Here is a 72,089-nt window from a genome sequence, read left to right as displayed (position 1 = left end):
GGAATTCAAATAATTTCCTAATGAATATTTTAACATCAGATAATGTACCATTCAGATGGTGCTCCTGTTACTCTCACATAGATACAGGCCCCCAAGCTGGCAAGGACTCCTTCCATAAGCCCTGTCCCTGATACCTGTTACCCTCTTGTGCCATCCCAAACTGCAGGAACAGTGCCAGTATTTACATTTTCATGACTGTGCCTTACAGCATCAGTAAAGATTATCATGCACGCCTCTTTCTGCAGCCTGCTTCACGAAGGAGGCCTGTGGTAGGCACCCTGCTTTTGTGTCTGGGAAAACTGAAGCACGAGAGATGAAACAACTTGCTCAAGGTTATCTGAGAAGGCAGTGCCAGAAGAGAGCCCAGAGGTTGAGAGTCCCCTTGTCTGTCTATGGGGTCAAAAAAGAGTCAAAGTGGCTTTGCGTAACTTCTTTAGTATCCCCAGAGTGCTTACAAACGTAGTTTGAGATGCTCATTATCTGCAGTGCCAGGATCTTTATTTAAAACATCTGTTTCAACATTTCCACTTCAAGCCAAAGGAAACATTCCTCTGCTTTGTCAGTGCATTGCTGGCCAGACTTCTGAGTAGATACCTTACCAATATCCAGCAAATCATATTTTAAGTTGACCTGTTCTGAATAACATTCTCTAGTGACAGCCACTGCTTCTTCCCAAACTAGCATCCTCCCTTGAGGCAAAAAACCCCCACACACTTTAATCATCATTATCATTATTATTATTACTATTATTACTATCATTATTATTTATTATTATTATTTAGTTTCAGTATGTCAGGAGGACTTCCCCTTCAGCAACCCCAAGAAGCCTGCTGGCACCTGGTGGGGGATCTGAAGACTGTTTACATTCCAAAGGAATCTGCTGGGAAAGTCCAGGACTCTCAGGGCTTTGAACATTGAACATCTGAGGAGAGATGCCTGATTGCTGTAATCGGAGATGGGGCTGTTTGCTGAAGTGTCTGAAGGCCTTGTCCAGTTGTAAACCAGCCCTCTGCAAGTTTGACTGACTCAGTCTATGCCAACAACAGCAACAAAGCAAGCATGCAGGTGCTGGCCAAGCATGTCTGGCTGAGTTTGCAAGGCTGCATAGCCTGTGGCAAGAAACCTCAATTTTGCCATTTGTTTGCAACATACTCAACATTACTCTTATTAATTTACTGCCTATAGCTGAGATGCTTCATAGTCACAAATATCAAAGGGAAAGAAAATGCTTTATGTTTTCTGTTAACAGAATGTTACCAAAGCAAAACTATTTTCTTACAGATATGGCCCCCATAATGAAGCAGGATAGACTCAAAGGTGACCATCTTTGACCACAGGTCATTTCAGACCTTGGGGATGCAAGGGTAGCTTCATCAACTCTCTTGCTTGTGCTAGCACCACAGCCGACCTTTTGGCTGTGTTTGACCTAGAGAAAATAACTTTCTTTGTAAAAGGAGGAAGGACAGGAAAGGCCTATCATCCAGGTGAAATGGCTACCAGTCAGTTGCCTTCAAAGCTGGCTTTTTTTTTTAACCAATTTTTTACCAGTTGTGTTTTGGTGCCACATGTGTGCCAGCAGCAGCCAGCTGGGACACCAACAGCCCTGACATGGAGCCAGGGTCATTGTCACAGCATATTGCCACAGTGGCCACTCTAGGCAGGTTTGTGTCACCCTCAGACACCCCAGGCTGGGCTAGGAAAAAGAGCTGTAAGGATTTTTAAAACAGTTTCACTCAACAGGTCTCCAAATGAGCCTGAAAGTGTCCCTGCTGAATGTAACCAGGTGGACAACAGCTGAAGAATGACAGGGGGTGAACTAAGTGCATTTTCAAGAGGTTCAGGGAGAGAGGGAGAAATTACTTAATTCCCACTGTTTTGCCAGGCTGTTGAAATGAAGGTGTGAGACTTTTGCTGCTACGATGCTGCCCAATGAGCAGCAGCTACCTCAGCCCCCATCTAGGACCAAAGCCATGCGGGGGTATGGGGCCAGTTTTGAAGAGCTCTCACACTGCCCCGTACCCTGTTGTTACTGACAGCTGTCAACTCCTGCTTATCTACATGGTGGGAAGCTTCAGCTCCTGCCTCTATGTGTATGGCCTTGCACACATCATCTGGCACAGAGATGGGCTTGAATGTGGCACTCAGACCTTAGCCATGGGGTCCTGCAGACATCCAGGGAAGTAGCACCAAAGTGGTCCTGGCTGCCTGAGTGGTTCTTACATGGCTTTCCCAAGCACCTGGCCAGCACTTGCTGCTCTCGTCCCTCTGTCTGAATGGTCACTTACAGCTCTGATTGCCTCAGCCCACTTCTGCCAGCTGCCAGCACTGCCTGGGAAAGTTTGGGGAACCTCTTACTGAACACAGCGTCAACTTGTCAACCAGATTTCAGCTGTGAGAAACACCCTGTGACTGCCTATTAGAAACTGCACTTTGCTCTTTTTTTTCGCTGTCTGGATGGCCTATAGAAGGAAACCGAAATAAGGAAAATGCTAAGTTGGCAAACACAAGCCTCCAAACAAACATTTTAATACGAGTGCCTAAGCAACAGCCCAAAACAGCATCAAACTACACCTGCTTGCTAGGGAAGATGGGTTGTGACACGGAAATATAACCTTGCATTGGTTACAGAAATAGGAAAGGCACTTTTTTTTCTAGTTTGCCAATAGTTTGTTTGCGGATAGTAGTTCCTTGCTAGGAAACATCATCATTTTGGCCTGGACAACAGTTTGGTCAGGATGAGCTAAGGATTGTTCCCAACCACCCTGAGTTACTGTAATTCCTCCAAACAAGGTCAACATGAGCAGTGGGGAGACACCAGATAATATGATGAGCGATTGCCCGCAAGGGCTCCCAGGATCGACGCTCAGGGCTTCCAGGCTCCTTACTGGTTCACATTCAAATCCTTAAGTCACATACTGAATTCAGACTCAGGAATGGTTAAGACGGCTGCACTCTTACTAAGCATCAAGGGGTCCAGTTAGATGGCAAGCTCCCAGACAAAAGCAGGAAAAGCCCAGAGCCCCTTCCCCTTCAGGAGCTTTCTGCAGCCTTTTGTGCCAGCTGAGCCTTCCCAGCATTGTGAGAGCTTTGGTAAACTGGAAGTCTTTCAGCTTGTTTCCCACCATCAAAAAAGTACAGCTCAGAAACTCCTCAGAAGCCTGCAAGTAACCCCTCCCAAACTTGTTGCAGGAGTTACCCAACGCAGCCCTTCTCCGTGCTGAACTCTTACCTCACTGTATGGGAGAAGAGCCAGAGTGCCTCCCAGCATGCTGGGGCTTTTACTATTGCCAGTTGCTTTTTCCTAGAAAGCCCAGAACTACTACATACAGCACAGGTACAGCATTAAACACAGAAGAGCACTGTGTTATCAAATGTCTAAGCAAGGTCTTTTCTGCACAAGCATCAGAGCAACCACTGACTACAGCATAAGGGCGTATGTGTGCCCCCCTGGAGAAGAGGTGGCTTTCTGTGGTAGCACACCAGGGCAGAATGTAACCCCAAAGGCTGTGGGGAAAAAGGGATGAGGGAACTTGGGGATTTCTTATCCCCAGCCTACTACCAGTGGATTATTTTGAAGCAGTCAACTTCTCTGTTTGCAGATCCACAAGAAGACTAATGCCTGCATGTGACTGCCTTCTATCCCCAGCGCTGCCCTTTAGGCTGCATTTTGGCTATGCAGATTAGAAGAGGAGGCATTAAACGCAGAGTCCATTTTCCATGATGCAAAGGTGGATGGCTGTCAAGGGCCATAGGTCTCTGACTCACACTCCCAGCTGTGGTGGTTTATGGCATTACCACCATCCTCCCTCTTTCTCTCCCCATGCCCAGATGTCTGTACTTCTACTCTGCTAGCTTAAGCCAGCATGCCAGGCAATAAAAGCTAATAAACCAGCTGTGAACTGGGGCAAGAGGGCAGTAAATACACACTTAACCCTGCATGCCTAGCAGGGACCGGTTCCCCAGCATTTGCTTGTCAGAGTCCAAAGGGTTTTCTGTGCCTGGACTTTGGCTACCCAGATGCATTCTGCTTTTCCCCAAATGTATAATAGTTTTCTTCCTTTTCCTTTTTAACCATCAGGGTGAATGGCTACTTAGGAATGGTTCCCATCTCACACTGTCGTAGTTGCCCTGTGGGCACAGATAATATAATATCACTGCAGGGAGGTTGGAGTTTCACGCTGCCTTGCTGCAATCCCCAAAAGTTTTGTCACCCATTTCAGCCTGGCACAGGTGTGGTGCCATGAGTAACACTGCTCCCATGCATCTCTGTGTGTGCCAAGAAAAGTGAAGATCACTGGTCTCAATGTGGGATGGCAGGACTGAACCTGCTTAGAGCTCTACAGATTTCAGGATACAGCAGTAGCTATTTGTTTATATTATGTAGCTCCAAGTCAGTTACATTAAAAGGCCTAGGCATAATGTTTGCATTTTAAACACTCCATTGTACAGGGAAGCAAAGATTATGAATATTTTTCTTGGTAGCATCAAATCTGGAAAAGGTGTAGGAAGGACCACGTGTTTCTTAAAGGGTGAGCCTCTAGAAAGCAGAAGCCTGGAGAGTTCAAAGGCAATTCTCCTGGCAGTGCAGGGCACCCCTACAAAATCCACATCAGTTTTGTGAGTTTGCTGTGACCCCACTGGGGAGAGATGTGCTTTCAGTGTTGAGTAAACCACTGGTTGTCTCTCTAAAGGCCATTTGTTTGTTTGGGCTATGAAGTGATGACTTTGAAGGGAGGGAAAAAAAGCATCTTGGACTTCCCCTTTGATATTTCTATTCAGTTTGCCAATAAGCAGTGGAAGTTTGATACTTCCTTTTATGTCTACAATAGAGCACAAAAGTACATGGTAAACTCCTCTTTCCATTGCAAACAATTCACACAAAAATAGCAGCAAAAATTTGAGGGTGATTTCTCCTGGAGGTACTCCAGGACAAAAAAAGAGCTGAACTCCCACCCATGGAACCTCCACTAGACTCACAGTGAGCCACCAGGGACATTCTCTGTGTGGGTCTCTCACACTGACGGAAAGGATCGGGGGATGAAATAACCTCTTGTGAACTGGTAGGGGCCTTCTGCTTTAACACACAGCCCTCTGAACATCCCTCAAACTAAGGAGTAGTTATATGGTATGCTGCTTTAAAGTCTTACATCTGGAAAGGTTCCCAGACTTCTCCATAACTGCTAAAAGAGGTAAAATTTGAAAGGAGAATGAATGTATTTTGTTGGTGAAAAACTGCATACATTGCAATTTTGTTGCAATTCGGTATAGTAGTCCTGTAAGAAGAATCAAGCATTTTCTGTTAAGACCCAGTATAGCAGATCCATGCAATCACAAATTCCATGACCTTCAGGTTTGGCCATTAACATAGCTTGCATATTCTCTTTTCTTATAAGAAACAGACTAAGAGACTGAATATTTTCCATTGTTCTCTCTATAGGAAAAAACCAACACGTTTTAAATCAACTTAGAAGAGAGAACATCCTTCTTTTCTTCACACCATAACCCTTTCAAAAAGGAAGGAAAGAGCATTTGTCCTGTATCTTTGTGCCACTCATTTTAGCTTGAGCTGCAGACATCTAGTAGTATTTCAATACTGAGTGCTTTTAGCCAGCTTTACAACAAGATGAAGCCATAGCCTCTGTTTCAGCCCTTCCTTTAGAAACAGTCAGGTTTTTTTCACATTTTTGAAATTTTGTAATAAATTTCACCACTTAAAGGGGAAAAGGCAATTGCTTGTCTACTGAATTTCCCCATTACCATTGTCAGAGGAACAGTATGCAAAATGTTTTAAGGACCTGTCGGGAACTGCTTTCCCCTGTGAAGAATATTTAATAAACATTCTGGTTATAAACCATCTTGTTAGTCTAAGCACAAATACGTTTTGATAGCACTAAATCGTTATATTTCCATTAAGTCAAGAACTCCCAACAGCTCCTGCTTTGCAAAAAAAGTAATTTCAAGAAGGAATATACATGTCTTTTTTTTGTGTGTGTGTATGTCTGAGATCCACATGAAAAAATATGTAAAATCCTTTTTGACTCAAAGTTGCCTCGTACACCAGCCACAGATGAGACAGCTATTGCATTAAATAAACCACAAACCATTTTTCCCACCAAAATGCAACTTCCATTTTTGATGCCACCAGAAACATGGTACTTTTCAGGCAAGGGGATGATCCTAAGAATTTCCCAGGGAATACTGAGTGGAAATGGAAGATATTATAATGAGAACCACCAGATTTCTGACCTTATCCTTGGACTGTTCAGAGCTATGATTATATCTCATTTGGTTTCTGGCTTCTTTGCTTATGATCAGAGAGGAAAAAGCTTCCCATGTTACTCATTACCAAAAGAAAATATATTTGAGTCATTTTTGGACTAGAATGATGTTTGTTCACTTGATTTTGAACCTTGTGCTTTCCATAAAGATTTTTGGAAAAGTTCAGCAGGCCTGGAACTCTTCTTAGAAGAAGCCAAGATATTACTACTACATGTTTCAGGAATCCTGGAATTACCCGACTTTGTAGATGGTGCAGCAGTGTTGTTGAGAGACTGCTGGGGATCCCAACTGGGACAACACTGACATTGAACCACGTGTTTCAAAAGCAGCCTCCTCTCTTTGAAGACCAACAGGGACAATATATGATCTCTTCTTATTAATGTTTGGGTTTTGTGCCCTAAATAATCATGCTCACAACAAATGGCAATGCTACAGTCAAGTGCTTCCACCTGTTATGGGTACAGTTTTGACCTTTTCTGTGCGCTCATGGATAGTGTTCACGTGCAGTGGCAGCAGAGAGAGATTTGCAACTCTGGATAACCCAGTATCAGCCTGATCTTGCTCCTGGGAGCAAGGTCAGGAAACACAGTGGTAGGACTCAGTTCTTGACCTGCCTGTTTGGATTTGTGAGTCTTCAGGCAGTGGTGAGGCAGCTAGACTCAGGGAATGAGTTTGTTGCTCTACCATGTTGTCAGTTAACAGGTATGAGCAAAATAGCCTTACTCCAAAGTCATGGTCTGTCTTGGGAACTGTGGTTGTATTTATTAATATCACCAGTTACATTTGATAGCAAAGTCACAGAATATGTTAATAAAAGGCTACAAAGGTCTATGACCAAAATCTTGGTAGCTTTGGGAAATAATTTTCCTAGCTCTTCAAAAGTTATGAGTTGCAATACATGTGTTCTTACAACCAGGGCGGGGTTTACTAAAACAAATACCTGGGCCTGTCTGTGGGGGTAAAATGTGAAGATCTGTCAAGGTAGGAGAATGGGTATATCAGCACGTGGTTTCTGATATTCTAAAAAAATGTATCAGTTTCTTCTCTTTGCTAAAGACATACATGAAGATCAAGCTAAGCAGAGGTTAAAGCTCCAAGCTGAGGAGCTGAAGCAGTATCTGCTCCAGGGAGGGGACATACTCAGCCCTGATATCAGCAGTGCCTTCTGACGTGACCGCAAATTGCCAGTCGTCATCACTATTTTATTCAAAGCTGTTTGTCAGGTCTAAATGTCAGGTGATGTGCCCTAATCAAGGTGAGCCAGTGTGTTTGAAGTGAAGTTCACCATAGACCTGATGTCTCATAGTGGCCTGATGCAATACTGTATGTGCTGTGGAGGTGGAGGGAAAGCCAACAAAATGGCAAACATTACTGAGCTATTTTCATCTCAGTGGCTCCCTGAGCCAGGTGGGGTTTTCATTTAGTCTCTCCCTCCTGGCCCTCACTGTTTCCCCTGTAGCCCTACTCGCTCTGATGGCACCCTACGCTGGGTACCCCCTGGCCACAGGGCCACCTCCTCCTTGTCTGGGAACCACAGGTGAGGGGGCAGAAATAAACCCAGAGCCCCCTTGACCCTATAGTCACCCTTGTGGGGTGAGGCCCAGTGGGTCAGACCCTGTCACCAACAGAGAGCAAGAAGGTGCCCACCCTCCTTGCCCTCTCCTGTCCACACGCTGCCCTGGTGCTGCAGCACGTCCTGGCATGGCAGTGAGCTTCTGGCAGCCCCGAGCCCCAGCACCGCAGCAGGATTGCCTGGCCCTTGCTGCCAAGGGCTCCACAGTCCCTTCCCTGCGCATCCCCCAGCCCAGGGCAGCCACGGGCTGAGCTCTTACAGGAACAAGCAGCGAGGGACTGAAGCAGTCGCACCCCAGATCCAGTGTGAATCTGTATACCCATGCTAACGCTCGTTACATTTTCAGGAACTGGGATTATTTTTCATCACTGCCTGGAGGTATTCACGTAATTTTAGAAAATACATAGGATCCTCCGCCTCAACTGACCTGATTTTGATTTGTGAATTGGGATTTTTTTTTCTTCTCAAAAGTCTTCCGGGGGTTGCAATGCCCAAATTAGGATGAGACGGCAAAAGGGACAGTGCGTTCCACTGCTCTTTTTTTTCTTTCTGGTTATTAATTAGCAGAAGTGAAAAATAGGACTTAAGGAAAATTAGTTATTTTTTTAATGGAATGCCCATTTTATTAGAAAAAATATTCTCCCAGAACAATTGAGGGAAATAAGCTTTGATATAAATTTTTTTATTGCCTTTTGATATTTTTCTTAGAAAAGCCCTTCTTTCTCATCTTGAGCAAATGTGCTTTGAAAAGTAAGCTCTTCTAAACACTAACAATATAAAATTCCAGGTGTCTTCCCTGCAGTGCCTCCCCACCCCCCACCCCTGCCCCATGAGCAGAAACATTTCCATTTGGACTTCTCTCCTCTGTCCTAAAGAAGAAAAAATTTAAATTTCTTGAGAATGTTAATGAGAAGAGAAAGATGTATTCTGCTTTCATAAATACCTGTACATACCCTACCCACAACACCATTTCAGTGTGCAGTACTGACACTTCACAGTACCTGTCTGATTTCTTATTTGCTCACAAGCTTAATTCCTCCTTATCTCGAGGGACAGTAAATCCACAGACCAAGTTTGACCTTGCTGTAATTCTGAATGATGTCATTCTGTCATTGCTGAATTTGGTCCATTATGATTTAAAAGTGTGCTTAGCTAGCAAGGAAATTAGCTGAGCGTATGTGCTTAATTTTAAGCATGCTTTTAATGCTATCCCTTTTCAACAAACCACTTAGACACATGCTTAACAGCCCGTGTGCTTGAAGTTAATTAAGTGCCTAATTGCTTTTCTGAATGTAGGCCTGAATAGGGAAGGACTAAAACATGTACTTCAGTGCTCAGTTAAATTGCACCCTAAAAAAGCAACGTTTCCCTAACCCTTCAATCTCCCTTCGTCCTTGCTCAATTCTGTTCCTGAGACAGACAACTCGTCCCTATGTTTGCCTAACAGAAATCCAATCGAAACGAGCTGTGGCCTCCTCATCCTAGCTCTAAATATACTTGTAAATAGCTGTAATTAAATCCAGGAGTCTAGTAATGTGGCATTAATTAGCTTAGTGGAGAACTGAGAGAGAAATGTGGTTTCTGAGGCAGTAAAGTTCTGCTGGCTCAGTGGGCCTCTAGGAAATACTGAACCTCGTCAGGACGGAGGTATTTTGGGTTGGGTTTTTTTTGGGGGGGGCGGGGGGGGGAAGGCAGAAAATTCAGCTTCACCAGACTTTTTCAGAAGCGCTGCGGGGCCGCGGGCCGGGCCGGGCCGCGTTGCGAGCACCGCGCCCGCGCAGAGCCGAGCCGACCCGAGCCGCCTGCGCGGCTGCGGCTGGTGTCACACGCGGCCCCCGCGCTGCTCCGCGCCGGCCAGCGCCCCCCCGCCCCCCCGGCTCCCGGCCCGCCGCGCTCGGCACTGCGGCTGCTGCCGCGGAGGGGCGTGACGCAGCAGCGTGACGGCAGCGCCGCGGCCGCCAGCGGGGAGGTTAGTGCCTAACGCACGCAAGCGGTGCGTGACTTGTGCTCAGACAGCAGATAGCGTGGCGCTGACCCGCCCGCTGTCTTGTTGCCGTGAGCCGGTGATGAGCTTCGGGCGAGGCCCCCTGCGGCTGCCGCTGGCGCCGGGAGGTGCCTCCTGAGGCAGCTGCCAAAACTCCTCCGCAGTCCGCGCAGGCAGAAGTAGGTGTCGCTGTCCCTGCTGTAGACCAGGCTATGGCAAGTGGGATGTATCCCATCCTGGGAAAAAACCACTTCTCTCAAAGATCATTCCATGTTCAACATGTACTCGGGTGAAGAAAGTGACCCTGTCATCACTACTGTGAAAGTAACACCCCAAATCTTAGGCGTATTTAAGCCTGTCTTACAGCAAGCAACTTTTCCCTTCTGGTTCTCCCAGCAGCCTGCGAGGCCGCCTGGCACCTCTCCAGCCTCCTCTGGGGGCACTTTGGCAGCAAGCCTGAGTCTCACCCATCTGCAATCTCTGGTAAGGACTGACGTTTGAAACACCTGCATGGACATCGCACAGCCAGGAGATGCTAACATTGTCTGCTTGGTGGGAAAAACGAAGCCCCCTCCAGTCACTGGCAAGACGTGGGACACATAACCCTGCAAAGTTTACACAGTATTGAGCCAGACTTGTACAATGCTTTGCCAGTACAATGTGTATTCCTACTTGAGTTCATGCTGTATATTGTAAAAACTCTTCTGTCACATCCTGTGAGCGATCAATAAATTGTATTTACCTGTAACACACTGAATGGGTGTGTATACAAGACAAAGCTTTCACGTTGGCAAGAGGAAGTGTGAACTGTCGCATTACCACACTGCAAACACTAAAGGGCCCCCAGTCTGTTTATCTTCAGAGAAACTGGCAAATCACTTGAGTGATTCATAGACATTAGAATATACAAGGAAAAAAAAAGATGAGGGAAGCTGCCAGAAACTGAAAGGCTAGAAAATAGGGTCTTTTGTATGAGTAACATTTGTGACCAAATAATATCCTACACCATGACTCTGGAGGCACCAAACTGTCGTTGGAGCAAAGAGCAATCAATAAACTGGATCACTGCAGAAGCTTTTGCTATGGCATATGTGTGATGTTTCCTGGTATCTCCCAGTCTGCCTGGGCAACTAGCTTGAACCTGAGCCCTTGCAAGATCATGAAATCTTCATCTCTGGAAAAAAAACTAGGCTAGTTCCTTGAACCTGTGTTTTCTGCTACAGTCATAATAATGATCACCAGAGCTGCCAGAGAAACCTATGGAAGACTGAGATGACCTGCTGCACAGCAAGCTGAGATATACCTAATTCCAGGAACAGGTGAATGTTAAGACCTTTGACAGAAATGCAGTAGGCACCTCTAGAAACCCAGGCCCATCTGCAGCAAGGATCACAGAAAAGGAGCTGTTGTACCGTGTGCTGCTGTCCCTTGCTTCCACAAATTGCCCACAGGCCCCTGAGCTCCTATCCTGGCAGAAATGCTGCCATTTTCCTGGGCTCTTTCAGAACACCTAAGAACCCAGGTGGCCCTGCAATTAACCCTATCCCATGCACAGATTACTCTGGGATCTGCTATGGCATGGAGTTCAGTGAGACAAAGTAGGGTCCCTTGACCCCACCAAGTACCCTATGCCTGCTCCAGGCTGCCTTGATGACAATGAACCCTTGAGGAGCAGGTGCTAGAGCCCAACTAACAGTAACACGGCAGCAGTCTGGGGATCTGCAGAGTGGTCACTTCTGATATCCGCACTGCTGAGGCTGTTCTGTGTCTGCAGTAAAGTGGTAAAGTGCACAGGTACCAGGCTGCCGGCAACCTGTTGTAGTCAGAGTCCAACTCAGTTAGCCCTACATGGGACACCAATCGTAATTTAAGATGGAGAATAAATATTGCAATACACTCGTATCAATTAGTTGTCAACAGCACACCTCTCACCATATCTGTTATGGGTCACAGGTTCTCCCGCTTGTCTCAGCTACGTTGGGTGCCAGTTGTAGCCTGAGTCCAACTCAGTTTGCCTCACACAGGGCACCAGTTGTTGCAGCACAAACCAGTAGGGTGCAACAATGCTTTTACCATTGGTCAGAGTCTTCTGTCAATGCTGTTTCTCCTTCCTCCAGACCACACCACTCCTCCTCCATCCAAACCTCCCTCCCACCATCCTCAGGGCTACTTCACTACTTAGCAGGAACGAGCTACAGCTGCACATCGTCCATGTCTATCAACCCACTGCCTTGGAGGCAAGGCCACAGCTGCATGTTACCAATGCTAATCAGCCCACCGCCTTCATTCCTCTATAGCAACCTGCTCTGATTTTGCGCACTCTTGGTGCTGGCTGTTCTCAGTAGCTCTCTCTGACTGTCTTATTGCAGCACCGGGAAGGTACCGCTCTGCAATGTAGACAGGCTGTGAGGATGGGGAGACGTCACTGGTGTGAGGGCTGTTGGGAGAAGAGCTGCTGTTGCGTGCAGTAGGCTGCCACACCATGGCCATCTCCTCACATAGCCCCCAGGAGCCATAACTCAGTAGCACAGACTCCAGGAAGCTCTGGGAGAGGAGTCTGGAGCACTCAAGCACAGCAAGCCAGCCAAAGCTGCTCTGTGGTCTGGTCTATAATCTCCTCAAAGCCATGTGGTAGAGCTCCACTGTGAGTAGGTGAGTATGGGGGAGTGTGGGCTTGCTGAAGGCTGCCAGATGGGAAAGAAGCTGCTGTGTCCATTCCCTCAGCTGGGTACTTCACTGAAGGCCTTTGCCCCCTCCACTCAAGCCTGTTGAGGACTTCACCTGCTCTACTCCCTGAGCTCTGCTCCAGTCTGCCATGAATTAGGTGCCTGTGCGTGCTCTTATGGGCACAGCTTCCTCACAAGTGATCTCCCCCAGCACTGTTCTCCCTTTCCAGACCTCTCCCAAAGAGGCCCTTCCTCCTTGGCACAGAGACCCAGAAAGCAGCACATCCCTGTCGGTTAGCAGCCATGGCTGTTGAAAATAACCTGGCTCACGATTCCTCCTAGCGCTCTTGCTCCCTCATGCAAAGGTGCAAAGTCCAGCAACATCCCAGCAGCTCTGAAGTCCTGCCAGGCAAGGACACCTGCATGAAGATGCTTTACCTGCAAACTTCAGTGCTAACCCACACTGTCATGCAGGTTCTCCTCCTTACAGAAGGGTCCTGGGATGAGGAGACTGGTGCCACTGGTTTGAGTTACTTGAGTCCTGCATATGTGCAACGCCAGAGGTGGACAAAGCATTTCAGACAGTGCAGGGCCACAGCTGAGGTCCAATGCTGACACCCTTCTTGCTGTTTTCAGGCCAACCACTCCTGTATGAAACAGGGACCTGGTGGAGCCCAGTGAGCCCCAGTTGCTGGGGTGGCAGATCCACCAACTTGTCCAAGGGAGCCAAGGCTACAGGGGAGGTTCTGCTCTTGGATGTCTCAGCACCAGGAGAGAGAGGCAGCGTAAAACCAGTGCAGCAGCTCCTGGGGAAGGAGGTGTTGGGAAAAGAAGGAGATGGAGCACACACACATCCACACACACACCTGCACACAGAGATTATCACTCTGGGCCTCCCCAGGAAACATGACCCTCTCAGCCCATCCTTTCTCAGGCCGTGGCCCTATGCCTCCAGAGCAACCAGGAGCTGCTCCTGCTTGTGTCTCAACTCAGTCTCCAGCACTTGTGGTGGAGAATATCTTGGGGGCTTGGAGAAAGTGGCACTGTGCATGCATGTACTGTCTGATGCATCTCTGAAGGCAGAGATGACAGGCACACTGCTTTGGGCAGCCTTGGGGACCACAGCACACAACATCTACCCATCCTCCTACAGCAAGCAGGAAGAGTTTCCAAGCAAGGGCAAGCAGCTGGTGCATGCTGAGTGCAGGAAAAACCTCTTAAGCCTGGGAAGGGTGGTCAGTCTCCAGCACCATCTCCAGTGAGCTGTGCACCTCTGTAGTAGCTAAGCTACAGAAGGTGAAGTGGCTAGCAATGACGAGGGAGAAACCAACCTGTGTACTGGATAGCATCCTTCTGGTTTCATTCTCACCTGCTCTGTGTGTTGAGCACACCGACAACATATTGCCTGTTTAGGTGCTTTCCTGAAGCCTGGAAATCCCTGAAAGGCAGGAGTAAGTTGACATTCCTGTCTTTTACCTAGTTGCTCTACAGCATGCTGCTCCCCAGCTGGATCCAACAGATCTGCTACTCACAGAGTTTCTCTAACCACAAGCAGGTGCCTGTCTGGAGTTCGCCCTCCCTGGTCCTGAACGGGTCTCACCGTTGTGGGGGGTTGTTCCTCCCTAGGTGGAAGACTTTGCGGCCTGAGTTGACCTTCATGGGGTTCCTCTCAGCTCATTTCTCCAGTCTTGATGTCCCTCTGACCAGCAGCCCTGGCTGTGAGGAAGGGAGTCTGCCATGAAGCAGCAGCGTGTGGGGATCCCACTGAGCCCCCAGGGGCCTGGGTTTGTGACAGTGAAATGGCCTCAGAGAGACTGGCCTGCAAGGGGCAGCGATGCATGAACATATGTTCAGTCAGGGGCCTGAATGAGACCCAAGGAGAAAGGTGCATGAGTGCAAGTGGGGGAGGAGAAAGATACATTTGGAATCCCACTCCACATCATGGACATACCACATAAACCTCATAAATTTAGTCCTGACATCTGTAGTTAACTGTTTCTGAGTAAATGGAAGTCTTAAAATGAGTCCTGGCCCATGTCACTCAGGGAAGGTGAGAAAAAAGAGAGCAACTGCACTTGTATCCAGGCTTCTCTAATGATTGGAGCTAGGCAGTTATTAAGGCACCATGTCTGCTGAGACCTTGCTGCCTTGGTGCTAGTGACATGGGACTTGTAGAAGAGGACAAGCAACCACTGAAAATGAGGATTTCACCATTCTCACCGGGGCAAGAACTACAAGGTTTCACTCAGAAAATTTCATGCTGTTAATCAGATTATCTTGTATTTTGCCACTGTAATCCAAGCAACTGAGAGCATGGTCTGATGGCAAAAGGACATTCATCTCATGGAAGATGGATCCAGCATCTGTGGAGCTCTATTTCTTGCCACCTTGCCTTCTTCCCTCTAGGGGAATTAATAGTTGTACTGTTCTTGCTTGTGTGTACTGAGTACCGGAATAGCTGTGCTGGCTGGATCCAACTGTAAGACACTGCAGCAGAGAGCATCCCTCAAACCAGATAGGTCTGCATGACCTTGTCCAGCATCCAGCAAGCAGAAGCAGGTCTTTCTAGGAAATCGTGACTAGTCAGATATCGCTGTTGAGGCACACTATTGTAAACAGAGCTTCCCCATATCTCTTTGCATACCTAGAAGTTGCCTCTTGGCCAGCTAGATGTCTTTCATTTACTGTACAGTTTCTAAGGACTTAATTCTTGTGTCCTTAACTTCCCGGTTCAGCGTGCAGAAAAGAGAGCGCTGGGGATCCCAGCAGCTGGTGGGATGCAGTTAGTTATTGCACTCACCGAACTCCTTTGTAACCTCAGCCATAAAGTAACACTTAGGAGTCAGTTTTACAGCGATCACATGCAGTCTAGCTGGGGAGAAGCAATAAGAGGTTGGTTCAGCTGTGGGCTCTGCTTGCAATTATGAAAGACTTCTTTTGGGAGCTAAATGGGTATGTGGTTTTAATAGCTAAAGATTCTCCCAGGAGTTAGAAGGGCCTTTTTTTTTTTTGTTTCTTTCTTTACTTCTTTTAATAAAGACAACAGCAGCTGGAAGCATTTCCTAGAAGATAGCCCTCAGCAGTTTTTCTTTTGCTGGGGTTTTGTCTGGAGAGTGGGTGGAAAGGGTTTTCCCCCACCACAGGAGAACAAAGTATTTATAGAATGGTATTTCTGAGCAGATTTAATGGGATGTTCTGGTTTTATATAACTTCTGTGTTTAGCAGAACGTAAATATTTCGGTGGAGGACGGTTATTGCAACTCCTAACAGTCTGACTCCCTCTGCCTTCAGTAAAGGAAGCAGATTGCCTTTCGTTGTAAACACAGGCTTTTCATTACATACAGGTGCGGCCCAGGGGTGAGAACCAGGGCACCCCCCCAGCTGGCTGGCCGGCTGCGGAGCGCGGCCCGGGCAGCGGCCCCGCACAACCGGGCAGATCGCGCCGCAAGCGGCTTTGACAACGTAATAAAACCCGGCTCGGGCGGCGGCCGCCAGGGGGCGCTGCAGGAGCGCCGAGCGCGGCGGCGGGGCGGGGGTGCGGGGTGAGGAGCGAGGGGTGCGGGGCGTGGGGTGCGAGGTGCAGGCTCAGGGGTGCGGGATGAAGGGCGAGGGGTGCAGGATGAAGGGCGAGGGGCGCGGGGTGCGGAGACCCCAGCCGCGGGTGGGTGTCCCGCGGTGCCCAGCAGTCCGCTCCTTGCTGTGGCCTTACATCGGGGGGGCTTTGCCTTCTCCCTCCCTCTCTGATAAATTCCCGATGGCTTTCACAGGTTGCCTGGCTAAATGCCACTCGCAGCAGCTGTTCCAGGAGCTGCCGAGCCCTCAGGAAATTTTGGATTCTGTGATGAACTTGGGCTCTACTTTCTATAGAGGAAAACATCGTGCCTCCATTTGCTCCAAACCGTGAAACAGTAAGTATGAAAAGGCCAACCCCAGTCGTCGTCCCCCCCCAAGAATGACATCAAGGACACTGAGAGTGGTGCATGGGAGCAAATCAAGCCAGTTGATTGACGTGACAGAGCTTTTAGGAATAATTAGAAGAGTCAAAGGAGTAGCAAGAAAATTAGTAAAACCCAGTCTCTCACAGGTTGTGCTGGTGCTCAGCCCTGGCTGGCAGCAGCAGCTTTCCCTCCCAACACAGCCTAGGAAGCAGCAACTGCCTTCAGTGAATGGCACCTGACATCAAGACCTCAGGGCCAGTCCTGACTCTGCAGTAGACCTCCATGCACCAGGGATTTCCAAAATCAGTCACCGGAGATAACGTACTGTCCGTGTGCCTGGTGCTTACTGTGGGTCTGGGTGAATCGCAGATGTGCTCCATTCAGAAAGCTCCTGATTGCTTACATGCATATTTTAACTTCTGCTTGAAAACCAGACTGGAAACCGCTGAATTAAATAGGCAACAAATCTCAGGTTTGTTTTCTTCTAATGCTGAACAAAGACCTTCATAAAAGGAAGGGAACCAGAACCATCCTGAAAACTGGATTTCCTTTGCTTTTCAGACCAATAATCCACTTTTCTTGGTAATGCCTGGCCTGGCGCTGAGCTCTGGGGGTAGACACCCACCTCACCTGTGACTTTTGGGTGGCTGGTTGGTGCTCAAAAGATGCTTTCATGCTGATTATATGAGTTAGGAGACTCATATAACTCTTTGCCTGAAAGCAGGCCCTGCTCCTGCCAGAATGCCTTTGATGGGTGCCTGTAGCACCATTGAGTAGGTTTGTAACAGTCTTATCCACTTTGAGGAGGAAGCTGCTTCTGTGATGGACCAGAGTATCAGAAGGGGTAACAGGAGATACGGGGTGAGTGTACAGGTCCCACAGAAGGAAGCAGTGGGAGAGAAGGATATGTTTTATACAGGGAGGACTAAGACTATTATGGAGCTGGTGGACATAGTGGGACGAGGAACTGGGGGTATGGGAGTGCTTAGTTTGTGGCTGATTGGGGAAACTGTGGTAGACAGGGTGACTGTGGCTGCTGTAGAAAGAGGATAGGGTGTTGGCCATGCTGACAAGCTGAATATGTTACTGCCTATGCCACTCATTTGACTGTGCCATCCTTGTACAGCTTCCTTTTGAGGTTTGTACAGCTTTTTATCCCAGCGGGTTTTTCCAGAACTGCAGGAGTAAATTATACCCCTTAATAGTTATCTCAGCACCAGGAACATAGCAGGGTTTTTCTTTGTGTTGGTGGGTGAGTTGTTGACACTGGACAGAAATGGGAGCTCTAACAGTGTGGGAGTGGCTGTGTGAGCAGGACATTCAGCAAAATGCTCTGGCACCCTTTGCTTTTCCAGACCACATTACAGCTTGCTGATTGTGCTGATACATCCATCGATCACGAAAACTTAGCTCTGCAAGCCAGCTGTTCCCAGTGCTCGTGTCTAAGACATGAAAGAAAATGAAAGAGCAAATGATGTAAACTGCTCCCTTCATCATACTGCAGAAGGGGACCTCTGCTGGGCTGGGCTTTCAGCAGCTATTTGGGGCAGAGCCTAGATGAGGATGAAGATGCAACTTGGTGAAGTTCAGATCCAGATAAGAGAATTGGTCCTTGTTCATCCATCACCACAGCAAAATCCACAGGGAGAGGATAACCAAGAGAGCTAACTTGTGATTTATTCCATCGGGAGGGAGGGCTCTTTCTGTTTCCTTCTCTTTCTAAACTGCTTGGCCTTCCTAGTCTTTGCTTGCCTGCACCCAGACGCAGGGCTGGTGGGACCTCTCAGTGGGGCTGCACAGAAGCTGTGCACCCAGAACATCTCTATGGTTTTATCTTTTCCCTCTTGAGTGTTCCAGCTCCCTGGTCTGCAAGGGAGATGTTTCCAGAGACCGTGAACAAATCCCAGCCATTTTCACTGCGCAGCCAGCTTGCCTGCATCACAAGATCTTACCAAGGGTGCACATGATTTGTGAGAACTGAGCAAAGCACCAAGAGGATGATTGTGTGCCTTGGTGGTCAGTGCTTGATATCAACCAGTCTGCTTGTGGCTAAACCCTGAACCAGTCCAGTTTATCTAGTCAGTAATGCTGTGGTGCCATTTTAAGGAAGAGAGAACACCATGGGGAATACTCAACTTAGGAAAACCTTCTCTGTATTTCAGGGGCAGGAGAATCTTTCACATGTGCTTAACACCAAGACCAGAGGCTGACAGGACCTCTGCTTCTCCTTCGGGAGCCAAGTTGGCTATACTTGTGATGTGACTGTATTTTTCTTGGTATTAGCACAGGTACACCATTGCATCTCAGCAAGGCAGAGGGGCTATTTTCAAACTGTTGATGCAAAACAAGCTGAAACAAAAGCATCCATCAGACTACCAAATTGTCATTCACAAGAAGTATGGAGGCAATTTTTGTTTAGATAAAATTTGCCGGTAAGACAGCGATGAACACGAGATATTCAATGTTCTAATAAAATAGTAATGCTGCAAGCTCAGCGGCTCATGAAACATTTACAATCTGCAGCTAGTAAAGTGCAAAAAAGAGATTTAAGCATCGCTGTTGCTAGATGGATGGAAACCAGTTAGAAGATTAGCAGGAAGATTATTCCACACAGGTTAGAATGAGGTTCATTAAATGCCTAGCAGTTCCCTCATTTGCTGTAGGAGACAAGGAGGGCTCTAGGATTGCACCTGTTGAAGCAGTGCTCGTCTTCAATGCCAGTGTTAAGCCAAATAAGCTCTTCCCTTCAGCTTCTAGTTTCTTTTCCTTGTCTTGTCTCCCTGCATCAGGAGTTTGCAGAAGCAATATTATCAGTGCATTTGCAGGTTCCTGTTCTTTGTATGTGAAACTAATCAGGTACCAGACTTGCAGTGAGCTCTAGAGTGTGGGATGAAGAAAAGGGCACAGTCTGGAGCCGCAGAGTTCTCTGTAAGTTCAGGGTAAGCAGTCTAATTAAGGAGACTTCACTCACTTTCAACCTGGGTAAAAATTACTCACCAGGCAGATGATTTTATCCACTGCTTGTTTGGTGTTTAACCTTTGCTCTGACCCCATTTTATCATGGGCTACTGTAAATTGCAATCATTACTGTCATACCTAAGTGCTTCTCCACAGCTCCTTTGCAAATTAAAGGTTGAAAGAAGAGTGTTGGATAAGATCAGACAGGGAAGCCCCCAGATGCCTGCCTTCGTGTTTCTCCCGTCACTCTAGTCAAGTCATTCTGATTCTTTTCTAAGCAGTTCTTGTGTAAAACAAGCAGCCCTTGCTTTTTGGTCTCTTAGCTGTGCAACAGGGCTCGTTCACCAGGCTACTCTGCTTCTTTTAAATCTGGTCCATAATTATTACAATTTGCATTTTAAGAAGAAACCCTGGCGTTTCTGGACCACTGAAAGTATAAGAAATTAAACAAGTAAACAAATAAAAAAATTAAGCAGTGAATCTGCTGAGGAAGGAAACATCTTTTTCTGTGTCCAGTGTCCATGAACAACGTAACCATGTGAAATGGCTGTGCCTTTTTAACACTCTACTAATACAGGCAATAGCAATGGTGTACTTGGGTGATATCCTAATCCTGTTTCAATTAAGAAGTGCTGTTAGCCCTTGTTGCAGGCTATCCCTGTCATAAACTGTAAGATTTCACCCTGGGTACAGAGAGCGAGAGAATATTCTCACAAATACTAACATAGGTTTTGACTGGCAAGAAGAGACATGTCTGCGCTGTGTGTAGCAGCAGAAAGATTACAGATGTATTTAAATTGGAAAGTCAGGATCCATGTATTTTAGGACTATTCTCAATCCAGAAATATATAGTAATGTAAATTATTCCTCAAGTGGGAACTGATCTTGCCTGTGGTTCCTTGAGTACGCTTCTGAAAGTAATGGTTGAAGAAAAGAGCTGTGGTTTTGGGGTGAAAGAGAAAGATGGGTAACTTAGCAAAGAAGGTAAAACCCTTATGCTTTTGAAAGCAAGTGTAGAGCCTACTTAAGATCACAGGGGATCAATGTTTGATTGGCAGATCAAATTCTTCATGACACTTCTATGAATTGTTGCAATAGGTAAAGGTGGTGGGTGTTGCCAGACGTAAGGGAGGGAAGTTTCTGAAATGATTCAGTTGCCAGCAGTATGAGTGGTACAGATTGTGTCTGTATCACGATGAGGAAGCAAACTTGCAGAGGTAAAGCAAACAAATGTACTGAAGCTGAAACAATAACGTGAGGACAATGATCTCAATGCAATGGGGTGGCAGTGAAGTTTGGGCATTGGGAGTTTGGAAGTGGTTATGAGCTTAATTCCTTTCAAAAGAGAGAAACAGCGGGGACGGGTAAAATAACCTATGTTCTTGTTGGTTGTAGACTGAAGGTTTAGCATATAGAAGGTCAATAAACTTTAAACAAAATTAGTAAATGACTGCTTAGGGTGAAGTTACAGAGATTCTGAAAGTAGCATAGCTGAAGCTGTCATTTCACCACCTCAAAAACAGACCTGTTTTAGGGAAGAAGAAAAGCCTTGGAAAAAGCCAACATAATGATGGTAAATTCAAGTACTTCTGACAGTCAGTGCAGGGATTACAGTACTCCTTTTACACTGTATTGGCTGGTCATCCTTATAAAACATTGCATTAAGGAAATGCAAAATGAGAAGGAAACAGGCAACTGAAGAAACTGTAGCACCTCTTATTCAAAAGCACTAAAGAACTAAACTGAATTTCATTCCTGTTGTTGAAAAGTAATTTTAATGAAAAATGAAATTAAAATATGAATGTTTTAAATAAAAAATATTAAATTTTACAATACTTTTTGCTGGACTTTTAAAATTTTTAGAAGACTTTATGTTTTATTTGTTGCTGCATTTTTAGTTTTCATTGAAAAATGAAAGCCGTTTTTTTCCATGTGGCTGAAAATCAGCAAAAGAGCCAGCAACCTTTTTGTAATGTTATGGAAAACAGGACTTCTGGCCAACTCTATTAACCTGATCAGGTCACAGCAAGCAGAAAGGTGAAGTCATTTATTACAGCCACATGTTCTTTAATTCTCTGTTGCAATTACAGTGTCCTCTGATCAAATCACAGCAGCATTTCTCCCAGCTGTAACTGGACTTTTCCGGAACATAGGACAACCTGGATAAAACTAAGTATGTCTCCCCTGCTTTCAGGATTCAAGCTAGGTCTCCATGAAGTATTGCACCACATTGTGTAGATCTCCGAGTATGTTGAGCTCTAGCTCCCAGGTATCTGCATAAGGCATCGATAGAAATGTCTTTACTCTCTGAACTCCCAAATCACTTTGGAAGCTGGGACTAAGAAATCAAAAATCCCCAAACGGAGCAAAGTAAACCCAAGTACCTTTAATGATGTTTCTTTGCCTGCCAGCGACTGTTTCTTGCTAGAGGAGGCTTGGGGAGTTCCTGTGTTTGATCTCAGTGAAACCAAACAAGCTCCCCCTCTGCAGGACTGTTTCTTAGTGGTTTCAATTCCAAACTTCTGGAAGAGAGCAATCAAGATCACTATTTAACTCCTCACATTTTAAATCATGCAAAACCATCCCAGAATTTAGGGGTGATGTTGCTTGGCAATGGTGTTGAAGCAAGGACACAGGCACCAGCCTCATGAAGGGCTGCTTCAGAATCACACCCACACTTCACCGGGATTTCCAAGAAAAACCCTGTGTATGGACTTTAAATGCTCACATTTCTCTGAGAGCACTTTGAAACCTGATAGCCAAACTGTCTCACGGTCTTAGGTGTTATTATCACTGCTGCTGGTATTATTGGTGTGAATAGCAGTAGAAACTTCTTACACGGGATGTGGCAAAGTAACTTCAATTTCATCCTATGAAAAGCTTATAGAGCTTCTTTTTAAATGAATGATATTTTGTTCAGTCACTCCAGTGAGCATGCATAAAGGGTACCTTTAAAAGCAGAGTGTTGTCAGCATATGGCAGAGAGAGTTTGTCTACTCTGCTTAGGGAAAGCAGGCTACCTGTGTAATTATTTCCTTAGTGAGGCTGCATAAAACTTCTATTGCATTTAATTTGACACAAAACAATTTCTATATTTCATGTCGTGAGTAGGAATGAAAATGGAGATAGTTCATCAATGCTGATATGTGATATAAAAAGAGCTGAAAAGCCAAGGGTATGAGAGTGCATAAAAATGTTTTGTGTCCTGACCAGTACATTGCTTCAAAAAAAATTTTACAATCAGCCCCAATTGTTCATTCTTCCCATGCAGAAGATACTCACATATTCATTTTTAAAAGGGCAAATCAACCATAATTCAGTTTATAAACTGTGAAGCTGGTTGCGAATGTCTGGATGAATATTCATTAGAATCTCTTAATCTGCCATCGACTGTGATTCATTAGGCATATGTAAATATCACTCACTTTAATTGCTCCTAAACTGACTTAACATAATATTGTCATTAGCAAATTATTAGTTATTTGTGTAACTAATGGTACGTTATGGTGTACACGTTAAATCGCCAAATATATGATTACAATTATGATGATGTTTTATGCTGGGTGCTTTGTAAACTATTTGATGAAATATAATGGAGCCAAATCAAATCTGGTATGTTAATAGGACAGTTGTGGAACTTTATTATTATATTTCTACACCTTGGTGACTGCTGTAATACGTGAGCCTTTACCCCATCCTGTGCTTCGATGGATTATGGCTTCACTTTCCATATCCGAGCCTGGCATGACATTCCCATGCCTGTTTACCCCTTGTTTTACCTAATGAACTCAGTTCCAGTTAATTATTGGTGAAAGTCCCGTAGGTTGCTGTGCTAAGACCTTTTCATTGAATGGCCAGGGTGAGGGAGCAGGTAAGATGGGCTTTGCAGCATAAAGTCTTAATGGGCCTTGTTGGGGAGTGCTGGTGCTGGGGTAGCAGCATGGGGCTGGTCTTCCAGTGCCCATAACCTGGTTATTTTTCTGTAATCTATTCATATATCAGGGTTTTGTATTTTCCCCACCTCTTAACTCGCTTTTACTCACTTGTGCGATGAGAAGCCTTGCCGGGGTTGTTTGGTCCACCCACTCTCCAGCACCTCCAGCAGTTGTGCATGGAGCAAGGAGTTTTAAAGATGACAAAGTTATGATGGCAAAGCCTTCGATTAGTGTTGTTAAAATATTTTTAGTTACAAGGCTAATAGTAACAGGAATATGTTTGTGCAAAAGGGATGAACAGTATCCTCAAAGGCTTTTAGTGGGTCTTGTGTCTAAATGCAAATGTATTTATGAGCATGTTAGTGTTTATAGTCCCAGGAAGTTAAGAAAAGACCAGTTCCCAATGCCACATATTTATTCAAGATACATTTAATATGACAGTTACTTTATTTCTTTCAAAAGCGCTTATTAAGGCACATTTACTAGGAACTAATGAAAATGTAATGAATACGGATCCGATCAGAAATTAATAGGAGGCCTCTGAAGGAACATCCTGTATTACTAAGTGGTTCTCCAGCCATTCCTGGCAGCCATGCTGCTCTGCCTGGGACCTCATGCCTCAGATGCTGCAAATCGGACTGTACCTGCAGTCAGTAGTGTGGATGCAAAGTCTATCAGCTGTTCTTGTAGCCTTCCAAATCAAATCAGACACTTAACTACAAGTTGAATAGATGCAGATGTCATGAAAGTTGAGGGAACTTTTTCACTGAGTTTGAAAGACTTTGGGACAGATGCAAAACATCACGTGTTCAAAAACCAGACAAAAGTCATGGGAAACACGCTGATGATGCAAAATCGAACTATCACATCAGAAACCTGTTTCAGACGGCTTTCTTTATTTACTTGTAGTGTTGACTAAACTTAACTAAAGCTGTGGCTTTCCACTGATCTGGTTAAAACAGTGCAAAAAGCACATGGCAATTATTTTGATGTGACCCACATTGTGTTGATTTAACTTAATTCAGTTAGAAATACATTTGTGCTAAACCACAAGGGGGTGGGGGGGAATGGAAAACAAAGTAAAAGATCTCACATGGGATTGTGTACTAAGTTAATGGAAATAGCCTTTATGCAGACATTCCCTAAAATTTACCAGTTTGGGGTCTGACCCCAACCCCAGTCGTACAGCAGGCCTTTGGAACCAGTCAAGAGAGTTCAGATATTGTTCAGTATCTGCAAGAAACTCATGGCAGATTAATTGCAGAATAATTCACATAAATTATTATCTCGATAATTTTGAATAATGAATCAAGCAGGAGAAAAGGACACATTATTACATAATTTGTTCAGTCCTAATAGAAACATTAATAATGCTCAATAATGGTAAAATAAATTGCACTTAGAGATTACTTAGCCCTATCTCAAGCCTCACTGAAGGTAGCGGGAATGCTTTCCCAGGTCTGGTACGGGCAAAATATGAAAGAGAGAAAGAAGCAGAAGACAGGCTGGCAGATGGGCTGTGGTAACAAATGTATATCCGAGGCAGATAGAGATGTCAGCGAGTGATGAGCTCGTCAGGGAGGGCAGCTGGCAAACCGACCTCCAGTTCTGTCCTTTGAAAGTACCTGTGGAGCTCTGCAGACTGTCCCTATGATTTTGGGACCTTGGTCTGGAGGGATGGAAGCTTTTGGAGGGTGGAGGAGGAAGAAGAAAGGAAATGGCCTTTGGGGTCATGCGTGCTGCTGTAGTGTGGCACCCCAGACCCGTTTCCAGCTCTCTCGCTGCAATGCTGGAAAACCTTGGATGGATCAGACTTTGCTTCTCCTCTTGTAAAGCAGAAATAGTGGTGGGAAAGAGGTACAGGCCTGTGGATGCAAAATAAACTGGCTTGAGAGATTCCAGGCCATGGCTGTGAATTGTACATCTGAAATAATCTGGGTTACCTTTTTTTTTGGAGGGTTTTCTTCCCGTGTGGATGGTTTTGTAGATCTGCAGCCATACCAGCTTTTGCGTTGGTGCCACAGAGGGAGAGGGTTTCATCAGCACAAGGGCAGGGGCTGAAACCTTTTTCAGGAAAGGTACATGGGGTTACTTTGTAGGAGGCTTACTTAATCAGAGCTCAGAAAAATGGGAATCGACTGTGGCTGAGTTCACGTGTAGGACAAGAAGTTCGCATCGATGTTAGTCGTTACTTGAAAAGGAAAATAAAGACACATTGGTTTTATTATGTTAGAACATTTGGGTTGCTTGTCAGAATTCCTTCAGGTTGATAGACCACCTGCCAGATTATAATGTAATAATAATAAAACTACCATAGTGTGATGATTAAATACAATGTAATGTTGATTTTAAACATGACTGCTTACAGCACCAGTAAGAGGTACACACCTGAAAAATGTACTTATCAGTAAGAAGAAAAAAGTACTTATCAGTAGGAAGAAATAGATACCGTAAAACATAAATGGCTTGCTGAAATAGGAACGTTAGAAGAAATTTTCCTGGGGTGATGCAGTGTGTTACCAGACTCCTGAAATCACCAGGCTGTGTTACAAAGACAAGCAAGATACCTTAAAGGAAAGCAATCACTTTGATCCCAGTAACAGCAGTATATTAGCTCTGCCTCTTGCTTTCTGTCAAGGAAGGCATGGGAGTTCCTGCAGTAGGTTCAGGTTATGTGACACATCCTTGCTCATCCACTTGCTCCTGGGAGAAAAATATTCATAAAACATTCATTTTGGTCAGAGGACAGGGATAGCTGCACGCATTGAGGAAAGTTTGAAAGGCTGGCATGGCTTAAGCGGATTCTTACACGGACTCTTAAGCAGATTCTTGCAGCTCCTGTGAACGGGCAGGAGCTGCAAGTCCTTGTTGGCCATCTCCTCCTCTCCCACCTCTCTCTGTCTCACTGGCAAAAAGAAACCATGTCTGAACTCGTAGAAGGGACTGGTAACCATTCAAAGCTTAAAAGTACATTCTGCCTTACCAGTGTGTTTGGAACACACACCTGCTGGAGCCCGCCTGCCATGGTCGCCCTCAGGTGTTAGACACATCAATGCTACCACCACTGTGGTGCTTCCTTCCTTCTTGGAGGAAATTTTCAGTCACTACAGAAAGTGAAAATGGCAGTCCCTTGGAGGAGGATGTATCTTACTTGCCCGTGTCCAAAAGCATATTCACAGGCTGAATCTGAACATTGTAGGATGGGCAATGACAATGCCTCAGGAGCCTAGAGGCACAGAAGTTTGTGTTGCTTGTAGAGTTTTGGATGGTTGTGGGCCGCGAGAGAGTTGGGCGAAAGAGGAACAGACTGGATAATTAAAGGGCACTTAGATTGCTTTCAGTCCTCAATATGGGGGGCACTGCCTGTAACTTGAGGTCTTTGAAGTAACTTGCATTGTCTCAGCACATGCCAGCTCAAGCCACGGTGCCATGTACACACAGCCCAGAATTTCTCCTTGTTCTTTCCTATTTTTTACACCAGGGTTTGCAAAGGGCTTAGCTGTTATTGTACCAGGGCTCTCCACAGGTCCTGCAACAGAGGCTTTGATGCCCAAATCTATATGGGACTTTTAAAATCCCTTTAGACTGCTCCAGTCACCTCCTTGATTTGCAGGTTCCTGGCAAGATGTGAAACCATGATCCCTGCTATTGCACAGGAAAAAGATCAAGCTTCTAGGCTCTGTTTTGCGAGAAAACGATCTGATTTGTGCCTCCTTCGTTGTGCAACCTTTTGTGATATTGTGCTACATGGTGGTGAAATGGTCTGGATTAAGCATAATCTTAAAATATGGACAAAACTGAAAAATTACCATATGGATTGAAACAATATCTGGGGAATGTCCACTGCAGTCACTGGAGAAGGTAATGGAGTGAAGACCTCGTCACATGTTAAAGACCTGCCAGTACTTTCAGTCCTTGGCAAGCAGGTGGGAGGGAGCAGAGGGAACTGCTATGTCTGCTGAGAGCAGTGATCGCCATCAAGGATGCCAGGGTGCCTCCAGCTGCCTTCAGCTTCAAACCAGTGCTCCAAAGCCAGGTGTAAAATCAGGATGATGATATGTTCTTGCTTTTGTAAAGCACATCTTTCAGATCTGTGGGTTGAAAGTACAATATAAAAGCTGCTCATTATTATAATGATCCTTCTTGTTAGTACACTTGCATAAACATCGAACTTCAGGTTGCTTTTAATGATGAATGCTTGAGGTGGCAATGCAGTGGCTGTAGTAGTGTCTACAGAACTTGCCATTAGTCTAAGAAATTAAGACATCACCTTAAATGCATGCCCATCATGGAAAATTTGCACCAACGTTCAGAGTTTGGTTTACAAAGAAATCTTTTAGGAGCTGAGCTTGCAGGCCTTACAGAAACAGAGTGTGCTACCACCATCACATCACTTACCTTGTCTGATCAGACAGAAGAAGGAGCCTGTGTGCCCGGGGAGTTTGAATCACACAAAATCAAAATCCATTAAGTAGCAATACATTCAAACCCGTAATTGCTGCAGATTAGAATTCAGCAGAGAACTTTGCATAATGCCAAGAGGTGACCTTTTTCTGAGGTGCTCTCATGCGATTGTTAGGACCTTGTAACAAATGCCTAGCACCATTTAACGAAGGAATGACATATCTCTGATATGCAAATTTTTACAGCACAGCAATTAAGCGGTTTAGAATTTTACGACAGTGTTTGGTCTTTATACAACAAAAAAAGGGCCAATAAAGGGCTGTGATGGATGGGCTAATCCCCACTGGAAATATACCATGTAATCTCATGGAGACAATGCATTATGGATAGCATTGTGATTATTGGTTGTTAATATCTCCCCCTCCTCCTCCTCCCACCCCTCCCCTCCCGGCAGCCTCCCCCTCCCCTGCTCCTGGCCCCGATGAAAACTGCATGGCTGCCACATTGTTGGGGGCACAGGCCTGGAATACAGATGGGAAAGTTGGGCCATTGCAATCTGCTGCACACACGGACGACAGTGAAAAGGGGGCTTGCAGCGAGGCAGCTTGTCAGCAGGGGACGGGGCTGGGGGCCATATGCCTCTCTTCTTCTCCCTTCTGTCACCGAGTCTGCTGCTGCATCCTGCTGTCGGGGGACACTTTAATGATGAACATGTTTTAAACAGTTTTGCTTACCTAGCGACAGCTTTTCGGGGAGAGGGGTCTTAATTAGACACCTTCTGTAGTTTTGGTGGATTGTATTTTTCTGCAAGTGTCCGTCCACCCATGGGTCCATCCCCTGCCCTCCCCCCTGCAGCCGGGCACTGGGTGCAGCTGTGGTCCTTGCCTGTCCCCATCCTCCACCCGCCACAAAGGGCACATCGCTTTTACTCCGTGTGCCCCTAGCTGGCCATCGTTCTCCTCATTGCTTGCAATTATCATCTGAAGTCTGCTGCGGAGCTGGCGGGGGCGTTTGTAGCTAAGCGTGTGCTTCATGTGCAGAATTTGCACGGTTTCAAGTGCGGCGAGAGAGCTGTGAGAGGGGCTGATCCCGAAGCGGAAGGACAGCTGCCTCAGAAATGTGACAGCGGGTTAAGTGCTGGGAATTTTAACTCTGTTTTTAAAAGCAGCTTACAAAATCGAAAGGAAAAACTATCTCTGACTGCTGTTTGGAGTGCCAGAGTAAAGTAATTTAAAGCTTGAAGTCACTTTCTTGCTGTTTGTTCACTGTCTTAGAGAGTCAAATAAAGCTTGGGTTTTACTTCCTTTTCGCTTGATCTTTTATACTCTTGGTTAGAGCTGCTACTGTGGTATGTTTTTTGGGAGAAAGGAACAGAAGACTGGGAAAAATGGATTCTGTTGCTTGTTTAAAGGCGTTTTTAGGTGATCAGAAATTCCATCAGTATATGTTGTGGCCAGGGTTGTTAAAGATCAATATTACAAAAGAAAAAATTCTGACCTGGTTGCCCTTCCTGTGGAAAACCCCTTGGCAGGGGGGTTCTGGGAAGCAAAACCAGCATGGGGATTCCCTGGCAGGCATCCTTAAACTGGCAGACCGGCGGGGTGGGGGGAAGAGAATTAGGTTTGCTGTGGCAGATACAATCCCTCCAACAGCACAGGTGCCTTCCACCAAGTGTGATCGACCCCTAGGAACCACAAAAAGCAGAAAGTTTGTGTGGAAGAAATTTTTTCAGCGCTGGCTCTGATTTCCCATAATTCTTCTTAGGGGCCTTTCCCTAACAGTATCCAGCCCTCACACAGGTAAGACTCCCCTCACCCCTGCCATCAGGCTAACAGGAGCCCTGAGCACTCGTGCCCCCCTTCTTTAGGCTCTCAGAGATCTGTCTTGTTGCTTAATCACTAAGATTTCCCTACCCTCTCCCTGACTATTTCAGTGAAAAAATAATTGATGACAACAGCTGAAATAAACAGCTGGATAGACAGGTGGATAGATAAGTAGGTAGCTGGATGGAGGGATCCACAGGCAGAGAAATAGAGGCAGAGATAGACAGACAGACATTGTTGGGAACTCTGTATGAACATGGATTTTAACCATCACGCAAGTCCTTTGCTAAGCTGGGAACAGTTAACAAGAGCTGTCCTGCTTCAAACCTCAGACTCCAAATGAAACTAAAACACTTCTTCTGAACCCAGCGAGGGAGGCTAATTCCACTCTTAAGAAACAAAATGTCGTGTCATGCAGTGAGTTGATTACAGGATGTGCCAAAATAAAAATCCTGCATAGCTGGTGGTTTGAGAATAACAGCTTGGCAGGTATGAATGGGAACCCTTGAAACTGTGTGCTTTTTCAGATTTTTTATAATTATTTTTTCCACAAGGTGACAAATGTACTTTCTAAAGAGCTCCATTTCTTTCTACAGCACGATGGAGCTGATGGAAGGAGAGGGAGCACTTTCTAGCAGTGAGTCTGTCTGGCTTTGAAGGAGTGACACAAAAGAAGTGAGAGAGCCCTTGTGACATTCATGTTTAAAATATGGCAGGCCATACAGAAATGCAGCCCCTCACAGGACAGGCAAGAGGTTGCGCTAAGAGAAGGGTGAGTAAGCCATCTGAGTAGTAATTTCCACCTCGTCCCTTTCATTCCTGGGAGGAAAAGCCCCTTCGCGAGGCACTGCGGTTCCTGCCAACAGGGGAAAGGGCCCCAGGCAGGTTAGTCACGTCGTCCTTGGGAGACCTTGACCATGCTGCTTCCTTCCAGACACTCACCCAGGCAACTTTTTACTTGGCAAATCCCTAACCTAGTCTTCATGAGAGTTAAGATGATGCCTCCGTACCTTTCTCGGTTGCTACAACCCAGTGTTTAGCTCCGCGTCAGAGAAATAGCTAACCATCTGACATGGGGCATCACTCACTACTAGTTACCAGCTCAGCACTCCCAGGATAGCAAGTGTAAAGTAGTGAAGCTTGGGAGCAGGAGCAATGTCACCTACCTGACTTCTGATCCTGAATAGAGATGGAAGAACCTGGTGATACTCAGTGTGGAGTACCAATACTCAGTGGCACCCAGGTCACGGCACTGATGGGAAGCCTTCCCCTCATTGCCATCCGTGTGTTGGTACAAGCAAATGCTTGTGTTGGCAGCATGGTACACCTTCATTGGTTACAGCAGTAAGGGACCTGACAGAATGGTTGGTACTTGTTTACAGAAATGGAAGTACCTAACTACTAACCAGCAAATCCCAGACAGCACTACCTTAGAGATGTCTTGAAGGATGGCAACAAAAATGAAGCTGTGACATGAATATGTCCTGTTGCAAAACAGTAATAGAAACCCTGAACCCCTTAAGAAGACAGGAATGCTGTCCAACTCCTGGGCTCCCTTGGCTGCTTAGTAACTTCTATGGAACTTTTGCATTAGGACTTAAATACCTAGAGCAAAGGAATGGTGAGCTACCATGCCTGAATCTTCAAGGAAAAAAACATCTTTTATCTGAGTCTAAACAGAAGTGGAGGACAGTGGGGTGAGCAAACGAATGGATCATTTGGAGTCAGACAGGTACCTTGATTAATTTAATTGAAGGTTTTTCACCAAGTTTCAAGACCGTGGAATAAAAAAAATGTTACATACAAGGTGCAACAGGTACCCTTAGTTTTAAAAAAAAAGACCTCAAGCCCCAAACCCAAGACCACGATGCACCAGGTTTCCTGGATACTCTGCTAAGGTTAAAAGCTCTCAAAGTGGCTTTTGTTTTCAAAGTTGCAGTGATTCAGTGATGGAAATTACCTGAAGCTGTCACATGAGATTGCCTCTTTTCTTTGGTTTAAATTACCTGGAAAGACAACTAGAAATTAAGTTTAATAATTGTCAAACAGTACTTTGGAAATCACTGCCAATTGCAAGTGACAGGTCACAGGATGATGTGCAGCACTAGAAAAAGGGGACATTGCTCATTTTTATAATCTTCATGTAATGAAACTTTTTACATACAAAACCCGTTTCCACCAAGATATGATACACTTGCATCTTTGCTTAGCATTACTTTGTTGCATTTTGAGCAACTGGTAGATGTCATAACATTGCAGTTTCGCTTGCTTTTCGCAAGTGTGTATGAAGCCACTCTTCTTCCCATGCTTGGTAAAACTTGGGACATGATGGTGGTTGATGAGAAATTGTTTCCACAGTCTGGAATAACAGAAAGGTATATAGGTGAAATGGGTTAGATAGATCAGACCTGAGACAATGCCAGTGCCTCAGGCCAAATGAAGTCTTTCCTATTTGAATTATGAGCAATATAATTTTAGGCGTTATGACAAAACAATGTCAGTGCTGACTAAAAACATCTGTTATTCGAGTGCCTGAACTGCTATGCTGACACATGGTCATACCAAAAGTGTGTTGTGCTTTTATGCAGACCACAGATGTGGACTAGACTGTGATAAGCAGCAGCTCCTTCTATTTCTAAGACAGCAAGGAAGGCGCCTCATTCAAAAAGAGGGTGAACATAAACCAGTGTGTTTTCTCAGGCCAGTTAATTTTTATTGAGGGTTACTAGAGTATTACACCACTACCCACACTGCCACCCTGAGAATAACAAAAGCCTAAAAGAAAACGTAGGAAGGAAGATCAAAAAGTCTGGGGCTTTCCAAATCCCAGAGATTATAAATAATACATTTTGGTTTAGGAATAAGCAAATAGCAAATATAAGGAAAGCTGTAATGAGGCTAGATTGGTAACACCTCTTTCTGTAATGGAAAGAAGGGTGGCAAATTTAGCACCAACCAAACAATTAAGTTCTCCCAGAATGGTGGGGGAGACACACAATTTCACGTGGGTTTCATTATCTTGGGACCCTTCCCAAGACCCTGCCAGAATAATGATACAAATAAGAACAGTATCTTGGGTTACAGTGACAAAAATCGCAATAATCATGAGTTTCTCATTCAAAACATAAAGTAACCTCTAAGCTGCTGCAATTGCAAAATAGCGAGTAGGTAATTCCTCTAAATATTTCTCCAGACTTACTTTTTTGTTGTTGTTACATAAGAGGGGATAGTAAGTCATAGTATCAAGTAATCTTACCCAGTTTGATAATTTATGTGCATGTCTTGATCAAATTTGGTCCTGTTCATCTTTCATATTTGCATGTTGTTCAGAAAAACAAATCAATGACTTTAATATTCTGGTGATGGGGGGCAGATTATTACAAGTATCTGATTCTGGTAGTATCACTCAAAGACTCAAATACTACCCAATCTGTATGTGTTGGAGAAAAAGGAAACAGGTTGGTGGTCGTTTCTATTACTGCAAAAGTGGAACTTCTAGCTACAACATTGCATCAGGAATGCTTTCCTGTTTCCTTTTACCTGCATCAGGTTTTCCTTGGTGTTATGTTTGGGGTATAATATAATTATGTCCACAAAGTTACTGTAGAATTTTAATTACAGACAAGAAGGATAACTTCATGGAAAGCCAACAAACTTCATTACATTTTTAATCCGTCTTTTGATGTTTCTGGATTGCTTCATCTACCTGGAGTCAGTGTTGTTGACTTGCTCCTCCACAGAGAAGGGAAAACAATTTATCATTAGGATTATGGATGAGGTAGCTAGCTGGGGGAAAGTGACAAAAATCATGTGAAGACAGAATTTTAGCTCCCGCTAACATCATGTGTAAGCTGGGACAGAAAGGACAAGGGTAAGGTAGAGGGTTTCTTTAAAAGAAGACGCTAAGGCACAGTGAGGTGAGTTAACCCTGAGGTGGGATAAAGATGTGGACGCTGAAGTGGATGCCAGCATCCTGCAGGAAAACGGGGCCAGCGGAGAAAGGCTTAACTGTGGCACTCGGATTTCTTTACTTCTGAATACGAGCAGCTGGATGATGATTTAATGCCCTTAGATTTATGCGCTCTAATTTCTTGCACTTCGTTAATTTGTCTCATGTTTCTGAGCGTCCCAGGGTCTGCCGCGCTTAAACGGCTCATTTTTCTCCACCTTAGTCACAACCGGGTGACAGCCGCGGTGGCAGAGTGACAGAGAGGCAGGGCGGTGATGGATGGCAGGGAAGAAATGTGAGGGGACGAGTTCCGGGGAGGGCCGGCTGGGAAGGCGGAGGAGCGCGGCTCCTGCATCTCCCGCTCCCACCTGGGGGGACCAGGACCGCAACGGGGCCCGGGGGCCCCGCGAGCGCCGCGGGCACACGGGTGTGCGGCCTGTCAGCGAGACCGTGAGCCCGCGCAGTCAGTAGGTGGCGCTGCTTGGTTGGCGTTACGTTTTGCGGGTTCGGGGAAAGGCGGGAGGATGCTGAAGCTACCGGCTTGGGAAGATGCAGAAGTTAGCACCTTAGCCAGGCCCAGCTCTACCTGCTGCGTCTTTAAGCAGCTGCTATTAACACAAACGACACCCCAAGAAAAAGGGGCTTGTTTCCTCCCCCCAGCAGTGGAAGCGGGCCAGCCTGAAGGGAGCACGGCAGCATCGAAGCGCAGTGGGTGATGACCCCCTTCTCTTCCCTGCGTAGGTAAAACTGCGGCTCCTGATTTGAAAATGGTCCCTTGCCTTCTGTGAGCTGCTGTGCTGGGAAGAGCGGAGCATCCGGCAGGTCCTGAGCGCTGGTCCAGGGGTTCTGAGTGCCCTTGGGCTGCTGGGCACAGAGGCAGGGCAAGGCGTCTGCTGAACTGGTGGGGAGACCTGCAGGCATCTGGTGGGGTGCATGGGCTTGTGAGATGTCAACAGTCTGCCTGAGTCAATTCGACATCCTCAGCCTGCCCAAGAAGGCTCCTGGCCCAAACTGACCAAGGATACCAAAAACAGGTACAGCATCTGGAAAGTGTCTGCTTCTATTTTTATTTATTTTGTGAGGGCTTTGCAAAATACCAAGTCAAAAAGTCTGGAAGAGTGGAACAGACATTTGGAATTGCCAGAGAAACTATCTGTGAAAGGTGTTAAAAAATCAGGCTACTTCCATTATTAGCACAAACAGTCGGGAATTTTTAGCCTCCATTAGCACAGCCCAGTGTGCTACGCCCAGTTCACAGGGCTGTGAACATTTTCCCTGCCTCACCATGGCTGCATCCACCCTCAGTGTTGTTTGCTTGGCCGTATTGCCCATGGCCAAAGGTAGCCTTTTGTAGTGGATGCATTCCCTAAATCTCACTTCTGTCATCATTAGTATAGGCAGGCATAGCTTGATGAGTTAATATTTTCTGAATAAAATTTGAGCAAAATTCATTTGGAAAGAGCAGCCTGTTTAGATGGTGGCTGATTGCTGGAACCATATTCATATACCCTGTATGGCAGGGACCTGCTTCCACTCTATGTACACTCATTTGTAGATGCTATTAAATGGCAAATATATTCATTCCATTCAAGAAATCCCTTGTGCCAGGGACTAAATACATCCAATGCTATTAATATTATTTACTTTGCAGCAGGACCTGGGAGACCTTGTCAGAGATGGCACTCATTTTGCTGGTGCCATATGAATGCAAAGAAAAAAAGGTGTCACTGCTCTACAGGAATGTAAGAAAACTTGCAGGTTGGAAGTAGCTTGAAGGCAGCCTCAGTGAAGCTCAGATGTGTTTGAAATCCCAAAGGCACATATAGCAGCTAGGTTTTGCCTCTCCTTCATCAGAAAATGCTGTAGCAGCCGCAGACCCCACTCCAAATCACAGTGGTAGGCAGGGGGGAGATAGGAGGGGGTCCCAGCCCTGGCTGGGGAAAGCCACCTTTGCAGGAGAATTGTTAGTGAGTTGAGTGGGAACAGATTGCATTTGTCATGTTCTGGGATGTGTTAGATGTGTCATGTGTTAGTTTCCACACACAGTCTGGTGGGGTTTTTTAGCGTTCCCTCACAATGTAATTTGTAGGTTTATTCCGTGTACCTTGGAGTGGCAGGGAAGAAATCAGGTTACGCCTGCTTCTTGTTGCAAAATTTAAGGGTGTTTTTTGCAGTCAGGAGGATGTACTTATTAACAACTTAGATGGTTCTTATCAGGACTAGCTAGGAAAGCTGTGAGGCTTTGCAAGAGCTTTTTCTTACAATAACCCCTTGTTGCAGATCCTTTGAAAGCAGCAATGAGATATTCCTTTGCAGAGAGGGTGAGGATTTCTCTTAAAGTTTTATCATGTTGTTACTCTGACAAAGCCTGCTAGATGATGGTAACAGCTAGCGTTTCATATGCTCTAATTGTCCCAGGGTACAGCTGGCACCATGAGTGTGAGATGGTAAGGGCTTTGGCAATGAATTCACTGCAGCTCGTTGCAGATTAGAGCAATGGGAAAATTAATGAAGTTACAGCGTAAGAGACAGATAGGTAAAGCTGAACTCAAAACAGGGATTTTAGTTACAATATTTAAGAATGCATTAGAACGAGGAAAACTGCAAGGTGGTAATGCTGTGTGGTTGGAGTACCAAGCAGGATGAGAACAACTGTTATACCAGGGCCTTCCTTACAACTTGGGCTCCAGTGTTGCTGCAGCTGGTGAGTAGAGTTAGCTGGCGGGAGAAAGGATGTCTGTATAAAATACTCGACTCACCCCTTCCCTTTAACACTGGAGACAGTTCACGACGTAGGCAAACCTGAGACCTCACAAACAAAACACGGAAACCCAGCGTTTTATTTTCTTTGTAGTTAAGAGGTGAGAAAACCGCCTTAACCCCCAAATGTGTAACTGTCTTCAAGCTGTCTCACATATCTGACCCCAGCAGGAGCTGTGCAATGAGGCAGTAGCATGCATTGCCTTGCTTCTAGCAGAATGCTGGCATAATACATTTGCCATTAGGTTCGTAAATGATGATTCGTATATTATCAGTGTATGCCATGAAACCAGAAGGAGCATACGTGGATATGCTCAGAATGGCAGGTGAAATGAAGTACTTCAGTCATGTATAACCCAATGGTGGTGCGAACTGGCTGAGTTTTCCTCAAGCTGCTGGAGCTCCAGCAGTTCATTCCACAGAAAGTCTGATCCAAAGCTGTTACGTATCTGCGGAACAGTTGCTCTGTGTACAGCATGCCTCTCTTCGTGTCACTGTGTACCTAGCTGCTTATTTAACTGCCAGCACATAAAGTCCTACAAAATGCTGACTGAACTCACTCACACATTCCAGTCACTACACTTAAACTTACTAGGCAAAACTTCAAGAGTGCAGGAATTTTCAATTTGACTTCAAATAATATATGTGGATATTAGTTGTGTAGTATTTCCAGGAAATGGCAAAGCCAGAGTGCATGCACTGAGCAAAAAACTAAACTTGCCCAGAGTGGTGGAAGTCCAGGGGAACTCAGCTGAAGAATTACTTGGGAGAGGACAAGATAATCTACCATGGGTATCTAAAAGAATAATGAAACATTTCAATGAGGAATAAGTTAAATTAGAGACTATTGCATATATTTGAGATTTCCACAATCTGCTGGATCTTTAACTTAAAAGTTTACATCTTTTAGTGGAAAAATTAATTTCTCTTTCACAAGTTCCACTTAGATTTTGTTGCTAATAAACCCAAGGATGTAAATACTATTAAGTACAAAACAGCCTGCTGCATAATTGTTTCAAAGCAATTACAGATTATATCGAGCCATTCGTTGAGCAGAAACAGTTTTTTCCAAGACACCAGCTCCCTGTACCTTGAAATTTTATTAGTCTAAGAATTTCATGCACCATATGTTGTAATACGAGACTAGCTGCAATTGAACAAACAACTTTCTGATATATAAGTGAATGATAACCTGATTTTAAATGTGTTTATCTAATGAGATAGTAACTGTAATTTACAGCACATATAAAAACTCCCACTGTTACTCCTGGTGCACCTTTTGGCTAAAAAGGGTGATGCGCTGAGATATGCTAATGAATATCGTCTTGGTTTTTACCAAGTCAGTAATAAAATTTGCATTTGATATTGTGCACAGTAAACTGGGTTATTAGCCTTGAAAATGAGTCTCATAAAATTTAAATATAGGCTTAAATCATATTAACTGTCCTGTAGATTTTCTGAGAGGCTTTAAAGCATTGTGCTCTCATTCTATAGCATTGAGCATGCAGATGTCATTTTGCCTTCAGGGGCACCCCAAAATGCACACATACTGGAGCCTGCGGGATCAGCAGCAGATCAACCCCTTCTTTCACGCTTTGGGAACCAGATGCAGTTCCAAGGCTGGGAAAACTGCTGTGGGAACGGGGAAAGGAAAAGGAAAAGGTAGTGCTGCTAAGGTGTTGCCTCTGGGTTTGGGTGAGACAAGGCAGTGGGGTTTAGCCCCGCATGTCCAGCCTCGCCAGTCTGATCAGTGGTGACCATGCATGGGGGAAAAGGTTTGTGTGCTGGGGTCATGTCTGGTGGCGAGGCAGTTCTGTTGGTTCAGAGCCACGCTCTTTCAGCTGCATGGTCATGAAGCAGATGAGAATTTGACCCCTGGTGTTTTGAGTAAATAGAAGGTATTTGAAAGACAGGTGGATCTCCACCATGGACAGATAAATCTGAACCGCAGTCCCTTGAGAGGACAAATTGTTGGAGAGGAAGATGGACGAAGCTCAAGCACGATGGCCTGTCTCCAGTCAAAGGGAAGCCCTAGTCCCAGCAGTGTGCAGAGAGCAGCAGTGTGTTGAGCTTTTAAAAAACTTTCTAAACTTTAAAAACTTTTTTTAAACTTTTTAAAATATCTATCTGTGAGAGGAAGGCTGCATGCATACAGATTGCTTCCGTGATATGTCAGACCTTCTAAGTCACTTTATGAGTTCCAATCCACTTTTAGTAAAGGCTGATGTTCTCAGGGAAAGGAGGACCTTTCTTGCAACTGTTGTCCATCACCAGTGCAATGCTGTCTCACCTTACATAAGGGGCTATCTAGCCATTCAGCTATATATGAAAAGTTGGTTTGCCTCTTGTGTTACCCACCATAATGTTGTAGTGTTTGCTAGGAATCAGGCTTTTACTTCTAACTGGTTGCTATGACTGTCAGAAAAGCTTCATCTCAGAAAAAAAGTCCCTGTCTCAGTCAGTTGTGTAATTATAACATTGCATAAAGTCATTAATGGTAGCACTGGCTGTACATCCATCGGGAAGAAATTGCCAGTCTGAAACAGGACACAGTCAACATGTATTCCATACTCAAAAATGTAATGAACCCTGCTTGCTTAATTGTGCTAGGTCCTGTACAGTTATGACACAAGTGTAACAGGGATAAAAGTACAGCCTTGTGACAAATGGTATTTATTATGAAATCCCAAATCTTCTTAGCAATTAAAGTGGCTGGGCATGGTGCAAAGTACTATACAAACTGCTCCTGAGCATGGTACCTGCACTGGGCACTAGGCTGTAGTGTGGAAGTCTATAAACATCTCCAGCAATGAAGTCCAAAGGCTGATTTTTGTGCTTAAGGTGTAATGTAATATTTTGCTAGGATATTGTCTTAGACTATATGAATACCTGAAAAGTCGATGTGAACACCAAACAACAACAGTACTGCGGGCATTAGAGCACCTGTGTCAGGGCACAGTAATTACCTACTCAAGCAGACCTGAGACCCATCGCATCTGCGCTCTTTTCCATGACAGCGACTGGTCCTGGTTGCTTCAGGAAAGAAACCCTGTGGTAAGCAGGGATAAGCAGCAGAGGATGTGCTGCCTTCAGAGTAGGGCTGACACTGAGAAATCAGAGGCTGGCCTTAAGGTCTGGAGGGTGAATAGCTCAACCATGCTGCTGTTGGCATTTATTAACTGCAGAAATTCTTTATAGTATTATTACCACCAATGATTTTATTTATTTTAACATAACCAATATTATACTCATGTAAACAGGAACACACTTATCTTCCTTCTGCTACTCACTGAACAAACACAGGATTGTAACATCAGGACCCTGTGATGCTTCATTGGGCTAGGCTGACTGCCAAGAGCCCAGGACTTGAAAAGAGGAGGGAAAAAGAAAAAAAAAACCAAACCACCAAACCACAGAAAAGATAAGCAAAACCTTTTTCTAGCCATGGAAAAGGATTTCCTGATTGTGCGGGAAGGTTTCTTACCTGGGTGCTGCACTCTCAGGCAGTTTGCACAGCACTTCCCACAGTACTCTGTCTCCGTCTGTTCCAGCGTATTACAATTTGGCAGGCACCCGAGCTGCATTATGTAGTGTTAAAAGGGGCTGACACTTCCTTTGGCTGAGACATCTTTCCCAACTGAGCCTTCCCCGCTCAGCTTAAAGAAGAGGAAGTACCAGGCTGGTTCCTCTTGTTTGGCTGCTAATGACACAGCTCCACAGACCACCTAGCAGGTCCTTCCTGGTATGGCTGGCTGAGCAATTAGATGATTGCTTTATTACTGGATTTATCTCAAGCAACTGTAACATTTCTAGATAGGGATTCTTGAGGAGAAAAATGAACTACCTCAACTGCTAATCACAGACTCTGGGTTTCCTTGACTTCTGTGCCGCTAGGAAATTTTTCTTCCAGAAAAAATAACAAGAGAAAGGACATAACGAAGGCCTCAGATGCTGGCTGAATAGTTTGGGCTCCCTTTTGTCATTAAAAGCAGCTGAAAGGAGCCCTTCATCATCATTACGGACACCATAGTATCATGGCTATGAGCCCTGGTTGAGAATCTATCAAGCCTACTGGGATGTCCCATTAGTGCAACAGTGTCAGAATAAGGAGAAAATTCTAACTGCATCCCTGATCTTCCTGAAGGCTTGGACTCCTCCTGGCAAAGATGGCTTCTCTTTCCATGCAAATGTCACCCAGGGGAGGCTGGATGGGAGAGGGGTGGTTTGGTGGCAGGGGGCAGGTTTGAGGCTCCACTCACTGCTGTGATGCAGAGGGAAAATAGCAACATCATTGGACCACCTCCAATATAATCTCTGTTGCAGATATTTCATGCAAGAAAATAAAGGTTTTGTTTTCACCTGAGCCAGGATGGTGCCTTCAAGTGACTTCTGACTGAGTACGCTTGTGGAAATAGTGACATGAAGGAGTGAACACACGGGGAAAGGAAGACAGTTTGAAGAAAGTAAGTGGAGGTAGAGGCCTGTATTACAAGCGAGTTATTTCCTTGGATTGCCTGGCTGGTAACTGGTAGCAGGCATTAAAGCAGAGCAGCAGTGGAAATCGCACGTGTAGAGATTATCATGTAGGTTTTTTTGTTCTTTAGGCTATCCTCAAAATACAGAGGGTCCTGCTCATTTCAATCCTCAATGCTGGAATTCCTCTGTCTGTACCAGTATATTCTGTCCCCATTGTCTCCATGAAATGTAACAACACCGGTGCTGACAATGGTTTATTAGCTGATTTATAGGGGTAAATCAGGGGTAAATTGAGCCCTTCTTTAGAAAGCCTTGAGTTCACAATGCCAAGATATGCTGAGCATAAAAACTCATGCGGGGAAAAAAAAAGGGCCAGAACAATACTGACACTGTGTGGAGTCAGGTTATATATGCAATCATGCAGTCTCAGGAGGTCTGTGAAGAAAACACAGCATGCAGTATGGTGGACTGGTACGTAAGCGCAGTATCACCTATTGTGTTGGTTCAGAAACATGTAAATATTTATGTGGAAAAAATAACGCCAAAAGGAAAATGTTACTATTTGGTGGGAGGGGGGAGAATTTAGGAATAACTTAGTTACTAAGTCCAAACTCAGATTTTCAACTTTGGATTTACTCTCAAAGAAAACAGAAGAGCATGAAAAGGAAAGAGTTGAAAGAGAGAAGAAAATGTCTGTTGGTTTTGTTTGGACCACTCCTTTTTGCAAAAAGGTGGTAGATACCTACACCCAGATACAGGAGTTGAGAAACACTCTTTTGTCCCAAATAGCCTGTGCTGCCTTTTTGCAAATGATATTACGCCCTTTCTATGGGGAAGAAAATTACATAGGGAAAAGTTAGAGGACTTAGAAGATAAATTCCTCAGACCTACTCAGGAGGTAGAGTAGCTCTGCTGTGCTGGAGCAGGGGAAACGGGAAGCTCATCTCCTCAGCTGCATGACTCCGAGAGTCCATGTACACACCAAAGCAAGCTGGGCAGACACACATTTCTCACAATCGCAGTCTGTGCAGCATTGGCAGTTATCTTTTTTACAGCATAAATCTTTTGCTTCAGCCAAATGTGAACTATTAGTCTGTACATAGTCTGAAGAGGCAGCCTTTGTCCCATAAATGAACAGGTTATAAAGTTCTAGCATTTGTAAATGTTTGGTTGATGTTTTAACCCATCCAATCCACATAAAACAAATAAACAAACCTCAACACCAAAATACTTTGAAGTAGTTTTCCTCAAAACTAGCCATAGCAAGAATGGGACACATCAGCCTGAAAGACTGCCCATTTTATGGCCCAGCGCATCCTCTCTCAAACTAACCAGCACCTGTCTCAAAGGATGCAGGTTTGTTTAGCAAGCAGGGTGATCTGATGACATAGCGTGTAAGAGAAGCCAGGAAGAGAAATGAGCAGACATACATATTCATGGGTTTATATATATAGATATATTGATTTTATTTTTATTTTGTACAACAGTTTGATTCTTCTACAGAAGTTCTAAAAGTAGTCGTGGTTTTTATTCCACCTCTTCTAAGAGGTCCTTTTTGTGTGAAGTACTGCAGTCAGCTCTCCACTTAGCTGCTTTTTTGCATATGCTCCATCTGAAAACTTCTGGGCTTGTGAAACTCTCTGCTTCAGTAAAAGAAGGCTTCTGGCCTACATGGTCACTGCGAGAAATCAGAAAATATGAATGACTGGGCTCAAAACCCAAAAGTAAATGAAAAGAATAACTACGATTTAAACAAATTATGTGTTTGTCTGTGTTTGGCTCACGATGTGTCAATACCTGATGTGATATGCAATGGACCATCTTTCATCCCCTTATTATGTAGACAATACCGATTATGTGGGGTTACTCTGGCCTGACTGGGGATCAGCTCCGTGGTTCCCCTGCAGTGCCAGTGCCGAGTCTTTACACACCGGCTGAGTGCTTGCCCAGACCTTCCTGCAGAGCCCTCTGAGCAGAGGCTGGCTAGAGATACCCACACCCTCCTCAGTCCCAACGGTGAGCTGGGGACCTGCTTGGCTGCTTGCAGGCACCTCTGGAGAGGCTCAATACAGAGCCTACAACCATGTAGTTTTGCAGATGACACCCAGTTGCTTTGAGCCTGGGGAGAGCCTGATGGCTGGTGCTGCTGTACCTCTGCCCCTTCCCCTTCCCTGGGCTGTTACTTATCCGCACACCTAAGATGGACTAAGCAGTGGATATTCTGGCTAGTTGCTGCATGCATGGTAGGTACAGATGTTTCCTTTCCCGACCACGCACAGTGTGACTGTGCCACTGGCCTATACCATTAGGTGATACTTGATATTTGGAATATTTTCTTTATTTAAAATGAGTGCAGATAGCGGGTGCAAAGGAGTAGCAGCTCACTCATTGCTCATCTTTTATCCTATGGAACATTCCTTTGCAAGCCCAATAGTTGCATATGACATTTCTAATTTCAGCTAGAGTGATTTAAAAACCATGAAGACCAGTTTCTCCTTAAGCCATCAAGATACCAGATATTAGTTCATGAGGCATATTTTTAGTGTAAACTCCATCAGTGGTTTATGAGGGGGTTTTGCAGACTGGAGGAAAGCATGAACAACAGTCATGGACTCTGATCAAGAGCAGGCTTGGTAGTTCAACATAAATCCCTTTACTCAGATAACCTTCTATATGAAAAGAGGGGGGGAAAGCAAGAAAGAAGGAAAGCCTCTGACCATTTTGGCTGAGGAGAATAGTTTCCCATATGTTAAAATGAAATATTCATTAATCATAGCTTTTCTGGCATTGGCTGTATCACCAAAGTGAATTCTTTTTTGTATCTCTGAGACCCGCTGCAGCCCATGGTGGTTGTCTCTGCCTCAGCTGTGGGCATGTTTCCTCTTCCCGGCTCTGATCTGCATCCCCTCCCTTGTTCAAAATGTTAACAGAAGGGACAAAAGAGATGGAGTTTCAACCGGCCCTCACCACCGATGTGAACATCCCTACTGACAGTGCTGGCCAGGTTTTGCTGGGATGGGTGCCCGATCCAGCAACGCAAAGGGAGCAAATCGTTCGACTGATTGGGGAGGGCACAAGGTACCCAACCTGCCAGAGAAGCAAAGCGGCACCCACCACCCTCCCACGCTAAAGCGTGACACCCAGCCTGTCTGCCAAGGTTTAAAAAACCCCTTCGGGCTGGGGAGGTCTGCGGGGGGTTAATGCAAGGCTGGGTTGCCACAACACTGGAGGCATTCAGAGACAAGGGCTGCAGTTGCTGCATAGGCACATTTGGCCCAGGTTGCCAAAGAGGCTGTGTGTGTTACTGCAGAGGAGTACACTGCCTGCCACTGTTGGGCTATTAGTATGGAAATGAGGCATGTGTGTGACAGGTGGCCTTACAACCAACACAATTAACTTTCTCCATTAGCTGACGCATTGACAAAACAGATGCAGCATCAATAAGCACCAAAAAACCCACAAACACTGAATAGGAATGACACGTTGCACACCCCTATTATTTATAAGGAGGAACAGCATAATTTCTTTGGGATGCAGTGGCAAATAGGAGGCGGTTGGGATTTTTCTCCCCTGATTATTACGTTTGTTTGCTTTCTTATGATTATTATTTTAATCTTGAACTTTATAGAGACGTTGCTGTGGACCTTAAAGAGCCCTCAGTGATGCACAGCAGACTCGGGAAGCTTTGTCACAGCTGTGGCGTAGGAAGCACACAGATCCTTTTGATAGGAAATAATTCAACTTGCAAAAGTCATCTGACCAGATGCAGGAACGCCAGGCTCTGAACTAGAGAGGATTGCTTCCCAGCCCTCTAGTACAGCACAATTTAGTTGCCTCTGACAACACTGGTAAGGACAGTTAAGGTGGAGCAGCTGGTCATATCCCTAACGTGAGTTAAAGAGCTCATGACTCAGCTGAAAACATGGGGTTGGGGAGGAATGCTTTGCATATTAGATTGCAGCAGAGAAACACGTCGTGTTGGCTTCAAAGAAAATCAATTTAAATATTGATTGTTTATAAGAAGTAAATGGAAAGAGGGGGTAGTTTGTTTTGTTTCTAGATTTCCTGGGTTGTGGTTTTTTTTTTTTAGTCAGGCGGCTACTCCTGACAATGTGTGTGACCCATACTGGGGAATTAAATGAGAGCAACAACTTGAACTGTCTGAAATGCGGAACTGTAATGTAATAATGAAAATTTACATAACGGCCTCCTTATGTCAGCTGGTACCTCGTGAAATATTTAGAGATTCACTGAGCAGCATCCTTGGCACATCTGAACTCTCATCGGCCTTTGGCTCTGCTCATCTTCACAGAGTTTTCCCAGGTTAAAGCCACTAAAGATCCCATCCTGGACTATCTCAGTATGCAATGTCCTGAAACAGAGCGTCAGCTGCTGGGTTGCCCTGGCATGGCAGCATACTAATTTGTGTCATATAGCTCCAATTAGGAGGACGTTTGAGGAGATAAAGCACCCAGTCTGTAAACCAGCCTTGTACTGCCATCATTAAAACCAACTGGATGTCTTCCACTGGCCTGTGAAGTGGTGGGTGGGAGTCAGCATCACATCCCTGCAGGCTGCTGCAGCAGCCATGGCAGCCGTGCTACAGGCACGGGAACAGGGTATGTTCCACACACCTTTACCTGTCCCTTCAGGTCACAAATTAGGGAACAACGTGCTGAAACCTTCATGGCCATGTCTGCTTTGTGTTTTGAATGTGAGTTTCCAGGTGTCAGCACAGTCATGAATTAAATTAAAGTTAAATTCAGTTCTGGGAGAAAAAAAACCAAAACAGCACAACATCCATATTTGCCATGGTATTCACTGCTGTCTTCTTTAACTTAACAGAAATTTAGCGTTATTTCCTCTGTCTAGTTTTCTATACCACACCTGTGTGCAAAAACTTTTTTATATTGAGTTCAGGTTCCCAAGAACCCATGGCATACATACACAGCAGATATGAATTTCAGGACCTTTTATGCTCAGATGACAAAAATAGAAGAATATTTCTCAAGTGCTTAATTTTATTAAAAGGAAGTAATATTTATATTGATGTTGGTATTAATACACTATTAATATCACACGGGGGATGCAAGTTCAGTACAATTTCCTTGAAGGTTTTGTGTTGGATGTGCCACTTTTAGGATGAGACAAGAAACTACCATCCTGACTGTGGAGATCAATGCTATACTGTCTGCAAGTGCTGAGACAAGCTGCATCAAGCTGGCCAACTTCTCTGGTGATTAACTGTTTTCTGACTGTCTGGGTGGCTTGCAGTATTTTCAAGAGCATAGAGAATTCCTCCCCAAGCATCTGTACTGTTTCTGAATTCTGCAATTAAAAAATGCTGTATTTCAGGGAACATTAAAACAAGTGGGAGTGTGTATTCGCCATTATGGACAGGGTTATTTTTTTAAAAAAAATAATCCTGCTGGTAGTGTGATTTGCGGTAGCTTGCCTGGTCCTGAGCCAGAGGTTTTCAATTAAAACAACCGGAATTTTCAGGGAGGTCATTTGGAGACATCTGAAAATTGGGTTATAAAGCTGTTTTCTGGCTACATTTTACAGATGCAGATCTGGAGACAGGAGAATTGCTTGTGACAGGGCTGGGGACAGCAAGGCCAGCACCAGGCTTATGGTGGAAAGCATGAGATCTTACCTACAAAGTAGTAACTCTCTCTCCATAATAATTACATGAGCTGTTAATTTTATTATTTTGTGTGGTGCCTTGGGATACATGCCATGAAAAACCCCACTATTAAAGCGTAGTTTAATTGATTGAATTATGGGATATCCAAAGCACAAAAACCTACTAATCTAATTAGATGCCCTTAGTTATGCATCTCCTTCTCCCTTCGCTGTAAAGCCCGCTTCCAGCTCTGGTGTGCAGGCACTTGCACTGTCAAGTTTCACTCTAAGGACCTTGTTCAGTGATCCCAGCCACATAAAGCTGCCCCACAACCACTCATCTACCTGACTGCCTAATTGCTCTCAACAAGTAGGTGTTAATGAAGTGGCTTGAATGGAGGTGTCTCCAGGGAGAGGAATGGGGAATGGTGTGAAGGTGGGTTGTTTTTAATGGGAATTTCCCATTTTACTGCCTTTCTGTGACTAAGGAGTTGCAGCCGGGTGACTGACAGACGGACAGCCTGTTGGCTCAGGTCAGGGGGCCTCTTCTACTTCGCCTGTGCCATGAGCGAGTGGCTGAGATTTGGATGCAGTCACAACTGAAATTTCCCAGTTCTTCCCGTTCTCACTTGCTGGTGAGCACTGTATGAAAGGCTTGTGGGCGATAGTTTCATCTAATGGGTTTTGCCAGTTTTACAGGTATAATTTATTTCTGCACAGGCTATGAACAAGCCTTTTAAAAGGAAAGAATAATTTTTGGAAAATACCCTAGAACAAAATTATTTTGCCAAATTGTGATCATTTGCCCATGCAAGCAAATAGCCACTCGTTCACATGCACATGCAGAAACACTATTTCAGTAAATGTTCTTAGGAAAGCAAAGAAGAGAAGTCATGAGGGCAGAATCAAAGAGCTATTCCACATACACACAGGTAGAAATAATTGTTCCCATATTTATCCAGCTGGAATCATAACTTTTCCTAAACAGCTTTTTACCTGCCTTGCTTCATCCTAAAGGTGCCCTTCTGTTTGATTTTGAAAAAGTCAGAAGAATTTATTGAACAGTTATCAAGCCAAGTCAGCAGGAGATCTGTGGACATGGGTGGGTTTGTATGTGTATATACCTGTCTTCTTCTGTACTTATTTATGTATCCAGAACTGTTATTTTCCTATTTAAAAATATTAAGTCAGATTTTTTGGGCATCAAAACTAAAAAGCACTGACACATTCTGACTGTTCATACAATTACGTAGTAAGTAACAGGAGTTCTTAGTTCTTAGCATGAACTGAAGTGTTATTACTAAACCTGTCTCTCTGTTTTTTACTAGGAAATCAGCTGGTTCTCCAAAAGACTAATTTTTTCACAGGCAGTTTAAAACATCACAAGTTTTATTAAAAGCTTCTTTGTTTCTTACAGCTCTTATCTAACCTACTGAACTGCCTGCCTGCATAGTGCAGAGTTTTTACTGGATTAGCATCTAAACTACAATAAAAAACCCCACATTTTCGGGACTTCTCTTCAGATGTGGCTTGCTAGAATGACAGGATGAGGCACGGGAACGTTGATAAACTCTCTACATCTTGGTTTGTTTGTTTTTGTCACAAATTGACTCTGAGGAGAGAGTTATTAGGAGGTGGCTGGCAGATTTCTGCTGGTTCAATCCTCCTCCTTTGACATTTGCTTAGTGTTGTGTGTGGTGGTTTTCCCCTTCAGTAGTAAGAGGGAGCAGAATCCTAGACTGCAACAGGCATAGGCTTTTCAAGTCCCACTGAGAAATAGCATATCTTAGTAATCTCTTCAAAGTATCATCAGACAGGTGCTGCCCTGAAGGTGCGCTTCTGTGGACTGACAAGGCAGTGGCAGATTGACATAGGCCTAAAGGAGGCAGTGGCCCTTCTGGAGAAGTAGTTGGCAACCAGACAGGATGCCCTAAAGCCTCTTAAATCGATTAGATGCTTGTGTGTAGGCAACTGCATTGCATCCTTTAGTCACAGCAAGAGTCATGAGATTTGGGCTACAAATCCTGATCTTAACCTATCGGCATTAAATATAGACCCGATCTTTGACAAAAGACAGTAAAACAATAGGGCTGAATCACAGCCACAGTGAAGAACATCTTTAAGATAAAAGCTTTAGGCATTTTTTCCAGTGTAAGGAGAAATGGATTGGAATAAACACCAGGTAAATATCATCTCATAATACTTGCCATAGAAAAACATCCTGAAAGGAGACTTCTTTAATATATATTTAAGCTGTGGAACTCCTTCCTACAGTACGGTGCGGGTGCCAGCATTTTACTTGAGTACAGAAAGCAGCTGGGCAACTCATGGAAGAAGAAATTATCAAAGGCTATTATACTATTATACCAGGAAACACAAGAAAGTCACTTTGGTTAAATATCTCCTACAGCAGCATAGAACTGTGCACTGAGACAGTATTGCATTTCTGCTCTTTGGCCCTTCTTTGTGCATCAGCTCTTGGTGACTCCTGGAGGTGTATACTGACCTAGATGGATTTAGGGTTTCACCAGCTATGCCTGTAATTATGTTTTGGGGCCACCTTCCGCAATGCTTGGATCATACTGTGCATGCAGTGTTTGAGGTTTGTTTCTAAATTCAAGACTCCTTTGAAGAAAGAAGAAAAAAATGGTGTCTGTAATTCATTTGCTCAAGTGCAGAACCCTTATGTCTCTCAAACACCTCCTCTGTTACAGACAGCTTTGTGAATGGAGGTGTTCTTGAAGTTCTATTTATTTCAATCTCAATTAATTTAAATTACATTAAGTTGCAATAATGGATTATTTGCAACTCCACAGTCAGAAAGTTATTGGTTAATGCAGTCATTCCTTTTCAATTACGATGTCTTCTTTCAAAACAGTTACAAGGTGGAAGAAACTAGAATACCCGTTCCTCTTTTGTTATAAGTTTATATAATCTTTTACAACTATACATGTATGTATGTATATGTATATGTAGATATACACATATGACTAGGTTATATATGTGATGTTTTAAACATACATAATATTAAATTATAAGATTATAAAATTATAAGATTATAAGGTTATAAAACGAGCCCTGCTGAAGTCCTTTTACATACAACAGTATGAAGCTTGGACAGGGAGGGGATGGGCAAGATCCATGTGATGGTAGAAAGGGATGGTGATGGCTGTGCTTCTTTCTTGACAAATCATTTGCAGAAAAGTGCAATAGCTGAAAAATTGCTGAGCGTGAGCTGGCAAACTGACTGCAAGCCTGATGCAAAGCCTGTTGGAGTCAGCTGAAGCTTGAGGTAGTGCAGCTGTGTAAGGGGCACTTCCTGGCTTGGGACAGAAACTGTTCCAAGCCATTTTCTAGTGTGAACATGAAGGAAGGCTTTTGTTCACTTTGCAGCCTCCACTTCCTCCTCTTTCAGTATTTGCATCTTCTCTGAGACTGTGGGACAGTATCTTGGATTTACAGTACCTATGGCTGAGCTATAAAACATGTCTGTACTTGGAGTATCCAAGGCTTTCTTTCCTGCCATGAGAAATAAAAGGCCTGCTTAAACGCAGAAAGCCAGGGGCAGCAAATGGAACTAATGGGAAAGGTGCATCAGTGTGACCTAACTCCACTGGTTTAACAAGGCTAAAAATGCATGACTCAATTACACAAGAGTTAGCTAATGAGGAATGGAGAAGATGTTACAGTTTAAAACAAATGGCTACTAAATGAATTGGGTGCTGCCTTTCAAATCTATGCTATTCAACAAAAACCTGGCAAGACATTTTCTTCACAGGATATGAATCATCCGAAATAAAAAAAGCAAGACTAGGGCCACCTACATTCAGAGTTTGTACAGTATGACCTTAAGGCCCAACATCTACCAGAAGTTGAGTAGCAAAAGGCCAAGCTCCAAAGAATAAAAGGGCTTACATCAGTATTAAATAATTCTCTCTTAGAGATGCAAATTTCTAATTAGTTACTGTGGAAACTGTAGAGGCCTGGAAGTAAGCCCTGCACAATGGGAATGAGAGTTTACTTTTTTGATTTACTGCAGGGCTGCAGTAGCTGAGGGAGGGCTGAGAGGGAGAAATAAATTCATTGCTTTTAACATGACAACAGAATAAAGTGCAGCAGCAGAAGTGACTTTGTTTTGTGTGCTGCTGCTGCTGCGACAGATCCCTGAGGAGCTTTATGCAACATAGGCTCACTTAAAATGTCTCACAAGGCATTGTAAAATGCTTTGTTTACAAACAAGTGACTTTCTCAACACCCTCACTTGTTGCATTTCTGACAAAGCCTTGGAAGGGTGTTTTTCAAAGTCAGCAGGAGCTGGGAGTGCCTTCTGTTGGGTAGGTGACCAAACCAAGACACCCAAATTTCAAAGCATAACATTTCTGAAAATCAAGGTACCCTGAGCCAATCTACACTGAGCACCAAAAACGTCTTGTTGGAAGTGCTTTTAGTATTCTGAATGCAGAATATAAATAATGTCTTACATAGTTCTTTGCCTTGTTTTCTTTACTTCTGTTTTACTTTACTTGTAATTATTTAGTTTAAAACTGTAGTATAATCTCACTTTTATGGGCATGTTGGAATGTGTGGTCTCATCCTGTAGGGTCTAGAGTCAAGAGGGAGCAAGTGGCCCCAGTTTTGGTACAAACCAGAGGAATTAAAGTTGTTTCATTCCTCACAAATTCAGACAGCAGTGCATCTTCAGCAATTTTCAGGGTAGTACATTTTAATACAGACCAAATGGAAACTCAAAAAGAAATTTAAAACATAAATGTCTTTATGTGTTTGTTATTTTAACAAGAACCAAAGCAAACTCTATGAAATATTTAGATGTATTCCTAGTCAGAAATGAATAACATTGCTGAATATTCACTAGTTAAATTCAGGGCTAGCTTGAACAGGGAACTGAGAATACAGCTGAATATAAATTTAGGGAAGGAATGAAAAAGTATTATGCTGTAATTTCTATGTAATCTGTTTTACTCTTTTGGTCAACTCTTATCTCCTCCCTTCTGAGTTAAAAGAAATCATGTTTGGTCCCCTGCAGAGCATGGGCTGAATGAGTACACAGAGCATCACTGCAGAGTCTGGTCTGGCTCCTCAGACTCCCGCTCACCGTCTGGGACCTCCTGTCTCTGTGGGAGCTGAGCTCCTGCCGAATTCAGAGCAGCAGGGAATGTCTGATGGGCTGCACCCAACTCAGATGCTTACAGATCATGACTTGTCAACATTGTCAACAATTTTATTTGTGGGAGAAAGGAAAGGGAGGATTGCAGGCTGCCACGACTTGCTGTAAGAAACCTCTTATTTTGGTGCCAATAGCAGTTTTACAGAGATGCATTATTTCTTTTCATCTCTAGCCAAGGAAATCCACCTGTCTGAGCCAATCTGACCAAGGTGACGTCAGGATGAAGCAGACTGAAAGCCCTAGTCTGCCCGGTAGATGGACCACAGACAAAACAAAGGAAGGTGCATTGCTGCTTGTTAGTAGCTGTATAAAGCTAGTTTGGTGTGATTCAGCAAAGGCAGGAATATTAGCTCAGGCAGACTAAAGAAAGCATCCTTCCTCCTTGCATGTCACAGAATAATGGCTAATTTGGGCAATGCTTGTGTTAGCTCTGTTTCCATCTTGATACGCCCCAGAAACTTTTGAAGCAAGGAACTACTAATGCTAAAATAATAGGAAGCTGTCATTTTAATTTTATACATTTTTCTGAAGATGAAGCTAAAACCTTACAGATAGCACAGAGAAGGCAAATCAGAAAGCTAACAATTGGAACACTGATTTTACCATGGGGAACCAAGAAAAGCTAGAAATACTTTAAATATACAACTTTCATAAATATGACTCTAGGACAGCATCAGTGCAGAATTTCAGGGTACATAGCTTGAGCTGTTGCTGCTTAACACTGTGTCCTTACGAAGCCCATGTCAGAGGCTGGAGTTTATTATGCTCAGTCCACTATAGTGTACTCACTTTTGTAGGTAGTGCGAGAGTGGAAGTTGCCCAGAGAAACCTTTAGTATTTTGAATAGGAAGTGGGCTGGGCATCATCTTCTGTCTCATTATCATCTCATGGCCACGTTTGATCCTGATTCAATTTTTATCAGTGACCTTAGCTGTCCAAGTCCTTCCCTGAACTGTATAATTAGCCAAACATATTAGGACACAGAGAACACTCTTCTATGCATTTGAGTTACCTATAATTCTAAAGAAAGTCTCTGAATAGCTCTTTTTAATGCTTCCTGCAGGTCACTCCTCCCAGCAGTTCAGTTATCACCCTGCCATCCTGGCCAGCCTGCTGTAATGGCCTGTGTTCAACTGGATTCTCATTGGCGCTCAGAGCTGCACCCAGAATTGTCTGTCAGTCCCTTTGGATTGCTGCCAGGGAAGAAGCATTTTTATAGCACTTGTTTTCTTTGCTACTTCTGTACAAAATATTTTCTTTACTACTTTGCTACTTCCTTATGCAAGGGTTTGTATTTTTTCTCTAGCAAAGCACTAAGCCAGTCACACAGCCTGTTCCAGAGCTAACTAAACAATTACAGACCATCATTTGAGTGAAAATGTGGCTCTGAGAATTTTTTTAGTTGATAGAAAGGGTGAGATAAATCTGTAAAGAAACACTTCCCTGCATACCTTAGACCTCTCCAGAGCTTTGAAGAGCTGGATCCAGCTGAAGTATGCTGACAAGTCCTGCAGCAATATTCCCAGGGAATGATCCCATCAAACCTCCTCACAGATGATAAGTCATGAAACTGTTATCTTCATATGGACATTCTTGATGATTTTCTCCAGGCTTCTGCCCTTTACATGCGCAGCACAGGGCTCAGAATGTATTACCCATAGTAATCAAGCACCATAAGAATAGTGCCTTTTTTTTTCCTCTTTAACTAAAAAATAAAATAGCATTCATAGATAAACGGTAGTGAGTAAACAAATAGCCTCCAGGGCTCCTGAGAAATCTTGTTATTAAATTCTTTTTTTATTTATATAAGGATTAGTATACACAATGTTTGAAATACCTTTGCATTCCAAATAACACAGAAACTATAAAACTCTCAACAGGAGTTCTATCCTAGAAATTGTTTGTAAAGGATTGGTCTAAAATAGTGCATCAAAATATTTTCCATCCCATTCTGCTGATTCAGCTGCATTGACATTTTTTCAGAGTTTGTCAGAGTTCAGCGTTCAAATTCATAAAACTGCTGATCCTATGAAAGTCTCTGACTAAGTTGATCTCCTGCTTCTTCCAAAGCCAGAGTTCCCAAAGTGCTCAGATCCTCAGCATCTCATTTGGATGACTGGCTAGGAGCCAGAAAGTCTTGCTATCTTTAGCTTTCATCTTCTTCTGGCTTCTTTCATAGTCCAGAATGTCAAGACTCATGGTACCAGGGTGTCCATCAGATGGATTACCTAGGAGCTGGGATTTGATTCCCTTTTGTTTCCTGTTGGAACAAAACCTAGATATGAAACTCCCCATGAAATGAGGTTACTTTTCTCTGACAAGTTCTGCTCCAAAAAACCTGACAATATGGTTTTCCAAGGCTTATATGAACTTTGGGAAATAAATCTTTCAATTCTTCCTAGACTGATGTGAGAAATAGTTTATTGAATCATTTCTACTGAGAAATTAAAGGGAAAGAGAAGAAAGAAGCAAGGAAGGGATATAACTAAAACTCCAGGGTCATGGCCTGACAAATTAAAATTAAGTCTGCTTTCTAAAAATGGTCTGGAGATGTTTTACTTAAAAAAAGAGTCTTAACATGTTGCTGTCCCTGCATACTTGGGGAGGTGGGAGCAGTGTGGATATAAGAAGAGAGGATCACTTCTCTTACAATGCTAATGGCTTTACTACAACTGTGGAGAGTGATTAAGAATAAAACAACATTTCAATCCGTTTTCCTAAGAAGCCTTCACTTAAAGAACAGAAAAAATTAAACCAAGACAGTAAAACTCTGAGGAAACAAAGGAGGGGAACTGCCAGCCTGTGAAGTCCTAATGCTCATTATATCTGGTGCATGTTTAACTTGTAAGGAGGACTTGGGGAGGAAAGTAATTTAAGCAAACCAACCTGGGCTGTCTTTTCATTCTTTGTCATGCACTGCTGTTGTTACCTTTAGAAATCCAACAGCGGGGCTGGTTGTGTCCTGTTTTAGTGCCCTTCGTAAAGCATTCCCTTTTCACCAGCTCCGATGGCTCCATTGGAGTGGCCATGACAATGGATGTTCATTTTACCGCTATAAAAGGGTTTAATGATTAAAAGGCCGCACCATTGCACTCAGCCACAAAACTCATTCTTCCACTTCTGTGGAGCCCTTTGATTCAAAATGTTCTTTTGACAGGATCAAGAGTGGTTTTCATTCTGTCGGGCAGCAGAAACATCTGCATTTTTTATCCTCTGCCTCCTCCTCAGTGCACATAGTTAATGTGTAATTAATGAAACATCCCTTCTCAGAGTGGCACACAATCAGTGTAGGTCTCCCACCAACCTCGCTCCAGCTCCAGTAAAGCAGGTTTGCTTTTATATCCTTGTACTCTCATTCAGCAGTAGTAATAAACCCAGTTCCAGGCTTATCTAGCCAGCTTACATCTTAATCTTTCTTTGCCCCCCCTCCTTGGTCTCCTCAGGGAAAAGGGATGAAAAAAAAAAAAAAGGGACTTCTCTTTCTTTTGGGTTATCCGAGCACATTGGAGGGGGGAACCAAACACACCGCAACATTCAAAGCAAAACAGAAAGAACAAGGGGTCTAGGGAAAAAGTCCCCTCCTCCCTTCTTTCCCTGGAAGAAAAAAATAAAGACCTTGGTAAGTAGTCAAGCAAGCCGAAAAGGCAGTTACACAGGAAGGATTTCTAAGCCCAATAGGCTTCAAGAGGAGGGAAGTTCTTGCTCTCATTAGTGCAATGCCTGTGAAATCTAACACATAACAGCTCAGAAAAGTACTACATCCTCCTACACAGGAGTAGCCTCTTCATGTGCCCTCCCATTTGCAGAGTTTGGGAGGCTGTAAGTGTGCTTGAAAGCCCAAATACTTTCAAGGCTAAGGCTATATACTGCACAGTGACTGCTGAATGTTTCACAATCATATTTATTTACATAAGCTTTGATAAGTCTACTATGAGTGACTATATAGAATAATGAAGAAATGTACTTAGGCATTTGTTCACCTCTAATAACTCCTCAGTAGCACTGGAGTGGCTCTAAGTGATAGAAATGGACTCAGAGGGATCTTGGTCTACCAGCAACTCTCAGGTAAATTTTCAGAGGCACATTTATGCAGCAGATCTAGAGAGTATTGCACTGTGAGTGAGTTGCCATAAAGAGCTTGCTATATGGAAAAACATGACAAGGTGAAGACAAGTAACAAATCAAAAAGAAATATGTGCGACCATGCTACTCCTACCTGCAATAATGTAGAGTATCTGTGAAGTCCAGGAGATGTAAGCCACGTGGTAAAGCAAAGCCATCACTTTTAAGTCTACTTGACTGTGGAGCTGTTATCCTTAATGTCCTGTGGCCTTTTGTGGTTCTAACAGAGGAAGGGGAGAACACTGCTCTTGAGTATTTAATTTTGAGCCACAGGTTCAGATGCAGGTGTAATATGGAGAGAGAAGTATCCAAAAAAATTATCTGCTTACTAAGAAATTCAGTTCTGAATGAAGTCTGGTTCATCCCAATTTGTCAAATTGAGAAAGTAGATTTACCTGAAAGAAAAAGTTCAGAGGTAAATCACAACAACCCCTCTCCCCTTCATCCTCTCGCAAAGCAGGGCTGCCTCCCATCCAGGGATGCTGCCCACCCAGAGGAAGAAGCCACATGTGTAAGTCTATTTTTCTATTGAGAGGAATCATCCCTTTGCCTCCCAGTTTTTAGGACCATGTCCTAGTCTCCACTATGCATTTATCTGTGAGTATTAAAAAAAACCCTAGAGTAACATTCACAACTAAAAACATGTACACACTGAAGAAGTTTAGGCTCACTTCTGAATTAGTCCCGCTGGAAGTTTCCCCCTTCCTCTGTGTGAGGAAGAAAGGAGATTCCTCCCATAATGCCTGCATGTGATCTTTTTTACTTTCCTCATTTCAAAGAGTTGAAACTGAGTGCATAAATCATCCAGTTTTCTACAGTACACTTAATCTGAAAATCTACTAGTGTTCCAACAAAATCAGACTGATGTAGGAAACAGTTCCAAATATGTAATGCTGCAAACATTGTCTCTCTTCTTTGGAATTGGTTAGAAGGTAGACCTGCCTACGAATTCAAGGAACTGGTATAAAGCAGTTGGTATAAAACCATCCATCCAGGTGATACAACAGATGCAGTTCTTGTGCGAGTCCAGTTCTGAGTAACCCCCAAGAGATCAGTAGAATTCTTCTGTTCCATCCACATGCCCATCTGCAGCAAAAAAGTTTTCAGGCAGATACTTGCTTTAACACACTTCAACATTTGTCTACATACAGCAAGAATCAAGAGATGGAGCAGGGCAAGGGGAAACAGCATCTTACAACATGACTATTTGGGCCAAATTCCACGTGCACAGCTCCCACTGAGATCCAAATACGGGCAACATTTGTTTCCAGATTGAGCACAGAATGTGTCGCTATTGTTATTGAAATGGAAAAGGGCATGAGCTTTTGAACATTATTCCACTGGTCAGACTTGCCAGCTCAACTTATGTCCAGGGATCAGAAATAATTTCACTAAATCACTTATTTTCTGTTTCCACAACAGTGCATGTTGCAACGTAAGACATTGGAGATAGTGCACTGATAGAAATAAGCAAATTATCTGTGGGTAAACTTTGCTCAAGAATGTTGGCTGCAGCTGTGCCTAAATAAACGGCTTCCTATTTCTTGAAAAAGAAGTGTGTCCTGATCCCATGCTACAGGAAGACTGGTGTGCTGGGAGGGCCTGGGACAATTGCTACAGTCACTAAGCTGTACTGTGATACATTTGAATTCTGGCCAGAGTCTGGCAAGTCCCTGTTAGCTTGCCAGACCATTCAGAGAAAAGGGGCTTCAAAGAGAACTTTTCACTCTTGATTCCAAAGTGTAAGTGAGTACGGAAAGAGTATAATGTTTGCTGTTGGGATTAGCCCCCTACCGTGTCAGCCACATATGAGCGCACTGAAAATTGGCGGCATGCAGGGGGAAACCTCTCAGCTTGCTGCAGCTGAGCTAAACCCAGGGTAGATTTCCAAGCACCAGAGCAGAAGGTGTGTGAACCTCATTATCATCTCCTAGCACAGAAAAGGAACAAAGCAGAAATCACATTGAAAAGAATGGAAACCAAAGACCATGTAGGATGGGAAAACATTCTCCATTTTAAGTAGAAAAAGAAAACCTCTGGTACTATTGAGGGACTGCTTAAAAGGACTTTTTGCACAACTACGTACAAAGCTAACAAAATGATGAGTTAGAATTTGTGCAGTAAGGAAAAAGATAAATCTCATTAAAATTATGTTGAAGGATTTTTCAGTTCCATGAAGATGTAATAGGAAAAAGATTCTCACCTATTCAATGGCCAGCGCTCTCCTCATCTTAGAAAGGACTTGTGTCATTCTGCACCAGATTTTGCTCATGCACACTATTCAAGCATAACAGAAAATCAAAGAGTCACTCTACCCAGTATGATCTCAAGGTTTTTCCCTCATGTCTAGCTTGTCTTTTATGTCCTCTCCCTGATCCAGGAGCTTCTCTAGGTTCCTTTTGTATTTCCAACTCTAAGACAAATTTTAACCTCTCGGGAATTCTGCCAGAGACACAGCTATATCTACACAAGGAACAAGGAGCTCACCCTTGGCACTGCTACACTGCGGGCTCAGTGATTTCCCTCGCCATGCTACTCATAGCCCCAGGTGAGAAGTCTAAATGCTTTAGACCAGGCCTGGGGAAGAATTTTGCACCACATAACAGGAGGAACAATAGCCAGCATGCTGAACAAAAATGTGTGTAAGGTAGCTTGTGGCAATGCTGAGAGGCTGAACCAGGCACCTCGTAGCCTCTTGCACTGTCAGAGAGGACTGCAGGGATACACATTTCAGATGCCAAGTCTCCCACATGGACCAATGAAATGGAAACCAATTTGCCTGAGGAAGCAAGGATGGCCAAGAGAAACACTACCAGACCCATTAGCAGAAATGGCAGGGAGCTGAGCGCTGGGCGGCAAATGGGAGCAGCAATAAGGGAGAGAGAAGTGTGAGAACTGCCCTGCCTCCCTTTGCCAGTACTGGCAGAGGAAGAATGCAACGCACTGCACTCAGACAGGAGGCCATAGACCAGCTGTAAGAGAGGAAATTGCTCTGAGGACTGATTTAAGCCAATGTGCCTACAGTCAGGCAAAGTTTAGTGACACAGATTGTACTACTTCTTTATTCTGAGCTCCTGATTGACATGAATACCAACCTCCAAATGAAACAGCCATAAGGGTAGAAACTGCCGTGCCAGCTGACCACAAGTGGAAACATCTTAACATTGCCATCCCACCTATGAGTTTCTGAAAAACTGTTTTTGAAACACTTTTGTTTAAATACGGATCTAATTCAAGCTTAGCTTGAAGACTGAGTAACAGGTATCTCCCCAGATCTCACGCTGGGGGCTTAGGTGATACCACTTTGGAGAAAGGCAGAGGTTGGAAAATTCATTCATGTATTGAGGGTTGCTAAGAAACAGAATTTTGTCTTCAGTTTGGGGTAGGAAAGCACGTTTTGAGTAACTAAACTGAGACTGATACATATTGTGGCAGTGCTGTTTAAACTACCTCTTATTGTCCTCTCTCCACATTTTCTTTACATCTCTGCTTCCACTCCAGTCTGTCCTCTCCTGTGTCAGCACAACGGGCTGTGTAGCACTGTGGTAAATGAGGACATTAAATAATCTGGTAAAAAAATAATCAAGAAAATATATGACATTTTATTTCTCACCAGATCAGTTCCTTAACAATGATTTGCCATAGGGGTCGTGAGAACAGCTGTAGCAGCATAGCCGAGGATGTGATACAGGAGAAAGAAAAAAATCAGGACTGATGCAACAAAATGGCTCACATAACTCAAACACTACATTGTATAAAGACATACCTGATGAAAAAATAAAATTGCATTTCAGTGATGTGCACATGGCCTTCTCCACTTCTTTGAATGGACATGCATCTCCCACATACTTGTAAGACAAATCTGAAATAATATATGCATATACAGCTCTAAATCAAGAGGTAGCTGTGTTACTCAGCACTACTGCAGGCTCCATTACTTGCCTGGACCTCACAGGAATTCGTGGTCACTGCTGGTATCCCTGAGCCCTTTTCTGGTATCTCCTGCTCTACTGTTCTCAGTCCAGGACTGTCAGCTCTAAAGTAATTGCAGCATGTTGTCACATGACCTTTATTTCCATATGACATGGTTTGCTTAATGCGAGGCACATGAAATGGATTACTTAATCCAGCACAGTTGTTTATTGGATGCAGTCAGACTCTTGCCACTGTGACAAACTGCTACTGTTTGCAGGTGCAGGAATTTAGTTGTCCACAGTTTTTGGAATTACAAATCTTGCAGACCCTTTAGGTGTCTATTGTGCAAGGACAGAAGGTACAGCTACAAGTCCAAGGTTACCATCAATTTTAAAAGAGAGACTTGGGGAAGCAGAGGATAAACAGAGAATAAACTCTGATCACAAAAAGTCCTAGGAGCAATAATTTTTAGATGCAAGCTTTCCTGGATGGACTGAGATTAATAACTTGCTTTAAACACAACACTGCTTTGGTTGTCCTGTCCCAGCTGTGCCCAGTATAAGCATTCCCTTGAACTGGATACAGCTGTAAGGTTGGTTTTGCTACTGTGGGTTCAAAAGCCTGATTTAGTAGTGCTTTTTTTTTTTTTTTTTAAATAGCTACTTGTCTGTATGCTCCTTTAAAATGCTGATTGCCTTTCCTTCATGGTTTGGCTTGAGAAACATGCTGTGGAATTTGAATTCGTCCCCATCCCATGCTAATGTTGACATTATTTGTGTGTAAACACATTACATGGGACAGCAGAAATGTAAATGAGATTTCGATGTTGAGTTGATTTATAAACAGCCAGTCTCTTAATTTATTGAAGTCATCTTTATGCCATTTGCATGATTAACAGCATATACCATACATAGGGTGCCCTTCTGTAACATGTTCAGAAAGAAGAAATGCAAAGTGTATACCATTATAGCCCCAAATGAAGATCTTATTGAGCTTCAAGGTGCTTTGAAACATGTAATTACTAACGTAACTCTGCCTGTGAACTTGTCCTCATTAACTCCATAATTAGCAAGATCATGTTTGATCTTGGAGTTCATTAGACATTGCAGCTGGAAGATTGTTTCAGTTTTAACACATCAGAATAGACAATTAAAGTGATAATAAAGAATCAATATCAGTTCCCTGTTTCTTAGATTTTCCCAAGGTTGCAGTGTGCCTAATTAAACCTGATTTGAAACAGTGAGAAATCAAAAAGTAATGCGGTCATATTTATTTTGGTTTAACAGGCTACTTAAAAGGCTGTTTGAAATGTGACCTGGGAAATAATTTCTACCTGCACAATGAGTAAATAGTTGGGATGATTTCAGATTCAGCTGCAGACTTAACTGAAGACTTGAGTAGATGTTATGCTCACATCCCCTGTATTGTCTGTGCCACATGCAAATCCCCTTCCCTCTTTTTACTCTGTGACTGGATCCAACCTCGTAGTTCACATCAGCTGCTGTTCCAATACCAAAAGAAAATCTTGTTGAGTTCAAGTTATTTACATGGCTCTGGCTTTTCCACAACACAAGCCAAACTCATACACGTTCATCCTCCAAGCAGCAGCCTGATTCTCCAGTGCATCAGGACCTCCTTGTGCAAGACAGCTGTAAAACTGGCATAGTGTTGAGACTGTCTGCAGCAGAGAGAAGCCTGATCTCAACCATTACAGGGCTCCTTCCCCCTTTTCCTTCCACACAGGTGGCAAACTGGGATCCTTTCACACACAAGTGGTTCTCCAGTTGTTCTCACAGTCTAGAAAGCAATGTAAACTAGAGGAAGAAAAGAGTGGCCTGTGCTCAGAAACTCCATGTTCAGGTGGACCTGATTCTGCTTTCTGCCTGTCTTCTGAATGGCAAGCAACTGAACTGCAATACATTTCTGTGTCTCTGTTTTCCAATGAGAATGAGGCTCTGAGACTTAACACTGGAAGAACATGTCAGAAACCTCAATGAAATTTCCTATGTAATGAAATGCAATAACATTCTAAACAAGATTAGCAAGATTCAACATCCTCCTTCTATGTATGTACTTTTGCCTCAATCCTTCATCACCTTCATTTAATAAGCACAGTTAACTGAAGACACAAATCATGTCACTGAGGGAGAAATGGATAATGAAGGACCACTGAAGCACTAATCCAACTAATCTTGCCTTTGGCTCTTGAATTTGTGTAGATCCCAACAGTAAATATTAAGTTCCAAATTCACCCAATTGATTTCAGTAGTTTTTCTTCAGCCTACAGGGTGCCACACCTCTTCATTTTGTTTGCAGCCATTTGAAACGAAATTGTTTTAAAGATATTAATGCTTCATTGATTTAAACTGAAACAGACTCTAATTGTTGGCATTTGGGGCAGATTATAGAAATAGGGTCAGATCCCTAGCTGGTGTGAATCCATCAAAGAGAACAAAATGACAATGAGAATCCTAGCTTATATACCCTGGATATAATACCCTTGATTTACGGCAGTATCGGGGGGGGCGGAAATTGCCCACACTTGAACATTGATGTGCCAAGTTGACTGTAGACAAGCAGACATAGCAACATTTGGGCTTGATCTTCTTAATTGTGACACAATTCAGTGCATATGCTACAGATTCTGATCGCAAATGAGGACTACTCCACTGGCAGCAGCCCACTCCCTTTCACAGCTACACAACAGGCTGAGGCTGGCCCAGTCACATCTGCACTGTCCTATCCTTTGGGTCTCCCCCAGGCATGGCCCTTTGCCAATTACTATTTGAGGTGCATCTAGGAAGACCTTTTAAATCTTGTTCTGATGTCAAGTCAGTTGTGCCTCATGTCCTGTATTCCTACTTCCCAGTACAATGCAGGTTTGCCTTGGCTCGGTGTGACATAGTTTGCTTGCACCATTACTGACTATCACCTCCTAACAGATGGGTCTTTGGTTGGAGCTGCACCACTCCTTCAGAGCCTGTCTTAGGTATTTGGGCAGAGTGACTAAACCAAAATTTAACACTTTGGCCTTTGAAACCTGAATGCCATCAGGGACATTGCTGGGTCCCCGTGAGCCAAAATGGAGCCTGTCCTCACATGGCATTGCTGCCTGTTTCTTACAGGCCCTGCTGCTACCCCTCTGTGCAGGCCGAGACTGTGGAGAGCTCTGGGGCCTGTTCAAAATGGCCTTAGAACAAAAGGGGTCCAAGGGGGAGGCAATGGGGTCAGCAGCCACGGTGTGTGCAGCAGCAGCTGAGGGACAGCACGGCACCACACGTACTGGCAGACTGGCTGGTGCTGGGGCACAAGCAAGGCTGATCAGGCTGATGGCTTGATCGGCCATGCCATGAAATGGCCGACTGGCTTTGGCCTGTGCCACCGCATGGCTGTGGCTTCCACCCAGCAAGCAGTGTGCATGTGGAGGGGACCCCAGCAATATGGATACAGGCGACTCACTGCCTGCTGGCCTCAGGGCCCAGAGACAGTCTGTGATCCATGCTACCTCCCAGCACTGAGAGACAAAATGGCACCAGCTGCCTGGGGTGGGTTGTCAGAACATTCTGGCCAGCTGTGCCAGCCAGGTGTGAAGCAGCTGGGTGCTAGGCAGGCCTGAGTCACCAGGCAACCTTGGACCTGGTGCTGGGGGAGGCCTGTGGTGCCCACAGGGCAGGGAGTACCTTCCTGGGGCTGGGCCAAGGGAGATGACCGCCATGGGGAAAGCGGGCACTCCTTTAATCCTTTGCTCTCCGAAGGCAGCCCTCAGGAATGGCAGTGTGAGCCACTCACAGTATGGAGCAATATGGGCCATGAGGGCTCAGCAGCCCCAGCTTTCGAGTGCAGACTGACCCAGGGAGGTGCCAGGCCACCCAGGAGCTCTCCCTGCCAGCTGGAGGGCTGAGCTGGGCAGTGCTTTGCGAGTGCTGTGGCGGGGTTGGTGGTGGGACATAGGTGCTGATCCCGCTGCAGCGGGGTATGGATGAGGCCTGCTGGCAGGAGGGCAGCCTGCCATGAGGCCTTCAGAAACCAAAATCCCCTTGCTTCACCTGTAAAATGCAGTGTCCTGAGGGAGTGAGCACCATAAGTACCCGTGGGCCACAGGGCCATTTAATACAAATGAAGCCAGCTTCCCTATAGACAAATCGTTTCCCTTCTTTTCCCTGGTTTGGAAGTCTAAAGTAATGGGACCCGTGTGCCAGTGTACCCTGTTCCTGGGGATCCCCTTACCCCCAGGAATTTTCTCTGCCTCACAGGGCTGGCCTCTGCCAGGCCCCTGCCCAGGAGGATGGCACTCTGGCCAAGCTGCAGGCAGGGCGGCACTGCTGGAATTGGAGGAAATTGTCACTGCGATATCAGCAGTGTCCCTTGAAAGCTGAGACTACTAACAGTTCTTCACATGAGCAGTGTTTCTGGGGCCAGCAGTGGGGTCAAGTCCACACAGCTCTACCAGTACGAGGCTTAGCCAGCATTTTATTCTCATTCCATTTTATCCTACATGTTCTCTGAGGCACATGGCAAAACTCTTCCCTGAGCCATTTCCTTTTAATGAAGTGATTTTAGTGCAGTGTGAGGTTTGGCTTTAGCATGTTTCCAGGAGACAATCTTACTGCTTTATCCATGCAAGTTTAAGGTTGTCTCCTCATTTTCTGTCCCTGTGACATTCAGAAGGTTCATACGCCAAAAAAAAAATGGACTCCCAGTACCCAGGCTGATTTTGGGATGCTTTATACTATCTCTAAACAGCAGGTTAATTTCAGCTGACACTTATTTATGAAAGCACAAAGTCTGGTGAGGTAATAAAAAAGTCAACTCCCACAGAATATATAGCCTTAGATTTTCTTACCTAACATGGTTTTATCTAGAGATTTATTGAGTAAAATAAAGATTTGGCTGGCAAATAATGTTATCAATTGCTCCATATTTTAAAATCTTTTGAAAGCACATACAAAAACCAGATTAATTTCCTTGTACACTATCTTCTGTGGGGTATAAACACGCTTTATTCAGTGACTAGCCAAGAAAATGTAAATTAGCTATCTGACATTTGGGAAATTCGTGTGGCTGAATTATATGACTTGTATATCTGGAAAACCCATAGGGTTTGTTAGTATCCAGGTGGATGTTAATTTTAAGTAACAGCTTGGTCAAATGCTGAGGTTTCAGTGTTGAATCAAAAACATAGAAACTTCTCCCATCTCTATCCTTTTTTTACCTATGTACGTTTAGAGTATTTGATGCCTGAAATCAGTTTTCAGAGAGGCTGAATGAATAATCTAACTGATAAAACACTTGCAAGCTGACTTCTTCTCTGCTGCCCTGTTAAGTGTTCAGCAAAGACATCTGCTTACATGGCCTGATTCTTACTTCTGCACAGAGTAAGGGAGTTCCCTGTAAGACAGAGAGACAGAGCCCTTGACTGGGGCCAGAGTTTCATCTGCCCTCCCTATTTTTGTAGCCAGGAAAGGATGGCACGGTAGCCCACCATTCCCTACACAAATCTGCCATTCAGCGGGGCGAGGTTGGGAAATAATGAAGTCAGTACATTAGTGCCTGGCCTGCTGAGCTCACAGTGCTGAAAGCTGCCAGTGGGTGAATTTCCCAGCGATTGGAAACTTTGTCTCAGTTCTGCAGGTTTGCTCAAGTGTGCGATGGCTGTTTGCAAGGGAGCTTTCCCGCTGGGTGGGTTTGCTTTCCTCCTCACAGCTCAGGGAAGGTGAGAGCTCTCCTTCATGTCTTCCCTGCCCCCACTGCTGCCCCTCGCTCACCCCACAAACACAATGCTCTTCCAGTGGCTCCCCTCCGCTAGGGAGCTTTTCCATCTCCCAACTCCCACACTGGGACATTTTTCCACATTTCCAGGATTACGGCCACTTTCACTTAGATCTATGTGTGTTGCCTCCACATACAAAGAAGCACTTGGGGACAGGATTAGTAGGATTAGAAGAGATTCACATATGTCCAGTTCAAGCAATTGGTATTCAAAGCTTTACACTTCCAAATGCCACCAAGAGAGAGAAAAGGAGCTGGGAGCTTGCTTTGCATTTCAGCACCTTCCTGCAGGGGACAGGGGCCTTTGTCTGGGGGGGGGGGGGGTGGGGGGGGGTGTACACAAATCCCACCCACCCCCTTAATCCAGCACCCCTTAGCCACCAGCTCTTTCCCTTCAGTACCACCGGTGGGCCTCTGCTGTAGCCCTAGCAAGAAGACAGAAGTGTCGTGGCTTTCCTGTTTTTCTTCTTAGAGCAGCCCTTCTGAGAACTTCTGGCAATCTCTGCTGGGGTTTAGTAGGCAAATCAACATCCTCTCCCGTGCGGTTTGTTATGATATATCTTGTCTGTTATTAGAAGGCAAGAAAGAACCACTGGGTTTAGAGCATAAAGGCATAAAATTCTTAAAAGAGTGCCTTTGCTGATATTAAGTTAAATCTTTCACAAGTAAGTGAACTGTTCATGCAGGCAAGGCAAAACTTTAGGATTAAACAAGTGTGCTAGGCATTTCTGATAAAGCAACAGAAAAATCTGCTTTTTCTCCTTTCATTTTTGATAGACTGTCTTCCTCGTTGCCTTTAGGGCAATGACTGTGGTGATTTCCTAACATTAAACACATCAGTAAAGGCACAGCCTATGCATTTTGGCAGTTGCTCCAAATGTAAACAAATTATATTGTTCAAAAATGGAGAGGAAGGCTTTAATATCAGTCAGTGTAACAAATCTCCCTATAGCGTAGTGAGAGATTTTTGGAGTAGAGCAGGTGGAGCCTTTTTTTAATACATTCATCCATTACTTAATTAATTCATTCTTTTGTTCAGTCTTTCTGCTCACTTTCTGCTCACTAGGCTAAAAGCTCTTGTGGAATACTATATTGTTTGCTATGACTTATAAGGGACAGGAACATATACAACCAGATTTAAAAAAAAAAAAAAAAAAAAAAGGAATACTTTTCATACCCTGCAGAGTATCTTTTAAGCAATTTTTTTTTTTACAATGAGTGTGTATTTGTTTTACAATTTTCAGACCAGAAATGAAATTTCAAACTATATGAAACAGGCGGATGGGAACTGAAATGTTGCTAAAAGTTACTCTTTTAACTAATTTAATTTGGTTTTATCTTTAAAAGGCATGGAGTCATGGATGAATATTAGCTGAATTCAGTATGTTTAATATTACTCACACCAGAGTAAGCCAGTATAAATCCCAGTGGGTCTTTATTCTCATTAATAAAATGGGCCAAGTTTGAGCTAATATTTTGTTAACTTGCTATTTTTGCAACTCCAAGTCTTACTTCAATAAAAATACATGGGAAAAGGTGCCATGAATATCCAGATTAAAGGAACTAAGTGTATGAATTCTGGTGATTTTGAGAAGTCACAACATTTTGCAGTGTACAGGTGACTATAGAATTTCAGATAGGTGGAAACCCTCAAAGCACTGAAATGCAGGAGGCTGTCAAGTCTGTACACACTCCCCAAATCTTCAGGGAGTTCTGAACAGTTCACTAATGATGCAAGGCTAGGCCTCTGCAATTTAGGAAAAAGGTAGCAATACCTGTAAAATTTGGAACTGCAACACACTGATTTCAGGTGTCTACCAGCTGTGGAGAAGAGGTTCACTTAGTAACAAAGACAATATGAAGAAGAGAAGACAACCCAGAACATATGTACCTATGAACTTCATTTTAAATTTAATTTCATTTTCAGAAGTGGTAAAAATAATTACTTCCCACTGCAGCTGTGAACATCAATCATACGGAGCTATAAAATTAAAAACACATAATTTCTTACTTCTTCCCCTTTACTTGTTATTGTTCTGCTTACTGTTGCCCAGTCTTTCCCATCTGTCTTACTTATTTACACAGCACTCCCCTCAATGAAGGTTTTGTGTATCTCAACGTATCCATCTTTTTGGTCTGTTGGTCTCACTGAACTACAGGTAATAATTGTTAGCAAGAGTTAATGATGAGTGGATGAGGAAATATTTCGTGATCTTTGTTCAAAATGGTGTCCTGGCAATTAAGAGGCAAAGGATTTCCCTTGTTTTGTGCATGTGTCATCCCACCCCAGAATGATATTCTTTGTGCCTGCAAGAACCTTAGAGCTCTCTCCTCTCCTGGGTATACAAAATATCTGAAAGAAAAAAAGGAGGTGGCATAGGGGCAGTGCCAACTGTTTGTTTTTCTCTACACAAACTGGTGAAGAAGGGGCTGTAGTTCCCAAGATCCTAATCCATCCCATGCTCCCAGCCATCAGCATTTCTGATAGCCAGGCAGAGGCCAGGCAGAGGACTCAGGGCACTAACCTCCACCAAGGAATCATTCATGTCCCATGTACTCCCTCTCCAAATTAAATTTGCTGGCAGTATCTCAAGCCACCAAGTTCCATGTGAAAGCAGAGGTTTACTAGGGATCCAGCTAAGCACCCCTGTAAGGACGTGTCTTCCTGACAAAGAAAAAGAGTTAATGGCTTCAGGCTAGATCTGGACATACTAAACTGCTGCTACTGGACTCTCAGCTTTGGTTCAGGTGCAAAAGAATAACAGGCAAAATGGTTGCAGAAGTAGTACAGGCAAACTAGAGGAAATGACTTGATTTTTACTCACAGGTCCTTCGCTGGGAAGAGTTTTGCTCAGCATCAGTGGCTGTAAAGAAACTGCGAGCTCCCTTAGCTAAGCTTGGTGTCTATGGCTGGCATGGGCTCTCTTAAGATCTTACTAACATTTCGCTAATCAATTTCCTTCTTAGGAAAAAAAAATCGAAAGGGCCTGCCCCCAATTAAAGCATTTTTGTTTAAAAACTGAATTATCTCATTGGAGTAATTAAGCCCTACCTTACAGTACTCACTGGTTCTTTATTGCAAGGAGCTGCACCGATGATTTGAATTTTAGGGGCCTGACCTCTGAGTCTATTGAAACCGAGAGGCATCAGTCAGCTTCAGTAAGGTTTGGTTCTGGCCCTGACAGGCCTCATAATAAGCAAACAAACACCACAGTTCATCAGTGTTTCAATAGTTAATAATTAACCTTTGCCATAAGTTGATGAGAAAAGATGATGTCAGTGGACCTAGTCTTCTCCCCTCTTTAAGAGACAGAGGTGGGACTTTTATGATCCTCATTATTATTGTGTCTGAGCATTTCTAAGCCTGCCCCAAGCTGCTGAGAATCACAGGCCCCCAGTGTTACATCCATAGGTTTGTAGGTTTTCTGGTCAAATGACACATTCTAATCCTGCATCCTGACCCAGGCTGAAGAGCTGCAGGACAAGGAAGGGCACTGATGAGCCTTGCAGCCACCAGTCTCCCACAGCACAGCAGCGCTGTGCCTGGTCTTAAGCACTCACCTAGCACAATTCCACCTGCAGTTATACAGCTGTTGAAGGACTTCTCTGAGCTGGGCCTAGGACTGTTGTCCCCCTTGTGTGAGATGTGAACATTTCTGAAGACAAGGGAGGGGCTCTGCAGGTATGGTGGGGCAATGACCATTGGGCTACATGGGTACCAACGCTATCCTTCCCCATGTGCCTGCTTTCCAGTCATCATTCTTCTCTTTTATATTTGTGCTTGATGTTATTTTCCTCCAGTGTATTTTATTTTCCATTTGTGGAACTGCATTTACATTAACGGTGCAATTGCCACTGAAAACGGACTGCCTTATTTCAGCTGCAACTTGAAACAAGATGAGAATGGAGAGTGATTCAAATTGTAAGGGTGGGAAAATGTGATTTAAATGATGCAAAAAACCTTATTTTAAATAGTAAAGCCTCCCTGAACATTTGAAGTTTCAACAGCTCAGCTAAAAGCCGTACAGCAAGACTCAGAAGTGATTTATAAAAACAGCCTTACATCTTAGCCAGGCCAGATTTTACCATCGTTTCTGGTGTTCATTAGCATCTCATTGCACATGTCGTCCCATTGATCCCAATGGAACAAGCCCACACAATAGAGTTCTATTCAAGGGTGGTGAAGGCAGTCCATACACCCATCCCCAAACACTGAGACATGGCAAAGATTTGTGAATAGACTGCAGATAATTTTTGTTGTGTCTTCTAGAATTTGTACTAGCCTATTAACAACCCATAAATATTCACTTGAGACACTTATTGTTTAAAATTGAGATACAAAATGAGACAAGGATTTTTTTTTTCTTTCTCTTTAGTGAGTCTTCCACACTTTCAAATGTGTAGTGGAAGACTTAATAATTTCTGTGGTTATATCTGTTTTCACTATAGCGATGAAAAATTAATTGCATTTCTGAAACAGCAAAACATTTCAGTCTTTAGTCATTATAACACCAATGTTTTCATTCTGACTTAACATAACTTTAAACACTTGAGAAGCTTACTATACAGCAGTGCATCTGGGGTTTCTGATGGGGGGGATTTGAAGGGAGCAGGGGGGAGCTCTCATGTACTCTCTATTCATCTCCCACTTTGTTTATAGCAGATATTTAAATAGCCTACTGGACTTAGGGTCTAATGTGATAATCGCCAACTACCTACTAAAGCAGTGAGAGGGAGGGTTCTTAGAAGTCAGTGGGTGAGGTTCGGTATCAGGTGTTTTATATTGAGAAAGTTCACAGAACTGACAGTGCAAATAGCTGCAAATGCTGTGAAGGGCCAGAAAGACAGACAAAGAAATGTTGCCCTTTTGACAACGTTAACATTTTACCTGCGAATATGGGCCCTGAACATAAAAGCAAAAGAGAAAATAAACACAGGGCTTTGAGCAGTGTTACTGTCCTTCAACACAGTGACAAACCAGCCATGATTCCAAAGTATGTGACAAGTTTGTTTGCCAGGAATGCCAGGTTTAGCCCATCCTGCATGTGTGAAGTGTGCAGCAGCATCTGAGCTCTGCATATGGGAAATGTCCATCAGTTTCAGCTCCGTGGCTGTATTTTGGAGGTAGTGCAAGTGTTACCAAGCATCTAAAAATAAACTATTTAATGGATGCATATTCAACAATACTGACAGGAGGGTTTCTCTTACATCCCAAAGACAGAAAAATATTTCACAGTTGACTAACACCATGACACATCTGGTAGCTTTAGAAACATTCAAACTGATTTTCTAGTCTTTTATCTAAATAAAACACAAGTTTCAGGTGCATTCACTGCAGAAAAAAATAAAGGAATTAAATGCAAACTGTTGATTAAGTAGTTTTTATTGTTTACAGAAGCTAATTTCAGGATTTTAGTAGGAAATGTCATATATCAGAGAATTAGCAATTTGCACATCTAATTAATTAGTCTTCGACATTTTAAATTTTATTACCAAGGGTTTATGCCATATTTTTTCCAGAAGTTTTGCAAATCAGTATTTAAATACAGAAAATAAAATGCCATCCTTAATTAGCTGCACTGGAATGCTCATCAGTTGTTTCCTTTAAGGATATATTCTCCTCAAAAGCAGTGCCTGGTACGAGCCCGATCCTGTTGTAGTGCGCAGAATACTTTAAAGGTCTGAGTGAGGGCTCTAGTTTCATACTTAATAAACGGGGGTGGGTGGGTGGGGGGGGAGTGGAAATTTGTTCTGATCCCTTCTTACCAACGAATTTGAAAACAGGAATGGAGAAGGAATTTCCTGTATCCAGCAGAGGAATATTATCTCCAGGCTTACCTGATTGCAGAATTTGACTGCAGCAGCCCAGGTCAGCCTTCTCATCCCTTTCTCGTTACTGCCTCATATTGCCCTGCTTCTGGAAACCAAATTTATGATAAACACAAGAACTAAAATAGTCTTTTAACCTATTCATTTTGGGGAAGTCCGAGTGTCAGCTGACAAGATGCTATCAATCTGAACTATACTGTCAAGCTAAATGTAAGCCGGTAGTGTATTTGGAGCAAAATCAGCACACGGTTAGGGAATCTCGGCTGTCCTCTCTAAAACAAAATGAACACCGTTTAGAAACAACCAGTTTCAGCTTTAGCACCCAGCCCGGCATAGCACAGCCCGTTCGTAGCAGCACCCGTCTCACAGACAGCTGGCTGAGCGCTTTCCTGAACGCAGCATTCTGTGTTTCTTCAATACCATCAACCTTATTATAACGGTAACAGTTGTAACTATTTCTATGCTGAAAACACGTTGTCAAATATCTAGATTAAATTAAAAGCAAGCAGAAATAGCAAAAACTAATAGCTACAAGCCATAAAAGCTAATAGCCTTCTAATAAACCCGAAAGAAAAGCATATAATTTTGATTTAACCAATATTCCTGTCATGAATCAGATTCTGTGTTGCCCGCCAGGTCAGTAAAGTCCAGGGGAGCACAAGATATAATATTTTTTCACAGTAACGCTACGCAAGAGAGAAGTGCATCCAATTTCCGTACCAAACTCTATGAGAATTCAAAATCGGGCACTGCCTTAAAGTACATCCATTAATTAAAATCCGATCTTTGAAACCACACAATTTCCATTCCGAGAAGCCTCTAAAAACCGCACCTGTTCCGCGGGCCGGCAGCAGCGGCCGACCGTGCCGCTGCTATGACACGTTGGGGTATGCGGGGTC

Source organism: Falco peregrinus, chromosome 7, assembly GCF_023634155.1.
Source record: "Falco peregrinus isolate bFalPer1 chromosome 7, bFalPer1.pri, whole genome shotgun sequence".
NCBI lineage: Eukaryota > Metazoa > Chordata > Aves > Falconiformes > Falconidae > Falco > Falco peregrinus.
The sequence above is the reverse complement of the archived record's forward strand: the minus strand, read 5'-3'. Positions refer to the sequence as shown.